The sequence below is a fragment of the Miscanthus floridulus genome, chromosome 3 (genome assembly GCF_019320115.1).
Source record: "Miscanthus floridulus cultivar M001 chromosome 3, ASM1932011v1, whole genome shotgun sequence".
In the NCBI taxonomy this organism is placed as follows: Eukaryota; Viridiplantae; Streptophyta; class Magnoliopsida; order Poales; family Poaceae; genus Miscanthus; species Miscanthus floridulus.
This window is the reverse complement of record NC_089582.1, coordinates 65,542,717-65,614,586: the sequence shown is the minus strand read 5'-3', so window position 1 is coordinate 65,614,586 and position 71,870 is coordinate 65,542,717. Positions and strand designations below refer to the sequence as shown.

Genomic DNA, 71,870 nt, shown 5'->3' with positions numbered 1-71,870 from the left:
TAAGTATCTTTGCCTTGGGATCAGTAGCTTTCTAATTTTCATGGTTGTGGTGACCGATGAGCTGATCTAATGTAGAACAGGGCACGCGGAGGACCTGAATCCCTCAGGCTAGACTAGGGAGCAGCTAGGGGCTATTCCTAGCATAGAGACATTGCAGACAGACTCCATCTTGGAATCCCCAGGCGCTCATCAGTCTATGGAGGAGTCAACGACTGCTGCTCATGGAGGTGGCAGTGGAGAGCGGTTGGCAATGACAGTGGCTGATGCGACGAAGATGCTAGGAGCGATGGTGAGAGCCGCCGAGTCTTTAGAGGTAGAGGCAGGTGTTGCCGATGTCATGTCAGAGTCTGGGGCATAGAGGCTGGTAGCATTAGAGGAGCAAGTGGTGCACCCAAAGATGCCATAGGGCGTGGTCGGTCACTTCGTGCGGCCATCGAGCCCCCAGGGAGTGCCACCAAGCACCTAGGGAGCGCCACCAGCTATGGAGGAAGAGGATGAGGTCAAGGAGATTGCCTCAAGCCTTTCGCATCCTTCTCAAGTGGGGGGACAAAGTTGTGGTCATGGAGGATGAAGACACCTCTAGGGAGGTGAAGAGGCTATGGTTCACCCTTTCCACAGCCATGAAGCAAATCGAGGTTAGTATTGCATCAATGATGTCTGTCTTTGGCGTTGGAGAATAAGGTCATTTACAATCTTGGTGCTTTGTAGGGCATAGCACGAACTGCCATACACCGATAGCAACTGATCAAGAGGATGGAGCCCCTCGCCGAGGAGAATGTGAAGCTGAAGGAGGTGGTGAAGCTGATGGAGAAGAACATCTAAAGGGCCCAAAGCGAATGGGATCTTGCTAAATCAAACACAAGAGACCTAGAGTACCAAAAGGGCGCCTTATCTGAGCAGCTGAAGACCATCTCTGAGTAGCTAGAGCACACCTTCGAGCAGCTAAGAAACACCTCTAAATAGCTGGGGCGCACCTCCAAGCAGCTGAGAGGCGTCTCCAAGTAGAAGAAAGGTACTGAGTATCGGTGAGTTTGTTCTATATTGCTAAATAGTCTTGACATTGTTGTACACCATTATGTTTGTAGAGCAAGACGCGGAGCTCGGCCAGTTGCACCAAGTCATTAGTTAACTCCAAGAGGAGAAGGAGATGGTGTCTGGGTGAGTGGAGAAACTAGCCAAGGATCTAGAAGGTGAGTAGTTCGTGGTCGAAGTTATTGCTGATATGATTGCTTCATTTGATGAATTTCTTTGGTGTCTGTAGAATACCGTCGATGGACCAGGGCGCAGTTCGATGTCCTAGAGCTATAGGCGCAAACCCATAGGGGAAAACTTGATGCCATGGTGGCTAGAGTCAAGCCGGTGTTGGACTGTATCAACATGGAGGTAGCTCCTCAGCCCAACGATAGGCCACCATGTCCGGATGCCATCATCGACATGTGCATAGCGGTGTGGAAGAACTTCAAGAGCTTCAACCGTGATGCCACTATCTCCGTCATGACACACGCCTTGGCAGTGGTCTGGTCTCACTTCCCTGCCATCAATCTTTGAGCAATAGGGGCCAGATTTGCTAAAGGGATGGGTGTGACGAAGCAGGAGTGGTTGAAGGACAGGGCGGAGGACCTGGCGAAGAGTCTGGCTAGCGATGTCGATCTATTCAGTGAGGCAGATGGTGAGGGCCAAACCTGAGTGGAGAGGAACCTATATGGGACATCTAGAGAGGAGAGTTAGATGCGTGAGGGCATAAGCAAACATTTATGTAATTGTATAAATGTTGTATGTAGACATCATGTGCATGTTTATGGAGTTTGCTAGCACTTTTGGTGAAAAAGAAACTTGTTGTTAACCCTAACACGTTTATACATGGTATAAGTAGCATCCGAGTAGTTTGTTCGTTACTAGGCTCTTGGCCTCGGCTAGCCCATATTCCATAACGTCGAGCGCTAGAGCCCATGCACGTGTAGGAGGAATAGGCATGACCGAGGAACCATAGCTGACCACCCATAACGTAGAGCGTGGAGCCTGTAGCGCGTGTAGGAAGAGATCAGAGACTAGGTTTTTTTCCAAAGAACGTAGAGCAGGACATGTGTTGCTTGATGGTTGGTGAAATATCTTAAAGATATTTTAGTATGGAGAAACAAAGCGGAGCATTTATGGAGATCACGTATAATTGTCGGAGTTTGTGAAGGAGTAGCTTAGAGCTAGTGACCACAAATGGAGATAAAACTAAAGTGGAGAAATAGTGGAGACAAATTATGGTGACAAAAACTTTGTTCATCATGGAGTGGAGAGTACATATCTAGAGTATTTCAAGGATAGAAACTGATGAGGACATCGCCACGCTAGACACACCGACACCATGGTCCTCCCCAAGTTGCAATTCGTTCCCAACTCAGCTGCCACGTCGCCCTCGGATTCAGCAGACACGTCGTCACTATTTCGGTCATAACTTTCTCATACGACATTGAAACGGGCCGTTCTTGGATGCGTTGGAAAGGGGACGACGACGCCGTCGTTTTGGATCTGGTCCCAGCTCCAAAAGGTCCATGGATCATTCTGTGTGACCATGGCAAGGTGCCGCGTCACCTATTTGGGCCAACTTGGCCATGTATCGTGTCAGGCCTTAAGCCCAAGTTGTGGGCGCCCAACCCCTGGCTGTTCCCAACCCTAGGTCGAGTCTTAGACTACAAACACAGCCACCACCACTACTACACAATTGGGTTTTGTTTAGAGTTTAGTTTTCCATCGAGAAACTGAATCATTCATTGTAACTGTGGTGACAAATCCTTTTACAGTGATCCAGGGCCCCCGTTCTTGATCTCCTCCACTGTGTCGATTAGTCCTTTGGAACTGAGTTCTTGAATCCTCTATTGATATTCGCGTCATTCATATTTGCAATTTTAGATTGCGTGTTTTACCTTCTTGCTTGTGCTCTTCGATTCGCTTGTAGGAAAAGCCTTCTTGGCGAGGTCAATCAAGTTGTGCTTGGTTGATAACCAATGGAGCAGTGGTGTAACGGTTGCAGGGTTCAAATCATGTCTGATTTGAAGCCAGATCGCCAACGTCGAGATCTCCACAAAATCGAACTTACTGGCTACCTCTCGGAAGATCAGGCCTGTACTCATCAATTGGTATCAGATATTTCAGGTTTACCATGAGGTATAATCTCGTTTGCCTTAGATTCATATTTGTTCATTACCTAGAGTCCACAAAAAGCCCAAAAATATTTTAATTTCTGCCGTCCTATCGCCCTTTGTGCCTTTGCAATTTCGTTTCAGATTCATGTTGTTGAGTTTGTGTCCGTGGTCGAGTCTTGTTGCTGGTTTAGGATTGTGTTCGTGGTTGTAGTCCAATCGCCCATTGTTGTGATTTTTGTTTTCCGCCGCTATCCCATCCACTGTTCCCAAACAACAAGTCAAAGCCACCACATTACTCGACTTGCCCCGCTAGCCGCCTTGTGTAACTTCTCGCCATCGCGCAAACCCTAGATAGGTTGCCAGCCGCTCTTATTTTGCCTGCATCGCAGCCCTCCTTACATCATTAGGCGAATACCTACTGCTGTTAGTCACAGTGACGATCCTGTGATCGGTGTTAGAGTTTAGGGTCGCTTTGCCCTAACTGCCGCCGCCGTGTTGTGCCTTCCGGAAAACATACCTTGAGATACCTTCGATAAAACAGGCATAACTTTTCGCTCGTTTATCAGAAAAATCTGAAATTTTTTTAGCAGCTTCTTGACACCATTTGGAGCCAACCCAAACTCGGCTACGCCCTATTTGGTTTCATCAGAATTGCCAAAAAAATTCAGGAAAATATAGAAAAAAAATTGTCAAAGTTTTTGCACGCTTTTTAGAGAACGTGCTGAATTTCTGTAGACCACATCCCACCTCAGTTGTAGGTGCTAGTGCTTGTGACTTAATGGTAGGCCTACTTCTAAATTTGATGGAGTAAGTGCTGAGCTCAACTGCCCACTTGATGTTGTAGCCATTGGCCTCTTTGTTATGGAAAATGTCCCCTAGAGGGAACTCGGTGACCACGATGATCTTGTAGTACTCGAAGTAATGGCGGAGCTTGCGTGACATGACCAGGATGGCATATAATAGCTTCTGAACCTGAGGGTAATGAGTTTTTGACTCATTAAGAACCTCACCGATGAAGTAGACCAAACGTTGCACCTTATAGGTGTGCCCAGCTTCCTCGCGCTCAACGACGATAGCTATGCTAACGATGCTAGAGGTGGCGACGATGTAGATCAATAGGGTTTCATCTAGTCGAGATGCCATCATGATCAAAGGCTTCGTTAGGAACAACTTGAGCTACTCAAAGGCTGTATCAGCCTCCTCCAACCAGGAGAAGCGCTCAGAGGCCTTGAGTAGTTTGAAGAATGGTAGTCCCTTTTCATCGAGGCATGATATGAAGCGGCTGAGAGCAGCCATGCACCCTATAAGCTTCTGTATATCTTTTACACAGGTTGGCCATTTCATATTGGTGATGGCGGAGACCTTGTTGAGATTGGGTTCAATATCGTGGGTGCTAACAATGTTGCCTAGGAGTATGCCAGATGAAACTTCAAAGATGCATTTTGAAGGGTTCAACTTCCATCTGTTTTTTTTCAGGTTGACGAACGTTTCTTCGAAGTTGGCGATGAGATTGTCGGTAGTTTTGGACTTGATGATCACATCGTTGATGTAAGCTTTGGCATTGCAGCCTATATGTTGGTCAAGGCACATCTGGATGGCCCTTTGGTAGGTTACCACGATATTTTTGAGTCCGAAGGACATGGTGGTGTAGCAATACGCACCAAAAGGTGTGATTAATGATGTTTTGATCTAGTCGTCCTCTTTGAGATATATCTGGTGATAGCCAGAGTAACAGTCGAGGAAGGAGAGGAGTTTTCAATCGGCGGTGGAGTCTACAACCTCGTATATCTAAGGCAGACTGAAGGGGTCTTTAGGGTAATGTTTGTTGAGATCTGTGTAATCAACGCACATTCTCCATTCTTTATTCTTTTTTTAAACAAGAACTAGATTTGCTAACCACTCAGGATGAGACACTTTAATAAATACGGTAGCTAGGAGCCATTTTATTTCTACCCTAATAGCTTCCTTGTCTGGCATGAATCTTTAGAGTTTTTGCTTGATCGGTTTGGTGGTCGGCGAGACATTCAAGGAGTGCTCAATCTTCTCCCGTGGTACCCCCGGCATGTCTGTAGGTTTTCAAGCAAAAATGTCGGTGTTGGCACGTAGGAAGGAGATGAGCATGCTTTCCTATTTGGGGTCGAGATGAGCCCCAATCTTGATGGTCTTGGTGGAGTCATCGAGGCCGAGGCCGACCTCCTTCGTTTCCTTGGACTTGGCAGAGGCACATGGAGGATCTAGTGTTGGGATCTCTAGGTCATTGGCGGGCACCGTCTTGGCATCGGTGACCATGCTAGCCATCTAGATGGAGAGGTCAGTGGCTTTGGCAAGGGTGAGACTCTCTATTTCATAGGTGTAGGTGATGGAGAGGTTGGCCTATAGAGCCAGAAGTCCAGTAGGTGAAGGCATCTTTAGTACTAGATAGGCGTAGTGTGGTATGGCCATGAACTTGGCTAGAGCTGGCCGACCAAGTATGGCGTGGTAGGTGGTGTTGAAGTCGGCGACATAGAAGTTGATGTGCTCGATGCAGAAGTTGCTAGCCATGTCGAACTATACTAGGAGGGTGATCTCTCCCAGCGGTTTGGATGTGTGACAGAACCGCCCAATTTATACAAGATCAAGTATGGTTGTCCCCGCAAACACGTTGACACATGCATACTTTCACTTATATAAACCTAGTAGTCTGCCGAGTGTCACGAAAGACCTCGATAAATCAACATCACAACCAAGATAGTATGATTAAACAAATACACATCATATACACAGAGTTGCAGCAAAAATAATATTACAAATGGGTTCATAAATAATAGTATAAGTTTAGGTTTCAAAACCGATTAGTGAAAACAACATAGCTTTCAAATGATTACATTAATATAAGTTCCAAATACATTGCTAGCATAAGTGATATCCTCTGATAAAAGCATGTAGATGAGAAATAAATATAGAGTCACTGAGCCCACCGGCGGTTGGCCACCATCCTCAGCAGGCCGAGAACTTCACCTGCAACATGGTGGGATAAACCCTGGGTACTCGAATGTACTCAGCTAGACTTACCCATCATAAACTAGAAATAAATTGATACCAAGGAGTATGCAAGGCTTTATGTGTGGAGCTAGCTTGACAACATTTTGCATAAAAGTCAAGAGTTGAGCTATACATTTTACAATTTAGTAACCAAGTTAATTATAGCTATTCATCTCTAGATTAGCAACTAACCTGTGCCAAACATGTGGGATATCATTTAGTAATAGGCAATAGTAACCATAGCCGGTGTAGTAATGTGAGTATCATCATCATTACCATCAAGTTTCCATTAAGTTACTCTATGTTGCCGCTGCTCAGTTAGGTTCTCACTATCCAAGAGAGATGGCGATTTGAATCGGTTCCTACCTAGCTGGGTAATTATTCCTAACACACACCCAATCAACCTGATCAGCGGTTGCCTCAAGTCACCTATGGTACAACTCAGGAACAAATTTGTGGGTCCGAGCAGCGCCACACTCTCAGGGAATCCACTCTGCTAGAAGGTCAATCTCTCCTTTGGACTTATGCCAATGGCTCCCCACACATCCTTACTACTGCCAGAGTGCGCACTATCACTTCCTAGCTTTCGACCTGAGTTGAGCTACTCGGCTTCATGGTCGGAATGAGTTATCCGGCCAACTAAGTGATAGGGATGTGTTCAACATGACATGAGGACATATAATGGATTGGTCCTTAACTGACATAGACGGGGATAGATAGGCACCTAAGACCTCCATGCCTTGTTGCTCCATCACAATCCTATCTAGTCTCCTTTTTATTCATTCTTAACACATGATTATTTCTACGATAGCAAGTATAGCCAACCGTGCTTTGGTATCCACCTATATCTCGCAGGTGACAGGAAATCACCCGACTTCTATCGGTCTAAGCATTGCTAAGCATACATTCAACCCTGGACCTATATAGGGTTCAAGGTATATCTCTGGACAAGGTAGTTCTATGCATCAAGTGGTTCCAAACAACTCTTATAACCTAATGCATCAAACATAAAGAACTCAAGTGATATTTATAAAAACATAGGAGGCTTAGAATGCTCCGGGGCTTGCCTAGGATCCAACACTAGGTTAGTGTTTATTAGACGACACTCGCTAGGCGAGTATCTCCCATCTCGGCACTTGCTTAGTCCTTCCTTCTTTGGGATAGGTCCACCATACACCGTCTTTGGGTTCGGCTCCAACATCACGTCCTTCATGTGGTTCATCTAGCATACCTAGATGAGATGCAAGATGCAAGTGCACGAATATGAAGAATGGTAATATGAGATGCATCACATAATAGCATTCAAGGCAAACATAAGATCATGCAAGACATAGGCACCTAGAGTTATTTAACTAAACATCACACAACCTATTATAGAGGGATAGCGAGCGTATTAGGCATGGCACACAAGTGAACTTAAGTTCAGATATTTCACCCATGCATCGATCAAGAACTAACCAACATGTTTAGCCAAAACAAGAGTAAGCTAAAGCAATCACCTAGCACATGTATAGAAATCTGGACAGCAGCACAACAGTCACTTGTTTTATCCATAACTAGAGATCTAGACATCCAAAGAAGGTGATCCTAGACTTTATGGAAAAATAATGAAATTGCCTACAACATTGTTACTATCACAAAGAGCTTATTACAAATCTAACCAGGTCAAATATACCAATGTTTCAGATCTACACAGAACTAGGATAGAAAAGTAGTAGAAATTTCAAAAATGGATAACTAGAGTTATAGACATCAAACAAGCATGAACCTTAACTTTATAGAAACCTTATTAAATTATCTAAAACATCTTTATTATCATCACAAGGTGATTCCACAATTAACAGGGTCAATCAAACACAATTGAGCACCTCTATTCAAACTTGGATAGATTCTACTATGCAACTTCATAAGCTTATAACTGGAGCTCTATGACACCAAAAGGGGTTGTCGGTGTTTCGAACAAACACCGGCAAGTAAATTTATAATTGATGCACGTTAGGCCTGGATGGTGCACTAAAGGACACGAGGATTATACTAGTTCGGGCAGAATGTCCCTACATCTAGTTTGCTGCTGCTGCTCGTGTTATTAGTACCGAAAATGGTTCGTAGTAGGGGGTACAAAATAGTCGAGAGAGGGATGAGTCCCAAGTCTCTGATGGAATGATCGAAAAGGTTGCCAAGAGCTTGGTCGCTGTTCAGCTGTGTTTGTTGTGTCGTGTGTGTGTTCTACTTATCTATCAAGAGTCGGTCCCCCTTTGTTGGAGGAAGCGCCCCCCTTTTATAGATGAAGGGGACAGCTTTACAAGTGAGAGAGGAAGGGCGCGTATGCTGCCGAGCCCTGTTGCCCATGTCAACCCAGTCCTGTTGCCCATACCGGCGGGTACTAGATAATGGTAGGCGCCTACAACACTGTTCATGGCTACAGAGTACTGCTTTGCATAGGGTATGGTCTCTGGTACAGTGGTTTTGACTTATGAGCCTTGCTTTGCCTTTCTCTGCACGCATTCTAGTTCCTATGAGCCCCGGTCGAAGGGACGCGGGGGTCAGAGTTAGAAGTAGCGCTTTGGATAGGCCTTCCGATCGGAGAGGGCGTCCAGAGGCCAAAGCGAGTGCTTCGATCTGGTGGGCCCAAGGGGTCGTGGAGCGAGCGCCGCTCCTTTGGGACCACAGCATGGTGATAGTACATTTGTCATTGTAGAGGGTGCGGGTCTCTTCTTGGACTGTAGTGGTTGTCGTATGTCTATGTCGGGTCCCATGTCTAAGGGCTAAAGGCGGCGCCTACAATACTGTTCGAACTCTGCAATGCCGAAATGGTCTAAAGCACCCATCCCATCATACCCTGGTGGTACTTTTCCTGCCGTGGTGCAGGGCATGGTCCTTGGTGCTGTGTTTGACTCGAGTATCATGTCGTACCTCATGCTCATCCTGATGATGGAGCAGGGTGTACTTGTAGGGTGAGGTGGAGTCTACCCTCGGCCGTCGAGCGAGGCGGAGCCTAGACCTCGAGGGTTGGGCGAGGCGGAGTCTAGCCCTCGGGGGTCAGGCGAGGTAGAGTCTAACCCTCGGGGGCCGAGCGAGGAGGAGTCTAGCCCTCGGGGGCCGGGCGAGGCAGAGTCTAGCCCTCAGGGGTCAGGCGAGGTGGAGTCTGACCCTCGAGGGCCGAGCGAGGTGGAGTCTAGCCCTCGAGGGCCGGGCGAGGTGAAGTCTAGCCCTCGGGGGTCGGGCGAGGCGGAGTCTGACCCTCGAGGGCCAGGTGAGGCGGAGTTTGACCCTCAGGGGTCAGGTGAGGCGGAGTCTGACCCTTAGGGGCTGGGCGAGGCGAAGTCTGACCCTCGAGGGTCGGGCGAGGCGGAACCAGTCTCCCGTCAGTCCGGACAAGAGACGCAACAATGTTCTTGTCTGATCGAGAGTGTCAATGTTCGATGGTTTATCAGTTCCACCTCACTAAGGTACCCCGGTATTAGGTCCCCGACAGTAGCCCCCGATCCCCTGGGTGATATGAGCATAATCGCTCGAGGGGTATTTTGATTTGCCAGAGGGTGTGCGCGAGCACACCCGATGGGTGTAGCCCCTGAGCCCCCAAGTGATTTGGGTAGAATTGCCTGGGGGTGCTTTGGACCCTTCATGGGTAAGGCTATGAGGTTTGGTTTCATCAGTCGGAAAGCTTTAAGGGAACCCTGGTGTCCCGTTTGTAGGGATTTTGTCTAGGGTTAACCTGGCTAGGGCTCAACTTTGGATCTCGGCCCAGTTGATGCTCGTGTACCTGGGTTCTGGTTACTTATGGGCCCATCTTCTTTTGGGTTGGTCGTCAAGACCATTGGGCCAATCCCTAGACATTCCAGGCCCAGATGGGCTAGAGAAGAAGCATTCTGATCCATGCCCCATCTATGGGAAAGGAGTCTGGTCTGCTTAGGAAGGCGAACTATCTAGCGTGGTTTTAGTGGGAAAGGATAGGGATCGTGGGATCGTATCCCATGAGGTGACGCGGCAGTGCGCGTGGTAGGCCCAGAGATTGAGGTAGACGGTTGCGCTTCTCGCATCCGCCGCCCCTATAAAACCATGGGGTCTGCCCCTAGGGTTCCGTACTCCACCTTTTTTGCCTTCGCATCGCCAACCTCTACCGTCAATCGCCAGAGCCTCCAACACACGCACCGCTCCCGCCGTTAAACTTGCCGCTGCCTTCTTCCCTATGCTACTCCCACCATTGCAATGGACCTGGGGTACAAATCCAACATCTCCCCTCAGCGCTTAGAGGGCCTCATCCGCCGAGGCCTCCTTCGCTCGTTGACCGCCGCCGAGTGGCGGCTGCCCGGTGAAGAGGAGGAACTAGAGCCGCCCGAAGGGTACATCATTTCTTTTGCTCACTTCCATGAGTGGGGATTTGCCACACCCACCCATCAGTTCCTTTGAGGGCTGATGGACTACTACCAGGTGGAGCTTCAACACCTTACCCCTAGTGGGATCCAGCACATTGCGGCATTCATTGCCCTGTGCGAGGGGTTCTTGGGGATTAGTCCCCACTTTGACCTGTGGTGGTATCTCTTCGCTGTCAATCTTCTAAAGAGGCATTCTAGGAAGCAAGAGCTGCACATGCCAGTGGGGTGTGCCAGCATTCACCTCCGCAGCAACCGGGTAGGAGCATACCCGCTAATGCGTCTGTCCACCTCCAACAAGGGGTGACATTCACAATGGTTCTATGTCAAGAATGACACCGCCGCCCCCTTGCTAGCTTTCACCGGGCGCTACATCTTGGAGGCCCCAAAGTCGTGGGGGTGGGGTGTCAAGGCTAAGGAAAAGAAGCATCTTAACGGCCTTCTCGCCGCCCTCTGAACTCTGAAGGAGAGGAGCATGAAGGGGTCAAGGATTATCGGCGCCTACCACGTGAGGAGGGTTGCACCACTGATGGTGCACGTGCTTCCCCTATCAGATGGTGCTCGAAGCATCGTTTGAAGGGATGTCACTCACCGATGAAGCGCTCCCTCCTTCCGAAGTGGCGCAACGCATTAAAGAGGCGATGGAGCCTACGAAGGACTCCGTTGGCGTCGTCCTCGACTTTGTGTACCCGGTACCGAGGCATCCCCCAATGCGGTTGGAACCAGGGTTTGTTGAATTCATAAGTTTTCTTTCCTCTTGCTCCTCTTTTTGCTTGAATTTCCAATCCCCTGATGCTAACCTTGGGATAGTAGGACTAGTCGGGAGGACTGTTCTTCAAGGACAGTCCGGCTCCGCTACCGAAGGACCCAACTCGAGCGGCAGCAAACTACACCGCGGCCAGTTGGGACAAGAAGATGAGGGATCTCACAAAGAAGAAGGCAATACAGAAGCAGCAAGCTCGCGATCGAGGAGAGGAGACTAGCAGTGAAGATGATGATGATGACGATGAGTCTAACAAAGAAGAAGGCGATACAGAAGCAGCCGGTGTGAATTGGGGTGACCTAGAGGATGAGGACTCGTTGCCCACATAGGGACCCTTCCTGTTCCACGCAGGGGGAAGCGAGTCCATAGGGACGGTGGAGCCAGGCTAGCCTCTAGGACCGGCGGGAGCCAAAGGATCCGCTATCATCCTTGGGGTGTCAGCGGAGGATCGGTGGATGGGAGGGGACGGATCCAAGGCTGTCCCCAAGGTACTGGTGGAGGGGGTGGCTCTGACGCCGTGCCCTGTGAGCTGATGGAGGGGGGTGACTCTAGCACCATGCCCCATGAGCTGATGGAGGGGGCAGCTTTGGCACCGTGCCCCATGAGCCAATGGAGGGGAGCGGCTCTAGCGCCACACCCCCAGAGACAAGGGAGACGAGCCCCCTTACCTCAAAGCAGGGGACAGGCTCAAAATGGTCCCATCCACATGAGTTGGAGCAGGGGTCTGGGGGTTCATCCCTAAAACATACCCGCTGCCCGAAAGCGCCAAAGTATGTCACCGATTCCCCTCATTTTCCCTTTATTTTTCTGTTTCGACCTTATGCCCTTTTCTCTTTTGTAGATTCTTGCGACAGGGCCACCCTTTGGAGCCAGCGCCTAATAAGAGCCTTGCCCTTCAGGAGGGACAAATGGCGCTGCCCGACGTCGCCCCTACTCTAGTAGGAGCAGCACTGACATTGTGGCCTCATTGGCCGATTCGGTGGCGCCCACGATGGCGCCCATGCCCTCGGTGGTTGCCAAGCAGGCAACCGCGACCGTGCCAAGCCAGGAGCAGCCAGACATAGCCACGGTGGTGTTTGAGGGGATGGCGCAATCCACACCACCGATGGTCCAGGCCATGGCACCCGAGGTAGGACAAATGGAGGACGACATAGCCGGAAGGTCTTTGAGCATCATGGCGGTGGTGGACAGGACCCATAGGAGGCCACCCATGGTCTTGTTGTTGGGGGGTAGCCACTCCCCCATGAGGGGGGAGCCACCGCTCTAGTGGATGGCCACCGAGGACCCAACATCGGCTCTATTCTCGCTTGACGATGCTGCCGAGAGCCTGGAGCAGGAAAATCTTGACATCGGGTTCTTGGCTGTGTTGAATGCGTTGAATGAGGCCAGTGGTGCCTTGTGTGAAATCCTTGTTCCTTCTAGCCAGGTATCTACTTGATCTTCTCCTTTGTTTTCTTCTTTCTTCATGCAATTTTGTGTTTTTGTATTTTTGACATCGGTCTTCTTCTCAGTGTATCGTTGCTCGTAGCTGAAACAAGTCCCGGTTCCTCCGTGAGCAAAAGGCGGAGCGGGACTACCATACCAAGGAGGCTAGGCTATGAGGAGATGTGGGCACATAGCTTGCTGCTGCCCAACAACGGGAGGCCGAGGTGTGTCGGGACACGGAGGAGGCTCATGGGATGTTTAAGGACCTGTCGGTGAGGGTGAAGCTGGACGAGGAGGAGGCTGCCAGGCTTCAAAAGGAGTAGGATGAGATGCTATAGAAGGATGCCACAGCCAGTGAGTAGGCCAGTGAGCTCCTGGTGGAGCTAGAGATGGAGCGAGACCTCAAGCTAAATGTTGAGGAGAGGTCTGTGGTGTTGCAGCAGAGGGTGGACCAGGCCACCGAGACGATCACCCAGTTGCACAAGGAGCGGGACGAGCTACACCAGACCGAGGAAAGACTTCACTCGGAGCATAGTATAGCCCATGAGGATCGTGACCGGGCCATCTAGGAGCACGACGAGGCATGTGGGGTGGCCGACTCCCTTTGGGTGGATCTTGGAGTCACGGTGAACCGAAGGTTGGATGCTGAGAGCATTGCCGCCAAGCTGGAGAAAGAGCTTACCAAAGTGCGAGGGATCCTCTGGGCCAAGAGCGATGAGCATGACCTTCTACAAGCCATTATCGGGGTGGTCATCGATGCCCTAATGGTAGCGCAGCCGGTGGAAACTAGCTCGCTCGCGGCTCGTACCGTGGGTATCACGGTGCGGGTGGGCCAACTTGAGGAGGACGCCTTTCATGCTAGGATCACCCAAGCCTTTGCTATCACCTATTCCCATTATGATCAGGAGATTAACCTAGAGGTAATGAGCCATGGCTTTGCGCCTATCTATGAAGATGCTAAGCTAGACAAGATGGAAAAGGCGATGACTCCCCTCGCACAGAACCTGGTGAATAGGCTGAAAGAAGAGGTTCTCCCTTCATGGAAGTAGTTAGTTGAATAAGTTTGATAAATACTTATCTGTAATATGTGAACAAGTGTCCGTACTTTTGTGTCTGAAAACAAATTCATGGCTTTTGTTTCATAATTTGGTTTTGTTTGTTTGGTCTTACCTTCTTCCCTTTTTGCAATGAGAAAAGATTTACGCGATCCGACCCTTTCGTTTGTTTAGACCATAGGGCCCGTGGTGTTTAGGGGAAATTTTGATTGTGCTAGTTGAGCAAAATTACCGTAGCCATCTGGGCGTGGGCCTTTTGTAGTCTTACCAATCTGTTCCCCCGAACTTTGTCGCCAGTCTTGGTGCGAGGAAGAGGTCTATTGTAAACACTTTTTAGAAAAGAGGAAAGGAGGTACCTGTACCTTTATCAGCCCCTGAGTGAGATTTGACCCCTTGTGGTTGCTAGGGCCAGATGTTACTAGAGACCAAAGCGAGGGAGGCAATGTTACTTGCCTAGATGGCTCGAGTGATGTGTTTTATGAGCTTGTTAACGGGGATGTTTGGGAGGAATCTGACCCCAATGCTTTGTGATAGAGTTGGCAAAACCTTTGGGTGGTATTCCGTTGCTCCTTGCCCTGCGTTCCAACAGATTCCCCCTCAATGGGGTTTCTATGGGCTCGGCTAGGGGCTGGATTGAACTAGAAGGTTGAGATGACCCTACCCGCCTCAATGCGGGTTAGGCAGAGGCCGTCGAGGCTCATCTGCTTTTTCTCCCCTGGCTGTTGTTGGACGCGGAGTGGCTCTAGACCCTTCACAGGCTAGCCTTCAAACCTCGGTCTCTCAATCTGGCTCGAGCCCTCGAGCCCTTCAGGGTCTGATGGGGGTCGGCCATGTTTTCGCGCTTTACCCTATCCTCGGTTTCTGCAATCAGAGGGGCTTAGTTGATGACACTTGCCTCGATGGCTCGAGTGTCATGCTCAATGAGCTCACTATCGAGTATGTTCGTGTGAAATCCGGGTCCATCATTTGCTAACGGGATCGGTAGAGCTCTCATGTGGCATTTCACTACTTCTTAACCCACCTCCCGGCAGATGCCCGAGCTGTTCGATAGGCATAGGTGGCCTATTGGCCTCTCCTCGATGGAGATTCTATGGGTTTGGCTCGGGGTTAGAATTGAACAAGAAAGGTTGAGACACCCCTGTCCACCTCTGAGCGGGGTCGAGCAAGGCCGCTGGGGCTCATCTCTGTTTTTCTCCACTGGCTCTGTTTGACGCAAGGCGGCCTCGAGCCCTTTGAGGGCCAGCCTTCGAACCTTGGTCGGTCGCCGCTCATATTGAATGAGGCGGCTACCGCCTCGTGATGCGACACGAAGCGTTGAGATGCAGAGACTTGCATATGCCATGCTTGGATGTTTGGTTTCAATGTATTACTTAATTGAAATGAAAGTGGGGTTTGGTTACATTACCTTGGTGACACGAGCGATGGGAGGCTCTAACCAGAACATCCCATGGGGGTTTGGACCCGATGTTTGCAACGAGGTTGGCGTAACCTGGATAAGAGTCACTATTTTTGTTCTTGTTCCTCGGCGGTAATTTGTGATTTAGTTGACCTGACATCCTCTCCTCGAAGGAGGTTCTGCAGGTGGACCCCTCCAAACCCTTTTCAGGAAGGTAGGAGCCAAGGCTTGCGGTGCAGGGAACTGTGAGTTCGATTTATGCTGGTGAACATAAAACATCATAGCCATCGAGGCGTAAGGTCCGGCAGTTCATCTAGCTATATTCAAAGTTTTATACCCACATGCCGTGCTTCCAATTTTAAACATAAGGAGGGGTCAGGCGAAGGGGGTGTCTAAATGGAAAGACACCCTCGACAGCCCTTGAGCAATCTCCGTGCCTCTGCTGTTGCCGGGGTCGAAGGCTCGGTAAAGAAATTAACACTCAAAGTAAGTAAATAGAGGTGCTTATCTTTCAATGGACATTCATTCGTTGTTTTGCCTAGGCCATCCGATCGACCCAGACGGCCTATTGGGCTCCCCCTAGAGGGGGGGTTCCGTTGTTGGGTCGTTCCACGGTCCTGCCTGGGGAAGCAAAGAGTTGCCTGTATACGAGCACGCCCTAGTTTTTGCGTCTGGGGTGCATTAGTGGTGGGCCATGCCCAGACGACGTTTCGCTTGTCTAGGCGATGTCTTGTTGACTAGAGCGTGTCCCTCCAGCTCCGTCGCGTCCCCTTAGATTTCTGTTAGCATTGATTTCGCATTTGCATTGAATAGGGGAAGGCAGAGAGTTTTTCGTCCCAACCTTTCACCTTTCCTTAGCTACTGAGCCCCTTCTTTAAATAGGGGGGAGAGTTCTTGTACCACCTCCTCACCAACCTCTGAGCCGCCACCTCTTCTCCTTCCTTTCCACCGAATGCATCGGTTCCTAAGTAAGAGAGGGTAATGCCCAGGAGAGAAAAACTCATAGATCCGCTCATGAATCTGGGGCATGATGTCGAGCTAGAGGTCATCCAATGTAGATGAGATGGTGCAAGTTGCCTATGTTGAGGAGGGGTCACCGCTGCTGAAGGAGGAGGGGCACTAGAGGGTGCCGACATCGTCGACTTTGCCGTCGTTCGTTGCGGCCTTCCTTCGGTGGGAGGCGCTTCCTGTCCTGACGCCGTTGTTAGGGTTGTGGCCGATGATGATGGCGTAGTCCCTGGGTGTCCCAGTGGAGGTGCCATTGTTAGGGTTGTTGCTGATGACGATGGCATAGTCCTTGGGCACCCTGGTGGAGGGACACCACAATCGCCGGCATGGTGCTCATCGTTGCAGATGATGGCGCCTTCGAGGATCCCATGAAGCGGTAGGATGTCACCAATGGGGAGCAGTGGGCGGCGGCCGTAGTAGATGAACTGGATCATGTACGTGCCCAGACGTTGCCGATGGAGAGCGTGGCGTGGCGACCGTAGTAGACAAACTGGGCCGTGTACGTGCCTGGACGTTGCCGATGGAGAGCGTGGCGTGGTGGCCATAGTAGTACTCATAGCAAAGCTATGTAGAGGCTATAATTGAATAAGTTTGTGGGGGAGCCCTCGAGTGAACAGTCCTTTTTGTAAAGAAATCACTTTATAAGTGGTGAATTTGTGCAAAAATGAACAAATTTTCATCTTTTGTTACAACAAACAGCTTTCAGCTTCCTCTTTTTGTAGGAGAGATTTTGGTGCCCTCCGACCCTTCCCATGGCTCAAGTTGCAAAAAACTAGGAGTGTGGGTGAACTAAATTCTAATTATGCTGGTGAGCAAAGAAGTCATGGCTGTTGGGGCATGGGATTCCCGCAGTCCTACTAGTTATACTCAGAATTTGCTCCCGAAATCCTAGCCCTTAGGACTTGTTACAGGAAGAGTGGAAAACTTAAAGAATGTTTGCAAAGTTAACATAGGAAGTGTTTGCAAGATAAACATACTTGTATCATTTGTATTAGCCCCCAAGTGAGGTCCAACCCCTCGCAGTTTGCAGGGGTCGGATGTCACTAAAGATCAGGGATTTGTAAAGACAAGAACTGATAAGAAGTATGCATTTATTTAAGGGTAAAAATGACGTAGCTGCTCGATGTTCCAGGCATTGGTGAAGACCTCGCCATTGATGGTTTTCAACTTGTAGGCGCCTGGGCAGAGTACTTCTGTGATGACGTATGGCCCCTCCTAGGGTGGGGAGAGCTTGTGGTGGTCCTTGTTGCTCTACACGAGGCGGAGGACAAGGTCCCAGACATTGAAGGCTCAGTCCCACACCCGTCGGCTGTGGTACCGTCGCAACACCTGCTGGTACTTGGCCGAACAGAGGAGGGTGATGTTGTAGGCCTTGTCTAGCTGGTCGATGGCATCTTGGTGGGATGCTCCGGCCCCCTGTTCGTCGTAGTCTCTAATTCTTGGTGCTTCGTAGTCAAGGTTCGTCGAGAGAATGGCCTTGGAACCATAGACCATGAAGAAAGGTGTGTAGCCAGTGGCCCACCTAGGAGTTGTCCTTAGGCTCCAGAGCACCGTCGGGAGCTTGACGAGCCAGCGCGTACCGAACTTGTTCAACCAGTTGAAGATCCTAGGCTTAAGGCCTTGCAAGAGCATGCCATTTGCGCGCTCGACCTGCCCGTTCATCCAAGGGTGCACGACGGTTGCCCAATCGATCCGGATGTGTTGTTCATCATAGAATCGAATGAATTTACTATCGGTGAACTACGTGCCCTTGTCTATGATGATGGAGTTTAGTACTCCAAAGTGATGGATGATGTCGAGGAAGAATAGTACAACTTGCTTGGATTTGATCGTGGAGATTGGTCGAGCTTCGATCCATTTTGTAAACTTGTCAATGGTGACAAGCAGGTTGGTGAAGGCCCCCGGGCACCTTTTTGAGTGGCCCAACTAGGTCGAGCCCCCAGACCACAAAGGGCCATGTGATGGGGATCATCTAGAGTGCTTGGGCTAGGAGGTGAGTTTGCCGAGCGTAGTACTGACACCCTTCGCATGTGCATACGATTTGCTCGGCGTCGGTCACTACAGTGGGCCAGTAGAAGCCTTGTCGGTATGCATTTCCAACCAAGGTCCTTGGCGTGGCATGGTGACCGTAGGCCCCACCATGGATGTTGCTTAGTAAAAGTCTTCCTTGTTCACCGAGGATGCAGAGCTACAGGGTCTCGGTGTGTCGTGGAGGAGGTAGTTGAGGTAGGGTGTTCTCTAGTCATCTAGGGGGTCAAGCTCTGTGGCCGGATCCTCTTCAAATTCCATGACCTCGGGGTCGGACGGAATAGTCGGTGGGTCAGCCCTTGGGGCTGGATCAGACAGGCCATCCTCGGCCTGATCTGACTCTTCATAGTGCACCAGGGTTTATGTTGGTCACTGGCAAAGATGCCTATTGGCATCGGCTCTTGACCGGACACTACCTTCACAAGTGCGTTGGCCGCCTCATTGAGGCACCTTAGGACGTGGTTAAGTTTGATGCCATCAAACTTGTCCTCTAGCCATCGGACTTCTTGGCAGTATGCAGCCATCTTGGCATCATGGTAGCTAGACTCCATCATGACTTGGTTAACAACTAGCTAAGAGTTGCCCCGAATGTTGAGGCGTCAGATGCCTAGCTCGATGGCGATGCGTAGGCTATTAACGAGTGCCTCGTATTTGGCCACATTATTTGATGAGGGAAAATAGAGCCGAACCATGTACCTCATGCAGACCCTAAGAGGTGATACGAAGACTAGCCCCGTGTCGCTAGCACTCTTGGTCGACGACCGCCGGTGGCATCTAGACCTCGGTCCACTCTATGATGAAGTCAGCCAGCACCTGGTACTTGATTGTTGTTTGGGGGGTATACCCGATGCCTTGATCCATCAGCTCGAGTGCCTATTTTGCGGTTCTTCCTGTTGTATCCTTGCTATGAATGACCTCGCCAAGTGGGAATGATGTTACTACTGTCATAGGGTGTGACTCGAAGTAATGGCGTAGCTTTCTTTTGGTGATGAGGATGGCATATAGGAGTTTCTAGATTTGGGAGTAGCGGGTTTTGGAGTCAGATAATACCTCGCTGATGAAGTATACCGAGCGCTGGACCTTGAGGGTGTGCCCCTCTTCTTCCTGTTCTACTACTAGGGTAGTGCTAACCACTTGCGTGGTGGCCGCTATGTATAGCAAGAGGGATTCTCTGTCGCTTGGAGGGACTAGGACCGAGGGTTTTGTTAGAAGCAACTTGACTGTGTCAAGTGCCTCCTGGGCCTTGGCTATCCACTCGAAGCGGTTGGCTTTCTTCAGGAGCCGATAAAGGGGGAGTCCTCAATCGTCGAGGCGTGAGATGAATCGGCTGAGGGTGGCGAGGCACCCTGTGACCCATTGAACCCCCTTTATGTTCTAGATCGGACCCATCCTTGTGATGGCCAAGATTTTCTCTGGGTTGGCATCGATGCCACGCTCGAAGACGATGAAGCCGAGCAGCATGCCCCTTGGGACCCCAAAAACACATTTCTCAGGATTGAGTTTGATGCCATTTGCCTAGAGTTTTGCAAAGGTTTGCTCGAGATCAGCAACAAGGTGGTCAGCCCGCTTGGACTTAACTATGATGTCGTCGACGTAGACCTCAATGGTCCGCCCAATGAGGTCCCCGAAGCAATTGAGCATACAGTGCTGGTAAGTGGCCCCAGCATTCTTTAGACCAAATGGCATTGAGACATAGCAGTACGGTCCGAAGGGGGTGATAAAAGATGTCATGAGTTGGTCAGACTCTTTCATCATGATTTGGTGATAGCCGGAGTACGCGTCAAGGAAGCAGAGGGTTTCACACCCTGAGGTGGAATCAACTATTTGGTTGATGCGTGGTAAAGGAAATGAGTCTTTTGGGCATGCCTTGTTGAGACCAGTGTAGTCGACACACATCCTCCATTTCCCACTCTTTTTTTGTACAAGAATAGGATTTGCTAACCACTCTGGGTGGTGAACTTCCCTGATGAATCCGGTGGCAAGTAGTTTTGCTATCTCTTCACCGATGGCCCTGCGCTTTTTCTCATCAAAGCAACATAGGTGTTGCTTCATTGGCTTAGAGCCTGGGTGGATTTTTAGGGTATGCTCGGTGACCTCCCTTAGGATACCTGGCATATCTGAGGGTTTCCACACAAAGATGTCTTTGTTGTCATGGAGGAAGTCGACGAGCACGCTTTCCTATTTAGAGGAGAGCATGGTACATATGCGTACCATTTTACCCTCGGAGCTACTAGGGTCCATGAGGACCTCTTTGGAGCCCTCTGCCGACTCAAACGATCTGGACAACCTCTTTGCATCGAGCGCTTCTTTGACGACTTCTTCCCTGAGGGTAGCGAGTTCTCCAGAGGCAACGATTGCTGTGGCATGGCCACAACACTCGACTTTGCACTCGTAAGCCCACTGGAAGGAGGTGCCGACGGTGATGACCCCATGTGGGCCTGGCATCTTCAGCTTGAGGTATGTATAGTTGGGGATGGCCATGCACTTCGCATAGCATGGTCGTCCCAAGATGGCATGGAAAGTTCCAAGGAACCCTACCACATCGAAGGTGAGGGTCTCAGTCCTATAGTTGGACTGATCTCCAAAGGTAATGGGCAGATCGATCTGTCTGAGTGGTGTGGCCTGCTTTCCGAGGACGATGCCATGGAATGGCGCTCGGACTGGGTGGAGGTGCATTTGGTCGACGCCCATCACTTCGAGTGTCTTCATATACATGATGTTGATGCCATTGCCTCCATCCATCAGAACTTTGGTGAGGCATTTTAGGCCGACGATCGGGTCGATGACAAGCGGATACCTTCCTAGATGTGGGATGGCATTTGGATGGTTGGTCTAGTCAAAGGTTATGGTGGCCTCTGACCACCAAAGGAAGAGAGGTGTGGTGGCTGGGCCATGTAGACTTGGCGGCGTGCGACCTTCTGACGACGTTTGGAGTCGTAGGCCGTTGAGCCTCCGAAGATCGTGAGGCAGCCGTCTGGCATCGGAAAGCTGTCGTCCTTCTCCTCGGTGTCGTTAGCAGTGGGAGCAGGTTCCTTCCCCTGCTCCCCCTTATTTGTGCTCCTGGCCAAGAACTTGTGCATGAGGTCATAGTCCTTGAGCAGATGCTTTACGGGGAAGGCGTGGTTTGGGCACAGCTGCTCAAGCATTTTCTCAAAGTGGTTTGGAGCGCCCTCCATGGGCTTCCAACCACCCTTGCGATCAGCAGCATCCACGAGTGGGTCCTCATGCCATTGCTTCTTGTTTTTCCTTTTGGCGGAACGGTTGGAGGTGCCTGCATTGGCACCCTCGTCCCGCCTTGCCTTGCTGTTGGAACGGTCAAAGATTGCTCCAACTGCCTCTTCTCCTGAGGTGTGGCTAGTGGCGATGTCTAGAAGCTCATTGGTGGTCTATGGGCCCTTGCATCCTAGCTTGTGGACCAAAGACTCATAGGTCATCCTAGATAGGATGGCTCCTATCACATCGGCGTTGGCGATGTTAGGGAGCTCGTTGCACTGTTAGGAGAAGCATCGGATGTACCCACGGAGGGTTTCGCCAGCCTTCTAGCGATAGTTCTTGAGGTCCCAAGGGTTTCCAAGACATTTGTACGTGCCCTGGAAGTTCCCCACAAAGATCTCCCTTAAGTCTGCCCAACCTTGGATGGCGTCAGACGGAAGGTGTTCCAATCATGCTCGTGCTGAATCGACAAGGAATAGTGGAAGGTTGCGGATAATGAAATCGTAATTATCCACACCACCGGCTTAACAGGCAAGCTGATAGTCTTCAAGCCAAAGTCTAGGGTTTGTCTCCCCAGAGTACTTAGGGATGTTGGTAGGTGGTCGACACCTTGGTGGAAACACGGCATTGAGGATGTGATGGCCGAAGGCCTGAGGGCCCAATAGGCCAGGGCTCAGGCTCTGGTCCTCGCTGCTATCATAGTGTTTGCCACATCGAGGATGATAGCCGCGATGGGCCCCTTCCCTTAGGTCATCATGGGCACGTCTATGGGCATTGAGGGTGCTATGTGCGTCGTGGTTGTGGCCGAGACGTTGATGCACCGGGATCACGATGCGCTGCCCATCGCCTTGCGGCGCCTGGTGGACCGATGCATCCCTAGCGGGGCACGCCAAGGGGGTTCGCTGGCTGGTGTCGGGCTCATGTCATCGAGACATTGAGCTCTCTACCTACTGTGCTGTCGCATGCTCAAGTAGCATGCGAATCTCATGGTGGACCCGACGATCCTTGGGTGTTGTGGCCTCTAGAAGGCCATGAAGCAGGGCCGTCACGACGGTGATGTTCTGGCTTGCACGAGCAAAGCGAGGAAGGGTTTCATTGTCGGTGATGATCCTTTGGTTCACGCCGTGGGCCATGGCGCATGCGTGTCCTCCATCTCCACGGTGCCTGATCTCCTCGTCGATCCTCTTGTATTCCCGAACATGCTGCTGTCTGGTTTCGTCTATTTCCCATTTTTGGGCTTCTAGCTGCTCCACCCATATGTGAGGTGGGGCTGCTGCTCCTCCTTTGGCTCTGTCACTGAAGTTGCCCACCGGGGTGACCTCCTCCTCGGAGGCACTTTCAACATGTCTCTCAAAGGTTTCTGCCATGAAGCATTCTTGGGAGGGATGATGGCTCCCCCGACCAGAGTTAGAACTGGAGTTCAACCCCGGGCCCTCCATGAGGAGGCCATGGAGGGATTCAGTAATGCTTTCGATCATCCCCACGAACTCGCTGTTCGCAAGAAACGGGATCACGCGCTGGGCCACAAGGTGGCTTACGGTTGCCGTGGTGTTGTGGAGACCGAACGGAAACGCCATCGAGGCACACCATGTGGAGCATTCTAGAGAGAGGGTGACATGGCGCGGGGCCTCTCTGGATAGCTGGGGTCCAAGGAAGACGCCTGGCTGGCCCTCAAGCCATCGGTAGCTGAGGTTGGTAGATGGGGGAGACTGGACGGCCATGTGGGCCAGCGCCAACTCTCCTCCCAGTGTGATAATGAAGTCCAGGTCACCAAAATGCACGTGTGCGCTCGAGACCCAGCTGATTGCGTGGTTAGCCATCCGAGGCCTAATTTGGAACGCGCAAAGGCCCCTACCTGGCGCGCCAACTGTCGATGTTTCGATCAAACATCGGCAAGTAAATTTATAATTGATGCGCGTTATGCCCGGATGGTGCACTAAAGGACACAAGGATTATATTGGTTCGGACAGAATGTCCCTATGTCTAGTTTGCTGCTGCTGCTCGTGTTATTAGTACCAAAAATGGTTCGTAGTAGGGGGTACAAAACAGTCGAGAGAGGGATGAATCCCAAGTCTCTGATGGAATGATCAAAAAGGTTGTCGAGAGCTTGGTCGCTGCTCAGTTGTGTCTGTTGTGTCTTGTGTGTGTTCTACTTATCTGTTAAGAGTCGGTCCCCCTTTGTTGGAGGAAGTGCCCCACCTTTTATAGATGAAGGGGATGACTTTACAAGTGAGAGAAGAAGGGTGCATATGCTGCCGAGCCTTGTTGCCCACATCTACCCGGCCATGTTGCCCAAACCGGTGGGTACTAGATAATGATAGGTGCCTACAACACTGTTGATGGCTATAAAGTACTGCTCTATGCAGGGTATGGTCTCTGGTACAGTGGTTTTGACTTATGAGCCTTGCCCTGCCTTTCTCCACACTCCTTCTAGTTCCTATGAGCCCTGGTCGAAGGGACGCGGGGGTCAAAGTTAGAAGTAGCACTTTGGACAGGCCTTCCGATCGGAGAGGGGGTCCAAAGGCCAAAGCGAGTGCTCTGATCTAGTGGGCCCTAGGGGTCATGGAGCAGGTGCTGCTCCTTTGGGACCATAGTGTGGTGACAGTACATCCATCATTGTAGAGGGCATGAGTCTCTTCCTAGACCATAGTGGTTGTCGTATGTCTATGTCGGGTCCCGTGTCTAAGGGCTAAAAGCGGCGCCTACAATACTGTTAGAACTCTGTAATGCTAGAATGGTCTAAAGCGCCCATCCCATCATACCCTAGTGGTACTTTTCCTACCACGGCGCAGGGCATGGTCCTTAGCGCTGTGTTTGACTCGAGTGTCATGTCGTACCTCATGCTCATCCTAATGATGGAGCAGGGTGTACTTGTAGGGCAAGGCGGAGTCCGCCCTCGGCCGTCAAGCAAGGCGGAGCCTAGCCCTCGAGGGTCGGGCAAGGCAGAGTCTAGCCCTTGGGGGTCGGGCGAGGTGGACTCTGACCCTCGGGGGCCGGGTGAGGCGGAGTCTAGCCCTCGGGGGCCGGGTGAGGCAGAGTCTAGCCCTCGGGGGTTAGGAGAGGCGGAGTCTGACCCTCGGGGGCCGAGCGAGGTGGAGTCAGACCCTCGGGGGCCAGGCGAGGCAGAGTCTAGCCCTTAGGGGCCAGGCGAGGTGGAGTCTAGCCCTCGGGGGTCGGGCGAGGCAGAGTCTGACCCTCGGGGGCTAGGCGAGGTGGAGTCTAACCCTCGGGGGCTGGGCGAGGCGGAGTCTGACCCTCAGGGGTCGGGCGAAGCAGAACTAGTCTCCCGTCGGTCCGGACAAGAGACGTAGCAACATTCTCGTCTAATTAGGAGTGTCAATGTTCGATGGTTTATCAGTTCCACCTCACCGGGGTACCCTAGTATTAGGTCCCCAACAGGGGTGATCTAGGATAATTTGGAAATGTTAAGGAAATCAGTATAACTCTTCTATTATCATGAAGACATATTTCATACTTAACTAGGTCAAACAATGAAATCCTTTAAATTTGCATAGAGCATAAACCAAACATGACAGATCATTTGTCAATCTCATAACTCCTAAACTATCAGGCCAATGGTAATGAAATTTGAACACAGTCAATATTATGAAATTAGCTACAACTTTTGAATTCACTACAACAACAGAAAACATCATTTAAACAATGAAAATAATTGCACAAGCAAAACTGCACATGCAGCCCAAACAACAGTGATACAGAAAACTGATAGGAACTTCAGAGAAGCATAACTAGACTTCTAGACTTCCAACAATCATGAATCACAACTTTTTGAAAATACTATGAAGTTACCTACAACTTTATTATTATCATCTTAAGATGATTCTACAGTTAACAAGGTCAATTAATCCAATAAATGCATCTCTATCCAAAACATGGACAAAACCTGATATGCAACTTCAAATAGCTATAACTATAGTTCCACAACTAGTATTAAAAACTTCACATTTATTTGAGCTTAAAACTTCAGTTATGAAAAAGACAAGGCACAACTAGTATTAAAAACTTAACTACATAAATTAATTTTTACAGTAAAAACTTTAAAGTAAATCATGACACATTATAGATCTATTGCATAGATAATTTTACAGGGATTCCAAAAAGTCCTCATTTGCTATTTTTTATTTTTCTACAATTTGCTATGATTTATTTAATTTTCGATCGATTAAAGGAAAAAAGAGAAAACCACTTTTGCATCAGGAACCCTAGAGATCTCAGAAAACAACTAAGCCCATATATGCAAATATATGTGTCTGGCATTTATGCAAAGTGAACACAAGAAAAAGTTTCTATTTATGATTCACCCCCTCTTCTTCAACCTCACGACGTAGGATGCAACAGAGAAGGATAGAGGCGCTAGGGAGGTGGCCGGGCTGGCCGGCTAGAGGCTAGCAGTGGTAGGGAAAGGGCCGACCAGCTCTGCCGTGGCTAGCTGTGGCTTTAGTCTGGCCGGCTAGAGCCAGCAGCGGCGTTAGCGTCTAGAGGCGACGACAAGGCAGCGCACCAGTGGCAGCAGGCGAGGGCGAGCGCGCTGGGGCTCGGCCGACTGGCTACGAAGGAGGGCCATGGCCACACCGGGGCCCTGGCTTGGCCAGTCGCGGGCAACAGTGGCCCAGCCGCATCCTATGCGAGCGACTACAAAAGCTGGCTAGTGGCATGGTACCGGCTAGGAGAGAGCATGAGACGAAAGGGGAAGGGAGAGGGAGAGAGTGGAGAGGGCAGGGGCAGGGCTCAAGCTCGGCTTTTCCCAAACGGAGGAGCCACGTGGCCAGCATGTGAGAGCGAAGCTAACCACGCGGCCTACGATGCCCAAAGCCGGTTGTCCATGTCCAAGTGCTCAAGGATAGTTCAAAAATGTCTGAAAAATCAACTGAACCACCATTTTCTCGGCTCTCTATCTCCTAAACTGAGTGATGAAAAACTAAACCAATTGCACAGTGTTGTAGAGCTATATGAGGACTACAACTTTTCTTAAAGGTTTTTGGTCTAACTCAGATTATATTGGAAGATAGAGAGCTGCAAAGTAGGGCTCATGAAACTGAAAATTCAGTTTTCAGTTAACCTAGACTTAGCAAAATTTCGAGGTCCCAAAACAGCCATGGATTCTAATTTGAGGGCTCGGTTTGACTTGTTTACAAGCTAATCTAGTTCTTGGTCCAAAAACAAAGTTTGTTCTAGTCCACTCAAACTTCAACTTTTATTTAGGTTGCACTGCCATGCAAACAATCTAAGCCATAGTTTAAACCAAGTCAAAGTACCATCATGGTAAAGCTTAAATTAGAGTTTTAGACAGATTGAAGCATTTTCTTGACTTCTGCTCAACACAAACCCTTCATGACTTCTATTGTAGAGTTCATTTAGAGTCATTTGGGCAAGGTAGAAATGTTTGGTTGATGACCTATAATTCCATTCACTTAATAATGCAATCCAAGAAAGATTATAACTTATCATTTCATGTGACTTCTTGATTCCAAACTTCATGACACTTTTCCACTGGTCAAGATGGATGCATGTTGATGTAATGTACATGAAATAAGCATGTTTGACATTACTCTTGCATAATATTAACAAGGGTACACATGTAAGTAAAGGTGTGTTGTCCTAGTTTAAGTTGGAGCTCACTCTTATAGATTTGATCATGACACCTTCATCACCACTTAACATGTCATGTTTGTGCTCAGACCCATTGCTTAACTATGACAAACACCTAGGGTGTTATAGGATGCCCTGCCAGGTACCACACCCTAGAAGGAGGAGTCGGAGGGAGTGAGGTCTTCTATTCTGAGGCCCATCTCCTTTAGGGCTCCGGTGAATAGGAGGTTCAAAGCGCTTCCGCCATTGACGAGTACTTTACTGAAGAGTACTTTCTTGATGGTGGCATCGAGGACTAGGGGAAAATCCCCTATGTAAGGGATGTCCACCCACTGGTCAGCCCTACTGAAGGTGATGGGGACCTCAGACCAGGGGTGATAGCTAGGGTTGGTGATAGCATCTTCTACGTTGACGGCGAGCATCCGGTAGGCGGTGAGCTTTTGATCTCTTCTGCTCTCGGCAATGGCAAGGCCCCTGAAGATAGTGGCAACCACCTTATCATGATCTAAGAAGGCATTGTTGTTGTCCCCAGGTGGTCGACGACCTCTGGCTTTGTCGTTGTTGTTGTCGTCCTTCTTTTTGGCCTAGAACTCCTTAGCCAAGCCAAGGCAGTCCTTCATCTTGTGCTTGCTATTTTTGTGGAGGGGCACGGGCCTTCGAGGATCATCTTGTACTGCTCATTATAGTTGCGCTTGGTGCAAGGTTCATCAACGGTGGCCATGGTGTGGTCTGGTCATCGGCGGTGATATTGACCAGCTTTGGACCCTTTCGGCCTATCACGACCATTGTCATGATGTTGGCCACAGTTGTCGTAGCGGCGGACACTATGGTGTTATTCGTTGGGGCGCTCGTTGCTGTGGCAAGCTAGGCGGTGAGTGCCCGCATCCTCGTTGAAGTGAACTTCGGCCTCCTCGGTGTTGGCATACTGATCGGCGGTCATGATCATCTCGCCAATCCCCTTTGGTGGCTTGTGATTGAATTTGGAGTGAAGGTCATGGTGATGGAGTCCTCAGATGAAGGCGGTGATGACTTCTGCTTCTATGATGTTGGGAATAGAATTCCTCATCTCGGAAGCTATGGAGGAGCTCGGACGGTTTCTAGTAAATGTGATTCAGATCATGCTTGGTGCCCAGCTGAGTACACATAGCCATGTAGTTGTCAGTGAAGACTTTGTTCAACTATTCCCAAGATCTGATGGAATTTGGGGCGAGGCTTGTGAGCCAGTTCATCATGGTTGGTGTGAGCATGAGGGGAAGATAATTTGCCATGACGCTGGTATCCCCCCGACGGCGCACACAGTAGTGGCATAAGCTTGTAGCCACTATGTGGGGTTGATCCGTCCTTCGTAGGGCTCGACCCTAGTGATTTTAAAACCACAGGGCCATTGGAGTGTTTAGAGTGCTCTGGTGAATGCTCGGGGCCCTTTGGGATCATCACCGTCGGGATCTACAGCATTACCAGCGTTGAGTGGCTAGAGGGCTATGTTCGAGTTACCAAACTCTTGCTCATATTCTTGACATCAGCGTACTTCCTCTTCATGGCGAGAGAAATAGCACCCGTCGATGTGACACCATGCATCCCGAAGGCTATTGATGTGTGCTCAAACATCTTGGTCGACTTCTTGGTCATGTTGGCGAGGGTAGTTGATGTGGTTCCCCTTGGATCCCCCTAGAGGGGTTGTCCATCATCATGCTGTTGGTCGATGAAAGGGCTTTGGCTGGGGTGATGATTGGATCTTGGCACGAAGGATTGGTGAATCGAGCTAGTCGAGTAGGAAGGTCTCTAAACCTAGCGAATCTCATTGACCTAGCAGTGTGCCTCTATAAGCATGGCGGTGACCTTGGTGACTTCTAGTATTTGCTCGAGCCAAGCGAGCTCATTAGCAGCCATGGCCAAGTTGGCACTTGGAGTCTTGTAGACATCATGGCCATCGACACGGATGAATTCGTCATCAAGGTTGCGGCAAAGTGGGCGTGGCCTCCCTTATGAGTCGAGCTATTCTTTGTTGTGAGCGGCCTCAGCTAGCACAATGGCGGCCTAATTTGCTCGGCGCTGCACATGGTTGGCATTTCTATTGATGTGAGCGGCGTGGTCCTCATCGGTTTCCCCATCTTCTGGGGGGCTGTCGACGTTGATATTGAAAATCCCACCACCTCAAAAGGGTGAGAAAGGAGGTTGAACGACGATAGTCTCTGTAGAGCCCTAGAACTCGGTGTCTGGGTTTCCCTCCAGGTTGGTTTGGAGGGATGCTTCGGGATGTCGGCCAATTTGCATCATGTTAATGGTTGGTGAGAGCTAGTCGGTGATCTGATTAGTGAGAGGATAGATGTCTGCCACCTAGTCAGCGAATTTGCCCTTTAGGGCATCTTTGTAGGAGGTGGCGATGCTAGTGAGCCCAAAGGGTAGGGCCATAACCCCTAGAGTTTCCTAATCGGCCTCCGATGGATCAGAATCAGAGGGTGGTCGGCGCTGAACCAGAGTGATCAGGGCTGATTCCATGATGGAGAGGCAGTCATCGAGCTTCTAGCCAACCTGATTGATGGATGCAATTAGATCATTGTTGTTGATCCACTTCCTCGAATAGCGGGGGAGCGGGCGACAAATTGTTGGTGAAGACAACCTCGGAAGTAGTTCTAAGATTAGATCTGCTGTTGCAGGTATGGGTGTGGTTGGCGCATAATCGATCTGCATCGGATCGATGATCTCTCCATCTTCGTCAGCATTGATGACCTAGGAGATCGATTCAATCATAAAGATCTGGCTAGGCTTTCGAGAGGACAAAGAGCCTGCAAAACGTACTCCTGTGGTCTGTTGGTTTGTATTGGCGATCGTATGATATTGCATGTGTTTTGAGGGGGTCCCTGCCTGCCTTATATAGTCTAGGGGTAGTGTTATAAGTCGGTTAGATCTAGGAGATAACCAAAAAGTAATAACATATTACATGAATCATGGGATCGAACGTATTCTAACAGATCTCGTAGTATCTTCAGGATATCTTCCCGGTGTCTTGCGGGGCGCGCCGAGCAGCGCCGTGCTCCACAAGGCTTCGTCTTATGGGCTGGACCACCCTTAGGGGCATAGCCCATGTAGTCTACCATGGGTATCTAGGTTCATACACCCCACAGTACTATTGGTCACCCAACTGCTCCTCAGCAACCTCGAACTGATCACCCTCTAAACATGTTTAAAATTCACCAATCAAGCATCCATTCCAATCATCACATGCATACAATTATACTTCTATTAGAATAGTACACCAAATAGTAGAAACAAAGAGTGAAAAGCTTATAGAACTAATCTACGTACTGCTATGAGCACATGAGCTAAAGAATCACCCTAATCGGACTTAAAACACAAAAGTTATGCATAATACAAGTTTCAATGGCATTTCTGTAAATAAACCAAACTCAAATTTGAATTTAAACTAATAAAATCTAAATTTTAACATGTTCTGGATGGCATGTACTATTATTCAAAAGTATAGGGGATAAAACAGATAAATATAGGACTGAAAATATATGCTTTTGAACTAATGTTGGACTATGGGTTGATTATCGGAAAATGTAGGGGCTAAAACACAAAAGTGCATAGCTGACTATGGATTGATTACGTTGCCACTAACTGGGCGCAATGTGGTGCACGCTGGTTGGCTCGGTGCACCAGGTGTGCAGTGGGCGCGCTGACGCGGGTGTAGTGCCCCACGTCTATGGTCCACGGTGGACCGGTTACATAACCCCGAAGGGGTATCTAATTAGAGCCATCTACCCATGATCGAATAGCACAAAATAAAAGGGAGGGGCACCCCTCACCGATGTGTAGTGCTAGCGCATCAACGCCATGGTTGCCAATGGCCCGAGCTCACTGGGATCACCAGTACGATAATTTTGGCCGCCTTAGACCTAACCGGACACACCAAAATGCAGCGAGCAGCCTTGCGAATCCAATGGGGTATGAAAAGGGGGTGGGGAAACACGTCGAGATGATGGCCCTGTGGTGGCATCATGAATGGCATGGTCTGGAGCTCACCGATACGGTGCTCTAGAGCACCATTTGCAAAAAGGAGGGTACGGGGAGGTCGAGTGGCTCACCACGAGTTCGATGGGGAGGTTGCCGGCGTCTGGGTTGGCTCCAAGATGACTGGTGATGTGCAAACGTAGACCGTGAAGAGGAAAGCCACCAGTGAGCATGAATCCATGAATTTGGTGACCAAATCGAGGAGAAGAAGGCACCTACAGATGCAGCGGGGCACGGCGGAGCTCCTAGGTGAGACGTCGATGACGATTGAGCACTAGAGCAGGTGAATTTTGGTGGCGGGCGTGAGTTTGACTGTGAACGAGAAAAGAGGAGGGGGAAGGGCTCAATAGCGGGGTTTATAGGAGAGCAGGGTGCGACAGATGGGGAAACATGTGTGGCGTCAATCGCCTAGCATCACCGCGGGTTTTGAATGCCTGCAATGTCTGGCTTGGTGGCATGGCGGGTGAGCTGCCAATGATGGCAAGCGCCATCACTAGAACGATGAAGAAGGAAGGGGAAGGGAGTGTCTGACATGTGGGTCCTATGGTGTAGTGAGAGGAGAGGGGAATCAGCGGGTGATGAGCGCAGAGCAGGCCACTGCTGGGCCGAGCAGGGCGCCAAGCCGGGCCATGGTGCGCGCGTGCGAAAGGAAGGCGTAAGAGCGGCTACCAAGTAGGCCGCAATGCTGGGATATGTGCGCGTGATAGGAGGAGGGAAGGGGATGGGCATGGGGTTGGGCCACTAATGGCCCAAGGCCAGAATGGGGTGCGGGTAAAAAAAGAAAATAGAAACCTTTTTCATTTTCTAGTTTTACAAACTTGCTCCAAATTCAAACTAGATTTGACTTCAAAGCCACTCAACTCTAACTCGACACTCAGACAAAACCAAAATGCCTCGGCATGAATGCAGCAATCATATTACTAAACCTTATAGTAAAGTTTAATTAGACAAAAAAATATTATTTAACCTAGTTTAAATTGCACAAAAATTAATTAAATGCTCAAATTTAATTACTAAATTATAATAAATTCTTAGGGTTTTACAAACCTACCCCCTTAAGATGAATCTCGTCCTCGAGATTTTGATGATTTGAAAAGATTAGGATAGTCAGATTTTAGATCATCCTCTCTTTCCCAGGTTGCCTCATCTACAGAATGCATGTTCCACTAAACCTTACACATGCTTATAATCCTACTCCTTATGATTCTCTCAGCTGTTTCCAAAATTCTCACTGGATATTCTTTGTATGAAAGATCCTCCTAGATATCCAGTTCATCCAAAGGTAACTGTTCCTTAGGTACCCTCAAACATTTCTTGAGCTGTGATACATGGAAAACATCATGAACACCTGAGAGCTGTTCCAGTAATTCTAGCTGGTAAGCAACATCTCCTCTCTTGTTAATGACTTGAAGGGTCCCACATACCTAGGTGACAACTTTCCCCTAGTATGAAACCTCTTAACTCCTCTCATAGGTGAAACTTTGAGATAAACAAAGTCACCATTTTCAAACACCAAGTCCCTCCTTCTAGTGTCTGCATAGCTCTTCTATCGAGACTATGCGACCTTCAATTTTTGCCTTATTGTTTGTACTTGTTTCTCCACCCATTGCAAAACTTCTGGTCCAAAGACTTGACTTTCCCCCGTTTGATTCCAAAACATTGGTGTCCTGCACTTTCTGCCATACAACACTTCAAATGGTGCCATCTTAAGACTTTTCTAGTAGCTATTATTATAAGAGAATTTGGCATAGGGCAAACTCTTATCCCAACTTGTCCCGTACTATAAAGCACAAACTCTCAACATATCCTCTAAAATCTGATTTGTTCTCTCAGTCTGCCCATCTGTCTGAGGATGATAAGCTGAGCTAAAGTTCAACTTCGTGTCCATGGACTCATGTAACTTTTGCCAAAAATGAGATGTGAACTGTGTACCCCTATCAGAAACAATTTTATTTGATACCCCATGCAAACATACAATCCTTTCCATGTATAGCTCTGCCAACTTCGCACCAGAGTAAGTTGTCTTGACAGTAATGAAATGTGCTACTTTTGCAAGATGGTCTACAATTACCTAGATAGAGTCATATCCCCTCTGTGTATGAGGTAATCCCACTATGAAATCCATTCCAACTTCTTCCCATTTCCACTCGGGTATCTTCATAGGTTGAAGTAGACCTGCTAGCCTCTAATGCTCTACCTTTACTCTTTGGCATGTATCACATATGGCCACATATTCAGCTACGTCTCTCTTTAGTCCGTACCACCAATATCTCTCTCTAAGATCAAGATACATTTTAGTACTCCTCGGGTGTATAGAATAGGCCGAGTCATGAGCTTCCCTCGAAATAGACTCTCTAATAGACTTCACTTCTGGCACACAAATCCTTTTACCAAACCATATTACTCCTTTATCATCCATGTGGAAACATAGGGCTTTACCGATCACTATACGCTCAGCAATATCTTTGATTTTCTCATCATTCAATTGTCCCATATGAATCTCTTGTTCTAAAGTAGGTTCTACCTCTAACTCCATAGTGCTAGCTACAATACCCAAATTCAGGTGTTCGAACTCCTCACACAACTCTTTAGGTAATTGGTTCGCATAGGCCATGTTAACATAACTTTTCCTGCTCAAAGCATCTGTTACAATGTTAGCTTTTCCTGGATGATAGTGTATTTCCAATTCGTAATCCTTGATCAACTCTAGCCACCTACGTTGCCTCAAATTTAGATCTGACTGAGTGAATATATACTTCAAACTCTTGTGATCGGTATAAATCTCACAGTTGTGACCAATCAGGTAATGCCTCCAAATCTTGAGAGCATGTACCACAGCTACTAACTCTAGATCATGAGTCGGATAATTTAACTCATGTTTTCTCAGTTATCTAGATGCGTAGGCAACAACTCTACCCTCTTGCATAAGAACACAGCCTAGACCTTGCCGCGAGGCATCACAATAGATAGAGAAGCTTTTGGTAAGATCAGGTAAGACAATCACTAGGGCAGAAGTCAGTCTCTTTTTCAACTCCTCAAAACTAGCCTGACATTGCTTAGACCATACAAATTTGGCATTCTTCTCTATCAGGGCAGTCATAGGTTTTGCTAACTTAGAGAATCCCTCAATGAATCTCCTATAGTACCCAGCCATACCAAGAAAACTCTAAATCTCACTAACATCCTGAGGTGGCTTCCAACTCAACACATCTCTAAGCTTCTTGGGATCTACTGCTACTCCTCCATTAGAGATTATGTGGCCAAGGAAAGATACTTCTTTTAGCTAGAACTCACATTTGCTAAACTTAGCATAGAGGTGATGTTCTCTAAGCTTTTGCAATACTAGCCTCAAATGCTCCTCATGTTCTTCTTCATTCTTAGAGTAGACTAATATATCATCAACAAACACAACGACAAACTTATCAAGATACTCCATGAATACTTTCTTCATCAAATACATGAAGTAAGCAGGTGCATTTGTCAGACCAAAAGGCATGACTATGAACTCATATAATCCATATCGGGTCACAAAAGTGGTTTTGGGAATGTTAGAACATCTTATTCTCAACTGATGGTATCTAGATCGGAGGTCGATCTTGGAAAATACACAAGCTCCTTTCAACTGATCAAATAGGTCATCGATTCTAGGTAGTGAATACTTGTTCTTAATTGTGACCTCATTAAGTGATTGTAATCTATGCCCATTCTTTGTGTACCATCTTTCTTCTCTACAAACAACACTGGTGCTCCCAAGGTGAAGAACTAGGTTGGACATAACCCTTATCTAGCAGTTCTCTTATTTGTTTCTTAAGTTTCACAAATTCATTCACTCCCATTCTATAGGGTCTCTTAACTATGGGTGCAGTTCTAGGTAAAAGTTCAATTATAAACTCAATATCTCATTTAGGTGGCATACCTAGTAACTCATCAGGGAAGATATCTAGATACTCATTTACTACACGTATATCATCTATAGTTGTGCCCTTCAGTTGATTAACCCGACAGATCTCTAAGGCTAACTGTGTTGCTACATACTCAACTTTCTCTCTAGATGGAGTGGTTAGATTCACAAAATTGTTCCCACAATTTATAACTGCCTTCCAGGACCTCAACCAATCCATACCCAAGATAACATCAATTCCAGATGAGTCTATGACTACAAGGTTGGCTTGAAATTCTACCCCCTTATGATGAGACTAGTAGCTAAGCATATCCAATTTGCTTTGATTTCCCCTCCAGGTGAGTTTACTAACATGGGTTTCTTCATAACACATACGGGAATAACATGCTTCTTTATGAAAGTATATGCTATGAAGGAATGCGAAGCACCAGAATCGAAAAGAACTATAGCTGAGTTTGAGTTGACCGGAAATGTACCGATCACCATATCAGGTGCCTCCTGAGCTATCTCTGTAGTCACATGATTAATCTTTCCATGGACATAATTTTGCTGCATATTAGCTATCTTCTTAGGACATCTGTTGGAGTAATGTCCTGGTTCTCCATAGTTGAAGCATCTATTGTCATTGACTGCATTTGGGGGCCTTTGGTGAGCCATTCTTTTGTGGAGCATTGGGGACATTGCTCTTCACAGGAGCATTGTTAGTTTGCTGCTGGCGCTAGACTGGTGCCTTATACTGCTGCTGTTGTTGCTGTGCACATTGTGGTTGCTGGTTGTGGTTGATCAGACTGGACTGACCCTCATAGCGCTGTTGTGGATGAGTCTGTTGAGAATTGGTATGGAAGTGAGAGTTGCTCCTAGATTGCTGTCCCTGGAACTTCCTTTTCTTGTCCTCCATCTCACGGCGCTTGTTCTCAATGACCAAGGCTTTGTCCACTAGTTGCTAAAAACTAGCAAAGGTATGAGATAACAATTGGTACTGGAGGCCATCATTCAAACCTTCCATGAATAGTCCCTACCTCTTGTCATCACCCTCCACTTCAGTAGGTGAGTACCATGACAATTGTATGAACTTGTCATGATACTCAGCAACGGACATGCTCCCCTGCTTGAGAGCCAAGAATTCCTTCTTCTTGAGTTTCATTAATCTAGCAGGCACATGATGAGAGCGGAAGGCACTGCGAAACTCTTGCCAAGTGATGGGATTAGCTTCATTACAGCCAAAACAGAAAGAGTCCCATCAGTCAAGTGCAGCCCCCTGTAGCTGCCTAGAAGCATACAAAACCTTCTCTTTGTCCTCACATTGTGCAATCTCAAGTTGCCTCTCAATTGCACGCAGTCAATCATCAGCTTAGAGTGGGTCAGTGGAATGTTTGAAAATAGGTGGCTGACCCTTCAGAAACTCTCCCCTCTTGTCTCTAACTTGAGGGGGTGCATTTTCATTCCCATGGTTCTGCATATTTTGAGCCATCTGCTGCAACAACTGGGTTTGCATCATCATCAATTGCTCCAGCATAACAGGGGGTGGCGGCGGCAAGTTCTCACCCTCTTGGTTGTTCCTCTTGGTGTTCACCATCTGTAGATACATCATATAAGTCTCATATGTCCAAAATATGTAACTTTTAAGAGATAATGGCCTAATGGGAGTATATATATAGGGTATACAAGAAGATAAATGTTCTGAACTTTTTCGGCGAGTTGGATAGACAGCAGTGCAGTAAAATGAGCATATCTTACTCTCTGTTTATCATCTGAATGCGAATTTTACATTTCTGGAAAGCTTATAAAATTCTCTACAGGTTTCATTTAGAACACATTCTCAGATTTTGACGTTTAATCATGCAAAAACAGATGACAAGCAGTACTGCTCCAAATTTCTGACAGCACAGAAACATCCACTTACAACAGTTGTATCTCACAATTCGTAATAGGTATTGAGGTGATTCTAGAGCCAAAAGAAAGATTAAGAAGTCTACTTAGCTCCATAAATTTTTCATGATCATTGAACATCCAGGACATGAGATATGAACTGATAAATGTGGACTGCTCAGAATAATACCGAATGGATAGCAGGATAAAAAGAAACCCAACTATTTATTCATATCATCCTTAAGCCTTAGTCCTAAACTAAATGACTGTGGACATGCCAACAAATCACCACAATCATGAAAAAAATCTAAATCAAACATTATCCATCATGACAATCATCCAACCACTTAAGTGACAATTGTTCAACCATTGAAAAGAAAACAAGCTAAACACACTCTCGCACATCTATGCGTGTTTATTACATATTTGTGGGAAATCCTCCTATGGGTCGATGTTGGTGCTCGTGTTGGGGTCTCCATGGCCTCCTCTGTTCCTTGGGGCCGATTCAGTAGGAATACTTGGCGCCTCCACATTAGGACCACCTTGCTGCTGCTTCAACATAGCATTTTCAAGGGCAAGCTGTAGGTATGCCTTCCCCATGACATCTAGCTCATCTAAGGTTTGATCCAAGTCAGTGTTAGACTGGGCCAAGCTCACCAGGGTAGGCCTAAGCCTATGGTTCTCCTCCCCAAGTGGTGCGGCGATGTTGTAGGTGGACTGGTCGCTCCGACGGCAGGGAAGATAACGATCCTCCTCCCATTTGATGTCGTCGAACTGGCGGTCACGATTGACCACAACGCTTGTCGAGCAGCATCCCAGATGGTAGCCGCATGTGTGAGCCATGCAATGATAGCATGGTGGATGTAGCGCACCCAACTCCCTTCGTGGATGTACACCTCCATCTCCTAGAAGCCAGTGTAGTCAGGGTGGGCCAATGCTCCGTCTGGTATTGCACGGTGCACCTAGTGTGGTAGCAGTGTACAAGGGAGAGAAGCTTTGGGTGGTAGTGGGCATCACCCTACAAATCATAGTGGATCTCTGTGGTCCACCCCTTAGCCAGCAGTGCGGCATGGTAGTCATCACCATCACCTCCACCATCTCCTCCATCTCCGTCACCATCACCACCATCATCACCATCATCTCCACTGTCATCACCATCATCTCCACCATCTCCATCATCACCACCATCATTACCCCCATCATCAGAATCAGAGTTGTTAGAAGCATTACCATCTTCAGGATCACCAGCTCCATCATGACCCCCCCTATTCATCTTCCTCCATGGGCTCCTCATCAGATTCTTCTATCTCCACGGGCTCCTCATACATGGGCCCCTCTTCAGTCTCCTCATCCTTAGGTTCATCCTCAATCTTGTCCGCTAGAGGTTCCTCTATGGCACCTCCACAGGCGGTTCCTCCTGGGGCTCCTCCACCATGTCCTCAACGCCTCAACTAGGTGAGGAGGAACACGCTTGCCAAGCCTGAACCTCATCCTCCTTGTTGGCATCACAATGGTACGCTTGCGGGCTGTCAACTTGGTGCGGGCCATCTATAAGATTGAAAAGGTTGAGTATTAGAATAAGATAATTTTTGCAACAGATAATAGACATAATATAAGCAAAAAAAATTATAGTAAATTAAAAGTAACAAAATAAAGATAATGTGATCCTAAAAACATCCATTTCTAACTAGGTTGATCATTCTATAGCCAGTTATAGCTCTGATACCAATTTGTCGCACCCAATTTTGCATAACAAAACCAAGTGCTCATATATGTGCACCCAGGATGTCCAAACACACATATAATCTCAAATTGCCATAATATCAAAGTAAAGTACTTTATTACATCGCATATCTCATCACATAGTTATCACAAGTCTTGCTCATTAGCAACATTATTACATAGAGTAGAGAACTAAGCCCAAAACGCCACAGGGACTCCAACTGGGGGACATCACCCTAGTAATCCTAGACATCTTCTAGAAACTCTTCATATACATTATCTGTTACCCATCTAGGATTTTCATTGAATGTAAAACAAGTGTAAGCGCACCATGCTTAACAAGTATAACAAAGGGGTCTATGAGGCTCAAAGGTTAGACATAGTTTGACTGCGGTTAGCAATTTTAGTTGGTCAAGTTTTAGCATCCTGAATCACTACTTTAGTGAATAAACCCAACCCAAGTGGTGATAATGAATAATCAAGATTATGTCAAGTCCCAACCATCCATAGTAACCACTAATCATGAAGGATCTAGGCCACTCGTATCCATGAGCCCGACTGTTATAACAGGTTAAATATTTCTGTAGAAATTATACCACTTTACCCATCGAGCCATGATCCCCAATGCCAGGGTTTGCAAAGCACACATCACCTCTACCTAGGAAGTGTGGTAGGATTTCACTACGTAACCCTTTGCTAGTCGCACTAACAGGTCATAACTGCTAAGGTTTTAGCCGTCTAGCCATATGTGGCCCTCCTCTAGGTGTGGCACTCATGGTTGCGGCACGGTACACACCCTAGTAGGAAAAGAAACATACCAACTAGTGCCCGCCTCATGCCCTTACGGAAAGCTACAGACGAGCTACTACAATCTAGTTAACAGGTTAAAGTCAGAGCCATTTGACACTCGGGGTTGTACGAAACCTCCTAGGTGGCCGCTTCAGGATTAAGTCCTTATGGAGAGGCACTAGGGCACTCAACCCAATACTCTAGCCCCCTAATTGTTGCTAAAAAGCTCCATTTTAATATATTTCATAATACCTTTAGTCATGTTTGACAATTATTTTATGTTGAGCGCTACAGCATCTATCCAAAATGTATCCCAAACCATAGGTATCAAGGATATGTGGTACAAATAGTAATCTAGGTAAAGTCCTTAAAGGTAATTCAAATTTAAACACATGCATGTATATGAATTATAGAGTTCATGGGTACAAGGGGCCTTTGCTACACTTGCCTTCTTCAAAGTTTCCTTCCTGGTACTGCTGGTCACCCAACTGCTCCTCAGCAACCTCGAACTGATCACCCTTTAAACGTGTTTCAATTCACCAATCATGCATCCATTCCAATCATCACATGCATACAATTATACTTCTATTAGAATAGTATACCAAATAGTAGAAACAAAGAGTGAAAAGCATATAGAACTAATCTACGTACTGCTACGAGCACATGAGCGAAAGAATCACTCTAATCAGACTTAAAATGCAAAAGTTATGCATAATACAAGTTTCAATGGCATTTCTATAAATAAACCAAACTCAAATTTAATTTAAACTAATAAAATCTAAATTTTAACGTGTTCTGGACGATGTGTACTACTATTCAAAAGTATAGGGGCTAAAACAGATAAATACATGACTGAAAATAAATGCTTTTGAACTGATGTTGGACCGCGGGTTGATAACCGGAAAATGAAGGGGCTAAAATGCAAAAGTGCATGGCTGACTGTAGTTTGACCACATTGCCGCTGACTGGGAGTGATGTGGCGCGTGTTGGTTGGCTCGGTGCACCAGGTGTGCGGTGGGCGCGCTGACGCGGGCGCGGTGCACCGCGTCTACGGTCCACGGTGGACCGGTTACATAACCACGAAAGGGTATCTAATCAGAGCCGTCTACCCATGATCGAACGACACAGAAGAAAGGGAAGGGCTCCCCTCACTAGCGTGCAATGCCAGTGCGGTAGTGCCATGGTCGTCGATGGCCCGAGCTCGCCGGGATCACCTGTACGGCGATTCCGGCCGCCTCAGATCCAACCGGACACACCGAAATGCAGCGAGCGGCCTTGTGAATCCAATGGGGTATGAAAAGGGGGTAGGGAAACACGTCGGGACAATGGCCTCATGGCGACATCATGAACGACATGGTCTAGAGCTCGCCGGTATGGTGCTCTAGAGCACCATTCACAAAAACAAGGGTACGGGGAGGTTGAGTGGTTCACCGTGAGTCTGATGGGGAGGTTGCCGGCGTCCGGGTTGGCTCCAAGATGATCGGCGACATGCAGAGGCAGACCGTGAAGAAGAAAGCCACCGGTGAGCATGAATTCATGAATTTGGTGACCAAATCGAGGAGAAGAAGGCACCTACAGATGCGGTAGGGAACGGCGGAGCTCCTGGGTGAGACATTGACGGCGATTGAGCACCGGAGCGGGTGAATTTCGGTGGTGGGCGCGAGTTCGACTATGAACGGGAAAAGAGGAGGGGAAGGGCTCAGCAACGGGGTTTATAGGTGAGCGCGGGTGCGGTAGAAGGGGAAACAGGCGCAACGTCAATCGCCCAGCATCACCATGGGTTTTGAACGCCTGCCATGGCTGGCTCGGTGGTGCGGTTGGTGAACTGCCATTGATGGCAAGCACCATCACCGAAACGGCAAAGAAGGAAGGTGAAGGGAGCGTTTGACGTGCGGGTCCCATGATGTAGTGAGAGGAGAGGAGAACGACGAGTGCGCGGGTGCTGGGCATGGAGCAGGCCACTGCTGGGCCGAGCGAGGCGCCAAGCCAGGCCGCGGTGCGTGCGTGTGGAAGGAAGGCGTAGGAGCGGCTACCGAGCAGGCTGCGCTGCTGGGCCGCGCGTGCGTGACAGGAGGAGGGAAGGGGATGGGCGCAGGCCTAGGCCGCCAATGGCCCAAGGCCAGAATGGGGTGCAGGTAAAAAAAAGAGAAACCTTTTTCATTTTCTGGTTTTTACATACTTGCTCCAAATTCAAACTAGATTTGAATTCAACACCACTCAACTCTAACCCTACACTCAGACAAAACCAAAATGCCTCGGCATAAATGCAGCAATCTTATTACTAAACCTTATAGTAAATTTTAATTAGCCAAAAATTATTATTTAACTTAGTTTAAAATGCATAAAAATTAATTAAATGCTCAAATTTAATTACTAAATTATAATAAATTCTTAGGGTGTTACACATGAAATATATATGGATGTTAATTGGAGACCGGATGGAATTATACTTTGGATCTGGATTTGGTTAGGCAATCGAGCGAGACTTGGATTGCACTTGTTCTGCCTGTGTTGATTGAGGACCGTTTATTGCTGTGGATGGTAGTCAGGTCACAGACTATTATCCTGAACAAATACTTGCTTATGGGAGCGGGAGGACTTGTTACTCTCTTGTCATGGGTTCCAGTTCTTTCCGGACCGGCTTTTAGGGATGGGTATTAGGTGAAGATCTAAGCACCATACTGAGACTAGGTCTCAAGTGTTGAGGGCTTGGAGTCCAAGCTTGAACGGGAACCTGGACCCCTTGACAGGAGTGAGACGAGTTGGTTCTGTTTGTACCTGGGGTACAAGCAGGGCGTGTGTTTCGAGGTACCCAGCTGGGATACATTGATTCGTGAATCACCGTTTCTTTGAGACGGTACCGACTTGGCTATGGTCTAGCACTGTAGTAAGAACTGGAATATGAAAGATGGTAAAATGGTTCTGATTGCTCACCACCTGCTTGAAAGTAGCATAGGTGCTTACATAGAATGGTTAGTTAATGAACTAACAATGACTGCTAATAAAATTGAATATAAGGACGTACGTTTAGTAATGCTTTCTGCAGATGTAATAATCCACAAGTCAGATAGCCTTGTATATCCTTGGAGTTTTTTATTTTTCTCCTGTCGGGTAAGTCTTGCTGAGAACAATCGAGTAATTAGGGTTTTATTTCCCCTTGTTGTAGGTAACTGGAGGATATATAGAACTAACTTTTGTGTGTAGAAACCTTCTGGTGGGCTTATAAAGGATTTCTTTCGCGCTACGGTCGTAGTGTTTATTTACAACCCTCACTAAAGGTTTTTATAAGAAAAGATATAAAAATCTGCTAGCATCTCTTGTACATAAATGTTCACTATGTTAATACTTCACCATGTCATTAAATTAATCTTTGTTTCCGCTGTAACTCTGATCATATGTTTATTTTTCGCTGCAAGATAAAACTTGTGAACTTGAAATGTATAAAGTTGTTTACATGTAAACCGTTTTAATCCCGCTGTTGCATTCAACTTGTTTAAATACTCTAATGTTATAATAAAGTGATGTAAGAAATGGTTAAGAATGTTGTAAGTTTTATTCTCTTATTTATGATCCTGACGGAAAAATGTGGATTTTTGAGTCCCCCTTGGGGCATGCTCGACGGAACTACACGATTTAGTGCACTCTCTTAGGTACTTAGTGTCTAATGAAAGACAAGTACTCTTGAGAGGGCATTAGACTAGGCGGTTCTGCCATATATACACTTGCACCACGCTTCTGAAACAATTGCAACATATGTGACATGTGCAACATCCCCCGATCTACTTTGCAACATCCATATGAAACAAATGTAACATACATCTAAAACGCACGAAATAATTGAAAAACATACATATGCAACAAAGGGAAGGGGAAGGTTGCGCCGGTCGATTCCGGCTGTCGGGGGTCGGCGGCGACGGCTAGTGACGGCTGCTTCGGAGCCTAGCCATCGCCGGTGGTGGCGACGAGGACTGTTGTGACGGCGTGGGGGCGCCTTCGCCCGCGGTCTCTATTCCGCGGTGCTCGCTACGATACTGGTGTTAGTGGTCGACACGGGCACGGGGAACGACGAGGACTGTGCGGTCTGCCTCGCGGAGCTCGTGCCCGGGGACAAGGCTCTCGTGCTGTCGAGATGCGGCCGTGCGTCTTGAAACCGCTAGAAATACTCTTATTAATTATGTTTTTTTCCTTTTTTTACTAGCATTTGTGGGCCGTGCCGGCACGCTTGATGTTTGTTAGAGTAGGAGGTGATGGACCTGAAACTAAAAGCCACACACCGCTGCTTTCGAAGGAGGGTTAACCTGAACTGAGTCTGCACGAGCAACATTTATTGGTTCCGAGCCTGAACCGTAGGCGGTAACCGAACAGGTACCAGGAACGACCAGACCAAGTAACCACGCACGTTTGATCCGTTCCTGGGTGCAGAAAGGAGAGTAAATTTCAGAACAAGGATGCCATCATTTTCAGAAACTGCCTAACATAGGCATGATTAAAACTTCAGAAAAGCAGAATGCAGACTTGACTGAATAGTATTGGTAGTTTGGTACATGATGGATTGAAGTGTGGCTTCGATGTAATTCTGCAAGAACTGCGACCTGAACTCGTTGTCATAGCTGTTTCCACATGACGGGTCAGGCCGATCGGCAGCTCCTGATTTTTTTTGAACAAGGGGCATGCACAAGATGACTACTATACTTCATGATGCGCATCTGCTGCAAAATGTTGTTCATTTCTTCTGAGATAAATTCAAGACAGAATTCTGGCCAAGTTACCATTTTCATGAATCAAGACTGCTGGGTTCTTGTATTTCACTCGGCGATGCTTTAGCAATTTCTTCAGAGCCCAGGGTTTCGTTGTCTTAAAATCAATTGTCAACTTGATCGGGAACTGGTTGCCTGACATCAGGAGTCGTACAGAAAAGCTCAGCTCATCCATGGCTCCTACTGTACTTTGAAGCATTGTAAAAGTATAAAAACTCTTAGGGCCCTTACTGTCATATTTCACAGCTGCATCACCCACGTAATCTCAGTTTCTGTTTCAGCCGCTTAAGATCAGCTCTCACATGGACGGCAATGTAGTGGTTAACTCCAACAAAATCTAATGACCCCTTTAGGGCCCATTCGTTTCCCCCGAATCACTGTCAGGAACAGTTCCCGACCGGAATCGTTAGTTTATTTGTATAAGATTTCATCAGCTGAAATAAATCCCGGTGTCAAACTGCCCCAAACAAACGAGCCCTTACTTTTTTTCCCTTCTTCAGTGAAAGATGGCAGGCTTGATCCGATGCGTCAGTGGAGGGTAGTACCACTATAGGATGCATGAACCTGGAACATAAACAGACGTTTTACATGTAGTTACACAGTAAGTTGTCTGCGTGATACCTGAGAATAAAGTGGAACTAACCGTCCAATGTGGAATTCCTTCATATCCTTTCAGCTACTATTTCATCATCCGGAGTCTGTGTTGCGGACTCAAACCACCAACCAAGCAAGGTGAATCCAATTCGTCCTCCTTGCTCAGCCTGGTCAGCAAGCAAAATATACAGCAAAACATCATGTCTGTGAGAATGACTCGTCTAGCAATGTCAGTTTTGCTTTGAAAAGAGATGGCAACATATTAAACCTGGTACTTCTCTCCATACAAGGACACTGCTGAGGCGTGTGCAAGCAGGAGGTGGTGACTGGTGTGCTGCTATGTAGTTCTATGGTGGAGTTGCCACTGCTGCAAGGGAAGCTGAATGGCAATGAGCACCTCTGGTGGCAAAATTCCTTCGTCATATCCACCAACCATTTCAATGTTAGGTTCATTGACAGTGCTCCAGTACTTCACCTTGTTGCCAAAGTTCTTAATGCACACATATGTATATGCAGTGGAGTCCTCTCTACATAAAGCCACAAAATGCAAAAGTAAATGACCCTTCATCTCTTTGTAGATGTGGTTGCAGTAGGGTTAAGGGTTAGGAGGTACTGACAGGTACATGAATTTATGACTAATCATCCCATTGTATTCATCTTAAACTGCCCGAGAAAAATCAAAATGATATATCGTTACTCCCTCCATCCTAAAATAGATGATGCTTTTTACTTTTAGAGATCATGTTTGACCATTTATCTTATTCAGTTTTCTTTTGCAAATAATAAAAATAAATAAGTTATTATTGTTAAAATATCTCTAATGATAAAAATAAGTCATAACAAAGTAAATAATATTTATACAAAAATTTTGAATAAGATGAATAATCAAACAAGATGTCCAAATGTAAAAACCGTCATGTATTTTGGATGGAGTACATGAGGTTGTATTCCTACGTTAAGAGAAAAAAAAAGATGCATCACACATATTTGGACAGTTGGAGACTCAAGTACCAAATCAGATTGAAAAAAAATCAAAGAAAAGATTAGTAATAATCCGGATATCTAAAATTGGTAACCTCAACATCCACAGCTTTGTTCAAGCTAAACTACCGAGCACGAAAGTCAGGAGCAATAATTCAGATTCTAGATTGAAGCTACTGTCTGCGTCCACCTAACAGATGAACAATAACGAATTCACATACATCTATCTAGATCAACACTACATGAATCATAACCATACAACCAAAGCGTGCACATTCACGAGGAACAAGCAAATCAAGCCGGGAAAAGAAGCGTGCACATTCACCCTGGAAGGCACTGTGGATGGTTGCCTGTCCTCTTGTGCATCGCTATGCGACGTCAATCTGAAGGAACTATGGTAAAATCCTTGGCCTCCTGCCCCATGCGACGTCGCATGAGGTAACAGGGCTTCTTCTCTATAGACCGCCGCAGCCGCCGCTAGGGTTAGGGGAAGGAGAGAGGAGTGGAACGAGATTAGAGTGAAATGTCGATCAATCACGGTTAAGAACTCTACGTCTCGGTGTCTTCATCCATGAGAAGGATAAATATTTTCGCTGGCTGATCTCACGTGTCAAGGGTCAAGGCTAGGGATGAAAACGGTACGGATATTTTCCGACCGTATTCGAAACCGAATTCGTTTAGAGGGGTTGAGATCTGTCCGTATCCGAGTCCGGATATCCAACATCCGATACCGTATCCGTATCCGAATACTCAAATCGCATATTTATGATGTCGATATCCAATCGTATCCTATCCGATATAGTTAATACTATTCGTATTCAAATCTGAATCCGGATAGAAATATAAAAATAAATATAATATTGATATCTGTCCGTATCCGATCCGTTTTCATCCGAGTTCAAGGCTGATAAACCGTGAAAAGCCATTCATCCGAGTTCAAGGCTGATAAACCGTGAAAAGCCAACCAAATATGGACGGAATGCAAAATCTCGTCTGTCCAGCGTCGGGCTCATCGCCCAATTGCCCCACCACCCGTCCTCGTCTGTCCTAACCTAACGCTACCTAGAGAAAGCGAAATCTCGTCTCGCCGCCGTTGGGCTCATCGCCGTCGCGGTGCGTGGGTGACAGCGATGGATCCGAGCCGCCCTCTGCTTCGGCGCGGCGCCTTCCTCTCCTCTTCCGTCCACGCTGCAACCGCCCTCCTCCTAGTCGTCGTCCTCCTCGTCACGCTCCTCCGCCTCCCCCTCTCCACCTCCCCACACGTCGCCGACACCCTCACCGACCAGAAGCCTCAGGAGCAGACCTGCGATCCTACCTCCCCGCTCGACTGCGCCGACCCGCGCCTGTTCCATCTCATGATGCGCAGCGCCATCGAAGCCTTCCCGGCCGTCCATTTTGCTCGCTTCGGCCGCCCCGTCTCCGGTGATCCCCCATCCTCCTCTTGCGACATGGCCTGGCGCGCCCGCTCAGACTCCGATTCCCCCTCCAAGGCCACTACCAAGGACTACCGCCGCTTCGCCATCGCCCGCGACCCCCACACATGCGCCTATTCCGTCCTCTCAATCGGCGATTACCATTCCGGCCCCAACGCTCGCAAGCCCCGCCGCGGCGCCACTAATGCCACCATCGCCACTCCGCCACCGCCTGCGCTCTCCCGCTCTCAGTTCATCCAGGGCGCGTACCTCGCTTACCTCGGCGGCGGCGACCGCTGCAAGCCCATGCCACACTACCTGCGCAGCCTCCTCTGCGCCCTCGCCGAGGCTCGCTACCTAAACCGCACCCTCATCCTCGATCTCACACTCTGCCTCGCTGCCTCCTATGCCGCCCCCGGGACGGGGGGAATGCCTGAGGAAGGCAAGCGCCTTGCCTTCTACATCGACATTGAGCACCTACAATCCCAGGTCCCCATCATTGAGGAGAGACAGTTCTGGGCGGACTGGGACAGTTGGGGCGTGCAGGGCCAACTCCAGGCACGCCTCATTGAGGACACCAGGCTTGCACCTATAAAGTCCTCCAAGGTGAGGGACACCCTCATTGTCAGGAAATTCGGAGACGTCGAGCCAGGGAACTACTGGTACAATGTCTGTGAGGGTGAGGCAAAGCATTTGCTAGGCCCATCGCGCTCGGTGATGCGCTGGGCACCAAGCTTGATGCACATTGTTGATGATATCATCTCAAGGATGCAACCAGCCTTTGATTCGGTCCATATGAATGCCAAGGGTGAGGACCTCAGACAGAGGGTTGAGGAAGTTCTTGGTGGAGGGCGGCAGGTGTATGTTGCGGGGGAGGGGGTCAACAGTGCATTGCTGGAGTCACTTAAGGCAAAGCGCATTATACATTATCTGGATGAATTTGAGGACCTGTGGTGGACAGACAGTAAGTGGTTCTTGGAGATGAAGAGGCTCAATGGCGGTGTTCCTGTGGAGTTTGATGGGTACATGCGTGAGGTTGTTGATAGAGAGGTCTTCCTCAAGGGGAAGAAGATGGTGGAGGTGCTCCGGTGATTTGTTTTCTTCTCTCACCTAGATAATTGGTTGTTTGTTGATACATCCTAGAGAAATTGTTGAAAAGCACAAGCGTGCTTTTGTCAAGCTAGTCTTGTAAACCTCACTATATCTGAATTTAGTTCTCAGACTCATCTGTATGGGATTTATTTTGGTAGCCACTATCACTTCTGTGGAAATTTTGGTAACCATCAATATATGTATAGTTTTGTGCTTCTGATAGCACCGGTTCCATTTAATTTACCAGTTTCTTAACACTGGTTGCTGCTCAGTTATGTAAGAAGGATTTGTAATGTTTATTTTGCTATTTAATTCATTTCATAATCTCTATCCTTTCCTAGGGGTTTTCCACTACACTTAGACATATGGTTATCATTTTTGTTTTATTTGCATGGGTGTTTTGGCTGCTGGGCATCTCTGTCGTTGAGCTTTGAGTGATGCACCAGCAGAAGTGCAGTTCTGAATCCTGTTTCTGAGAACAAAATCCTGTTATGTATATGAAATAAGGATCCCTGTGTGAGCATTTGCTTGCTAGCTAAAGTTATATGCCTTCCTTACACTCCTTCAAAATATAATGACTTATGAGTTTATCGTAAAATCAAACTATTCTAGTTTTGACCAAATCTATAGAGAAGTGTATTAACATCGATCACATCAAAACAGTCAAATATGAAAATCTATTTCATAATGGACCTATTTGTACATTGTGCTTTTTGGAATTGTAATATTATTGTTTGTTTCTATAAACTTTGTTAAGCTTAAGGTAGTTTGACTTAGGTCAAACTCAAAAGTCCATGTACTTTGGGGTGGAGGGAGTATTACTTAAGTGCTGGAAACTGAAATATTTCATTTGGACAATCTGGAGTTGATCCACTTGGGGTGGAGGGAGCATTGCTTAAGTTCATGCAAAGATTTCGCTGTTTGATTTACCATCAACCCGACACTGATAACTGATAAGCTAAGAAACAGAAAGATCTGCTGTGATGTCTCAGTACTAAACTACTTGCATGCATTTCATTCTATGGAACATTCTCTGACCATGAATTTCTTTCCATGTGCCTTTCAGGTATAAGGTATGTTACATTATGACTTGCATATTTCGTGTTTACCACTATTAGTTGCCTACCTCCTCGAGTAAATACGGTAGGGTATGGGCAACTATGGTTGAGCATGTGTATTCCAGCGGCTATATGCTAGTTTGTTTTGATATAGAGTTATAGACATAACTTTGCAATCGATAGGCAGCTTCTGTTAGACACTGCTAAATGTCTTATAACAGACCCTTCTTTTATGTGTATAGTTTTGCTTGATGACACAAAGTATTGCTTGAAAATTGAGCTTCTACTAAACTTACTCACCATACAATAACTGTTGCAGAAATGGGTTTCTGTGGATTTTGCTGAGGTATGCTTCAAAGAGTTTGGTAATTGAGTGTAACACTCAATACTGTTTGGTGATCACTGAACCTGCCTATGGGCTACTCATCTGTCTTGTTTGGACCAGCCAGGGTTTACCATGGAAGAACGGAAACTGCAGCACTGGGGATTCTGGAAGGGAGCTTGGCAGTCATAACACTACAGTAATGTAGAAGCAGTTTGTTGTATGAAGAAACATGCCAGGTCAATGGTGGATTTTTGTGGGACCATGCACTCTCAGTTCGTTCAAGAATGATGAATCAATCAGAAATTTGTGATGGTAGAAAAATTGACTGAAAAAAAACCAGGCACTTGATGAAAAGCCATTAATAAAAGGTGAGATGGAGGAATTGGAAACAAGATGGAAAAATATTTACTACTTGACAGCGGTACACAGCAGATCTGGATACAAACAGGAACCAATGAGCAGGTACAATAAGTAAAGCACAACTGAAGAATGAAAGCGCTTGCATGTACAAGTACCAGAGGATGAGATGGAGGAATTGCAGCACATGCAAACTACTACTAGTAATTTGTAATATCAATGGACCGTAACCTGCATAATAGTATCAATGACTCAAACCTAACAGCAGCGCAATCAATTGTGTGCATAATTTCTGCTCCTGTACAGTACAGCCTCGGGGGAAATTTGCTGCCCCATAGGGCTTTATTGGTGTTGGCAAGGTACTCAATCCTGTTTCTGGCAAAAAAGGAGGGCGTAGTAATAGTTTCCAGGTCATGAGCTTCCTCAGTGATGGACGTTTATGTCAGGCTGTTCTGCATGGCAGTTGACAATGCTTCTGACTGCTTTGCTTAGCCGTATTGGAAGAGGAAACTCTTACAGCAGCACGAGAATGAAGGGAAAACTGAATCACTGCTATTACTGCTGCGGTGTCAGTGCCAGTGTAAACAGTTTTCCTGATATCATAACACAGTATTTTGGTGACAATAGACATTGATCACAACGGTACAGAAATTGACATCTTATTATTATCTTGGCCAGAGATCCAATACAATTGCACGCTTCTAAGTTCTAACAACTGCTGAACTATCAAGAACGAAAAAATAGAGGGGAAACATGAGGATGCTGCCTCTGTTACACTGCTTTGGCACTAATATAAGTTTCTTTGACAAAGGGTGCACACTGGATTATGACACGAGCTCCAGACGCAAGCCTGCGATGATTAAAATAAGGTTAGCTCCTTACACTAAGGGAAAGCAGAGAAAAATATATATTGGTTTCCTGAACAAACTGCAATCCATGAAAGTATTACTCACCTTTCTTCAATCTTGATCACTTTCTCCCTTTCGTCACGGAATGATACTACTCTTGAAGGTCGTGATGATGGATCGATCTTCTTTTTGCTCGTACTTCTTGACAATGTCTTGGATTCTTGTTCACCACCTACATCTGTGGTTATGGTTATCAATGTCCCACTTGTGGGTTGCTGAAATGGTGCCACCCTGATTTTTTCTGGGGTAAGTTTACTTCTGTCCTCCAAATTATCCAAATTTGCTATGGAGACTTCTTTCTCAGAAACACTGCAACATGTACCTTCTACGTTTACATTCTATGTAGATGAACTGTAGGCAGAAAGCTAATTTTGTACAGAGAGATCATGTTGAAGGAGACAGGCATTGAGATTGTGATGGGCATGATGGAATTTGTTTGTTTATAAGACAATCAGCTAGTGAAGTAGAAGAATGGGCATAAGTTTCTCACTTGCATCAGATTGAGCTAGTTGTTCATGAGAAAGGATAGTGAAGAACAGGAAAAAGGAAGTAGAAAAGTTACCTGTTATGGTCACAATATGAGGAGGGCCTACCAATGGTGGACATCACTTTGCCTGACTCACACCTGTTATCTGCGGTTTCAAGCAGTCTCCCTCTGCAATGGCCACAGTCTCTTGAGTCTGAAACTCCCCCGGCTCCATCAGCATTTCTAGGACGCATGATGAGCGTGCCAAGGGGAGACAAGACTGGAGATGAAGGCAGGAACTCAACATGTTGGGTCAAGTACTGGGGCTTGTGCGTTGTTCGCATGAGACCGCAGGCAGGGAAATGCTGCCTTGCAGACATGGTCGTCCCACAAGCCACGAGTCGTATCAGCAGGTTGGCAGGGTTCAGCTTTGTGGCCAATGACTGTACTGCTTCCCTGTCGTTGTCCTCTTCTAGGATCCTCTTAGCAGTGGCACCCCTTCTGCCAAGAGCCTCAGCCCTTATCAGGGACTCCAAGGTCCCATTCCTACCACTTCTGCTAGAGGAGAAAGATCCTGCATTTCCTGGTTGCTTGTCCTTGGTAGGTATGGTTTCCTTGGCTGGTGTGCTATCAGTACTGCAACTAGTGTCCTTGTGAAGCTCCCTCCCTGTTGATGTTCCTTGGGTCTGTGTGGCCAAGTCTTGTGCTGCTGCGATGACAGAGCTGCACCCTGGCATCCTCTGCTTGTTGTGAAGCGTAAGGCTAGATGGAGTGGGAGAGCTTGCGCCACCTGAGGATCCTTTTGTTGTTGGCTTATTAGGAGAGGAGTGGCTGCCTGAACAGCTTGAACGTGCTGATGCTGTCTCCTCATCTCCATCCCCAATGGTGCAACAAGATGATGGTGATATTGATGATAGTGCTGGCTGTGACCCTTGGTGCAGAGCTAGAGGTGGTGCTTCATCCTCAACGTCGACCTTAACCATGGGAGGAGATGATGATGATGAATTAGCAGTCCAGCCTTCTTGCGAATGAGTTGGTGACTCTTCATCAGGATTCGGCTTGACACATGGGACCTTTTGAATAATGGTTGTGTCAACATTCGGCTGGTCATGATCTGAAGCAAGAGAAAACAATATGGAGGCATGCAATAAGCAAGTAAATCCAATAATTTGTTAGTCAAGAAGATCAGCTTGGCCATACATGCTGACTAACTGAGAGGTGGCAATTGGCCACAATGCAGAGCATATATTATGTATATAACATACCTTTTAGTGGTGGTGCAGCTACAACTATAGGTGGTGTTGAGTGGCGGAGGGGCAAGAGGGATCCCTTGAGGACATACTCGCTTTCCTGGGCGGGGAGCAGCATATCATCCTCCATCACATCATGCCACACGAATCCGGTCTTGTACCTCCTGAATTGTATTGCATATGTCAGTTGCCAGAAGCAAGGAAGCAAATGATCTGGATGGTTAAGTTACCTTTTGCAGGACCAGGAATACATGGTGGCCATGCCCTTCCCTCGCAATGCGTCCAGCCGGTAGATCACATCTCTGAGGTAGAGGGCTTGATTTGGGGAGGCGAGCTGCATCTCCATCATGTGTGGGTGCTCCAGGTGCCGTCCGCTGCGGCACAGGTAGTACACCACTGTCACAGGCACAACACCTTGACCTGGGCTGCTGCAGCGCCTCCTTGGTGCCATTCCCTCCATCTTTGCCACTTCCTCCTCGGATGACATGGTGGCTTCTCTGCGGTTCCCTCTATACTGGCTGATCCCAAGCAGCTTGGAAGCAAGCGCTCCGCGTAGTTGCAGAAACAGAATGGTGCTAGCTATCTGCAGCAGCGAATGGCAATGAAGCTTCCTTACCTTGTGTTTCAAAGAAGCAAGTGGTGGTGAAGAAGCTAGCAAAGCGATGCGATTGACAGGAGGGTGTGGAGGCCTGGGGCTGATACTTATGTATGTAAGCACGTTGTTGCCTGCCCTTTTTTACCCCTGCTTCATAGAGGTGGTTTCGATTTTTTGCATGCTGCAGCAAGATGAGAGGCTTCGCTTCGCTTGTAGGAGTTTGCTTGTATGAGCAGCAGCAGCCAGAAGGAGGCATGCATACGGGTGAGCTAGCTGCTGCAGTGCTGGTTGCTACCAGCACTCACATGGATCTCACTGGCGTTACTGCCTACTGGCCTGTCCTTACAGGCATACAGCCCAGGTACGAGAAAGTAATAACGAGAGCAGGGCTATAGGAGTATAGTACACTAGTACAGTACAGTTGGGTTGGTTGGGAGGCCATACACTAGTACTTACTGGGTGTTGCAGCAGGTTTAATACCAGTAGTAGACACTAGACAGTAGTTTACTCCATCCATCCTGGCATCCTCCGTGCAGTGAGTCCAGCTGCTTTTCTTGAGCTTCCCTGCCTTTGCATCTCTTCCTCGCGCCTCGCTTTATTTCTTTCCTACCTTTTGCCTCACTGCTCACATGATATGAGACGCAGTGTAGTATAATATCAATGGTGCCATCTTATTCTCGTATCTTTTTTATAGGAGGATAAGAAAAGAAAGGGGTTGCCACCTTGCTACATCCCAATTAATGGTAATGGAGGCCCTCTTCTTGCGATTTGATTCCCCTGTCATGCAGTCGTCCCAAACTGACACGAGCACACATTCTTGCTGTAAGAGACACGCCCGCAGTTACCTACGTGGTGCTGGAAGAAGAGCTGTTGGTGCCAGAGCAACCAGAAGCTGCTCTGTCTCTGCAGGCTGCATCTTGATATTGGCGGCTGGCATCAGATTCAGATGAGCATTATCTGTGTCGTTGTAGAGAACTTGGTGGTTGCGCGAGGCATATATGCATGCATGCCGTGCAAGCAAGCGAGACAGACAGTCGTACGTATGATGTTCGGTGTAGCTGCCTGCAGGTAAGGCGGTCGTGCGGCAAATGTAAAAGGGGCAATTGCGTCGAGTCCGTGATGTACGAGGATTGCACCTAGCTAGCCAGCTAGATAGGTACGGACGTTTTGCTTGATTGCTTTCCTTTCATTTCACGTATCCTCTCCTTTTTCCATGCATTCCTTTTTTTTAATGATTTTCCCCAAGCATTAGTGCATTACTAATCTTCTGCTCCTCACGCACCTCTTTCACTCTTTGAGCCTTGGTGGACCGGCCTAGTCTGGGCTGGTCGATGGGTTGCTATTGTTGTAAAATATAGGCACTCTATCCTAAAGATAGGAGAAGTAAGAATCTTAATCCTAGTTCGTTTGCATGTGGACTCTTATCGAACTCTTGACATTGGCAGGATTATATATACGTAGAAGTTCGATGTTATAATTACATATATTCAAGAGGAATATAGAATAGTCTTCTATCTTATGTCTATTTGTTCTTCTACTTTTATCTACTGTGTTTATCATGAGAGACGGAGAGGGGAAGGTCGTAACCGTTAGCAATATATTTTATAGAACGTTATCAGCACGACAAGCTCTATGTCAACATCGTTGAAGCCGCCGCCGATCTTCGACGCCGACGCTCGCGTCGACGTACCACCTCGACTACTTCGACGACGTCGACATCTCGACGTTGTTAGCGAAACGGATCTGCTACCTTTACCTGTTACTGATCTGCACTACATCAATATACATCGTCAATGTTAAGTAGGCAGTTTTATGACAATACCAAACGCCCTACGCGGTATGTTTCTATTAACCACTTCTCTACACGGCACGTGACGTAGATCAAATTAACATCCTATGCTAGGTATGAAATAACCGTATCTCGCATATTATGTTTGTCCCTGTAATCGAGCTGGACAATCGTTTTTTTTTGCCGCCGTACATGCAGTACGCATAGATTTGTACAAGAAGTACAAACGGACATGTAGTAAGTACGTGAATGTAATTTTGCATCTACATGAGTTGAATCTAGGGTTAAAAAAAAAGAAAGAAAAGCACCAAGGCTGAGTACATGCATGGTCATGTGGTATTGCTCACGTTTGAAGCCATGCAAACGTCAGAAACTTATTGGCCAGCCCGAGTAGCTATTGCGCTTGCACGCGCAGGACCCCGTAGTCAGGTCCGCGGCCTGCACGACACCGGGCGAATCACTGCAAGCCACCGTGCCTCCCCAAAGCAGCCCGCACGCTGCTAGATGCTAGCCGGCCTCGCCCGCATGCACGAATTGCATACTGCATGGAGCCGGTGCCATCCGCCGGCACGCCACCTGATCGCTGCTCCACGCGGCTCATATGCCAACCTCGATGTATGTAGCCTTGCGGCCAGCACGCCGTCTGATCTGTTGATCCCACGGGTCACGGACATTGCCTGCAGCACATACGGCTACTTGAAGTTGATAAGGCACATCGTGCCACATGAGGACGCTGCTACACGGCCTCTGCATGCCGCCACAATCAGCTTTGAAGAACGCTCGACCTTGGCCTAGACGCTATTCGTACGTGGAAGTCACTCACCAGCCGTTGGGCCTCATCTATGGCCCGCATGCCGTCGTTACCATCTATGATCTCAGCTTGCACGATGAGATCCATGTTTCTATCCACGCACGGCCCGGAGCGAATCTTGCCGGCAAGCCTTGCAGCTTGCACACCGTAGCTAATGGTCCGCATGCCATCGGCTGGGATGTCGCCACACCTTACAGCCAGCATGTCGACGTTGTTGGTTCAGAATTTTCAGTTTTTACAGTAGTTTTCTGAATAATATAAACCCTAGACCTGTATTTTCTTATACCTGCATGTATAAGAGTTTGTATACGACATTAAATTTACAGTTTAATTGTTGTTTTGCCTAGCTTTAAATTTTTTTTGAATCAAATAGTAGATTAATTATGAAAATTTTCTACACTTCAAATTTAGTTCTGAAAAATGCTAGGGCAATGTCATTATGAATTACTCCCTTCGTCAAAAAAAAATGCAATCCTCCTTGTCTAGGTTCAAAGCTAGGATTGCGTTTTTTTGGATGGATGGACTATATGCCATGTAATTGTAAGAATAAAATCTAGAATGATTTTAGAAACATGATATAAGGTATATGGGCTCTCTAAATTTTACAGACCTTAGACTTATCATCTTTGAGAGGCTTATTTGTTTTTCCTAGCATAATGAATTTTTGGGATGAACGAATGCTTGGTCCTAATTCTGAAAATTTGCATATACCATAATCCTGAAAAAAGATTGGATGCTTCCAAAGAAAAAAATCGCGGGCTATCAAATTTAGCGTGAAGCTGTTCTGGGCGCTATTGACGCTATTGCGGGCGCTATAGCGCCGCTATAGCTCCGCTATAGCGGCAGCTAAATGCAGTAGCGCCAGCTGCCTGTACACGCTATAGCGATGCTATTTACACGCTATAGCGCGCTATTTTTTTACAAACACAAGAAACATGATATTCTGAATATCTGATAACAGCCAACATAATCCCATGAGTTTTCATACACACAAACAACCATAAAGGCATCAACTCATAACATAGGTAGTAACTATTAAATCCTGAACTCATGATAAAGTAATAAGCTAATAAGTTCACAGCAAATAGCCATAAAGGCATCAAGTCATCCACATTCACAGCAAACAGGCAGAGCAAAAGAGCAATGGTCGTTCAGCCTCAGAATCAGAACTAGATAGCATATCATTGTCATCTTCTCCATCAGAAGATGAGGGAGATGACTCCTCGTCCTCAACTGTAGGGATCAACCCCTTTCTCTTCTTGCTCCTAGCTCTCTTAGTTTTCGCTTGTCCTTGTGGTGCAACTCCTTGTGATGATGCTCCAGTTTCTCCTTCCTATTCTGGATCTCCTTCTGTTGGCTCAATGCCAGCGATCCACTCATTGTCTTCATCTTCTAAAGCATCAAGAATAGGTTTCTCAATGGGATCTTTATCCTTGTTGTCCTTCTTTTGCCTCAGTTTTGAGTTGAACTTGACAAACACAATATCCCTCATTCTGTCATGAAGGAGCCTGTCTCTTTGTGTGGACCTGCATAGGTTTGATTTCATTATTTCAATTCAATAAAACAAGAGGATTGAAGAATTGCAGAAATGAACCCAAAAAATAGTAAGTCAGATTCATACTTGTTCATATGAACTCCAGCATCTCTCACAAGCTGATGAACTGCATGTCAAACTTAGAATTCTCGCAGCTAACTTTCTGAGGTTTGGTGCACTACTTCCATGATTCAGCCACCACTTAGCTAAATTACAAAAAACAGAGGACAATGTAACATATTAGGTACCAAGGCCAAGAGAAAACTCAAAAGTTTTCTATTTTAAATTAATAAATTTTCAATTTTTCATACCTAGATCAAAATTCAAAATTGATATTTTTGCACTGCCTTTTAGCAATTTCTTTGCTAAAGGATCCTTCAGCATTCTGAAACAATTGAAGCTCTTCAATAATCTTGTCCTGAGTGTCTTCATTTGGAACAAGCTTCGTAATGCAAGTTATTACACCATCTCTAAATGATTCATTCTCCTCTATAGCCAATTTGTTTTGATAATAATAGAAAGGGTTCAAGTAGTAACCAACCCTATGTAAAGGTGTCTTCAGCTTACTGTCCCACCTTTTGTCAATGATGTGAAAAACTTCCTCAAACTTGTTTCTGTCATTGTTAAACCTCCTAGAGATCTCATTCTTAGCCTCTTGTAGACTCCCATACATGAACCCATTGCTGGCACATCACTGTCCATTCTCCTCAACACATTAGCTAATGGCTCAAAGTAATTAACAGTAGTCTCAACTCCTTTCCAGAAAGTTTCAGACCTCACAATCTTGTTTGCTTTCTTCCCTTTGATACTATTTAGGTAGCCTAGTTCATTGAGCTCATCTTCCCTAAAAAGCCTCTGCAATTGCTTCTTGTTTTCTAGCAAGCTATTCAAGTTGAGATAAGCTGTAGCAAACCTTGTAACACCACACCTCACCAAATCTCTAGAAAGAAACTTCCTCATGAGGCTCAAAACTCTAGTATGGGCATACAGAAAAACAGTCAAGCACTTTGCTTTGCTAATTGTTGCTGCAACTCTTGGCATCTTTCCTATATCTTCCAGCATTAGATCAATGGTATGGGCAGCACAACCATTCCAGAAAATAGAGGGGTGCTTTGCCTTCAATAAACTTGATGCTGCCTAATTGGGTCTTGCATTGTCGGTCACAACTTGAACTACATTTTGCACCCCTATTTCCTCAATACATCTATCAACCAGTTCAAAAATGTATCTGCCATCTTTCTTCACAGCTGAGCAATCCACTGAATCAAGAAAACAAACACCATATGCACTATGAACTACCAAATTCATCACACCTCTACCTCTATTGTCTGTCCAAGCATCTGTCATAACTGTGCATCCATTTAGCTCCCAAGACTCTTGGTGAGACTTCAATGACTCCTGCACTTTTCTCTTCCTTTTTTGTAAGAATTTCCCACTCATCTCATATGGAGTTGGCCCTCTCAAGTTCCTGCCAAAGTCTCCAATAGCCTCAAGCATAAGATCAAAGCTAGGAAGTGTAATAGTGTTGTGTGGGATACCTGCTTCATAAAAAAATTGGCAGATGTACTCACATGCTCTGTCCCTTTTCTCTTCCCTTTTTTTAGTTGACAGCTTGGATTGAACCTTATCAGCAACTACATATTTGCCCTTCCTTGCAGCCACTATTTCTTCTGGTGTTAGTTTACAGAACTTATCCATCAGACCACCTAAAGAAGCACCTTTGCCTGTCACCTTCTTCAACACAATAACTGAATTGCTGCCATCTGCATCACTGTGTTCCTCTCCTTCAGAATGGCTCAAATTGACTTCAGCTCTATCCTCTTCTGTCTCCCTATTCTTCCTTTGCTTGTTATCCAACTTCTTTGACAACAACTTAATCATTTCTTCTTCCACATCAGACGGAACTTTAATACACTTTGCAACACCACATTTAGGAACTTTACCAAGGTGGTATTTGATTCTAGTTATTCCACCATGATAGGTTGTCACAGTAGTTGCACTTGAGAGAATTTTTCTTGTTCACATCTGGCATTGTGCAGTGCTTCCAAGCTGGGTCAGATGGTTCAGCAACAGTATCATTTGATTGCTGGCCTGTGGATGCAGTGCTAGATAAGCCTACAAAGTAGATAGTACATACACACAGGTCCCAATCACTAACTAATATGAAATTAAAATCAAACCACTACCCCCATTGGCTAGAAATTAGAATTCTAGAAATCAAATCTTATCTCAATGTCTCATAGTCATATACTACTCTCTACTCATAATCTCATATTCAAAGAAGACCAACATATCTATGGCATTGTGGAGAAGAATAGGGGAGAAGAACTTGCCTATTGTTGGTGCAGTGGCAGCAGGACTTCAAGTGCTTTCGCTTGGGTCAGACATTGTTGGGCGTTGGCGGCCTGCAGCTGCAGCAACTGTAGCCTGTTCCAGCAACTACAGGAGCTCGTTAGCGGCCTCAAGTGAGGTACCTCCCCTGGCCGCCGCGGTCGCCTAGCCGATTCCGTCGCCCAACCTCCCATCCGTGCCGCTGCGGTCGCCCAGCTCAGCCGGCGCCGTCGACAAGCCGCCGCCATTGCCCAGCCGCTGCCGTCGCCCAGCCTCCCGCCCGTCACGCCGCCGCCGCTGGAATCGAGTGGCACGCACGCACGCACTAGGTTTCCAGGCAAAAAACGACTCTGCTAATGTATGTCTCCCCTATTCGGGCCATTAGTGTGCCAAATTCGACCGAGCCGCGCTTCAGTTTTGGGCCAGCCAGCAAACCAGGCAATAGCGGGCATTTAGCAGCGCTATGGCGCTAAAGCAGTTTAGCGGCGCGATAGCACGCTATAGCGGCAATAGCGCACATAGCACAAAAATGAACAATATCGTCGCGGCAAGTGCTGTGGGCCGCTATAGCGGCGCTATTGTGGCAAAATAGCGCGCTATTTTTTTCGTTGGATGCTTCTAAGAATATTTTGTATAACCATCCACTATCTTTTTGCACCTTGCTACTTGTTTACATGTAATAAACCTATACGCACATGATGATTCCAGTTATAATGATATATTGTATATGCATACCTTCATGAAGGAGGAATATCGTGGACTTCCCTAAATAGTAGAATTATTTGTTATGGTCATTATTAAATCCATGTAAAATATTTTGCTACCATTGAAGTGTAGTGAATTCAGGATATATATTTCCTGATTATTCTCTAGAATGAGTATATGGCCGAGAGAAATAACAATGCATTATGGGACTCACTACATGAGAAGATTGAGGTATAATGCTGATCTATAAACAACAGCTTGAAGCTATGTATTGAATGTCTAGAAGACAAGATGTTAAATAAGATTTATCAATATATATTTTTGAAGAAATATCTCTTATGTATAGAATATCAAAGAGCAATGTAATGCATGAAGTATTTAAATTTATTATTAGATATTACTCAAATAGAAGTTAAGTTAGAATTTTTAGACAGCTCTATGAACCGGGTATGACTTGCATATGTTACACTCCTAGAAGGATCATGATTACATATCACCACTATGAAACAAAGCATGCATGAAGCTGCTAAATGTCAAGCATAGAAGCTAAGACATGTAAGAATAAATAAGAATTTTTAATTTTTCTCTAGAAGAACTTAAATCATGTGCTTACAGACTTATTTTGTCTTTAAAATTACTATCTAGAAATATTAGTAGTAGCGGTGGTGCATTAAGTTTTGATTCCCATTGAATTAAGTGGTTCTCATATACACATAGAAGAGTTAATGATTTATTTATTAGCTTGAAGACTAATATGAAGCATTTAATATTCTTAGTTGTAATTTTTACTTGAAGTAATATGTGTTAACTTCTCATGGAATAAATTATATTTATATGTTTCATATATAAACAATTGCCTATTTTTGCCTATCTAAATAAGTTTTGCATTAATTTTATCCATAGAGAAGCCTCAGTTAACCATGAAGGTTGCAGTTCTTTGTGCACTACTACCATGTAGGTAGAGCGAAAACTGAATTTTCTAGAAGCACATGAACAATTGGACTATACTGACATATTAACTGATCTTGGAAGGATCAATTTAGCCAATAAATTGTATAATCCTAAAACTAAGTATTTAATACTTTAACCCAAAAACTAGAAGTTTATGTCCTACCCTGAATATGTTGTTGTACATTGAATGTATGAATTTCATACCACAACCAATGAATACTAGAAGTATGATTGGATTCTATGAAACATTGGGAATGAATACCCATAGATGATGCATGAAGCATATTACTACTTGAAGTAATTATGGCATGAGGGAGAGGAATTTTTGATAAAGGCATAATAAATTATGGGTAATATATATTTAATAGGCATAGCCTTCCTAAATCTATCTTTAAGTGCATGTATCAGGACTTGAAGTCCTAACCGCGTCTCTTCCAGCAAAGTTAATTTTCTCTACAATTGCACCGATTGCAAACAAACTTGTAGCTTTGTATTTTGTTGTTATCCATTACGTTGGATTGAATACCAACATTCCACATTACACGTGAATGTGTATTACTATGTTGTGCTCTCATTGAGCTGCAACTATCTCCACTCCTACATCAATATTAGCATAGAAGCTATATTCGTAGCTTGTAGCTACTAATTTTTTCCCTTGTAATCGAATTGGTTAGCTAGTATGTTATGCCAAAATAGTTTTTTTTGAAGTAATAAATATGTTGCTTTTTAATGTATTGCATGCATAAGCAATATGATTGGTCTAAGGCCAAGCAGCCTAAGATCAGGAGGAGTGAGTTAATATGAAATTAGCTCAAAGGAGACTAACTCAATTGATGTGATGAATAATTGTGGAATTAAGGTGGTGGATAACACACTTATGATGATTTAGGATTTATGAAGAAAAGGCATTTGGAGAATTTTGCTTTAATGGCAATTAGAAAGTCTAGAAGAAATTCCATGTGAGTTTGAATATTGCGTATTCTATACTTTTGCAGTATATGGTCCATTTTTTTATGTATGAGTAATTGGATCGATGAAAAGATCTAAACAATACCTAGAGGGGGAGATTGAATAGGCATATCTAAAAATTTTACACAAACTTAAAGTCAAATGTCAGCAACTGTCGAAAGTCCCGATAGTTTGAGTTGGAAGTTCCGACGCAAATAGCTAGGAGTTCCGACTCTGATGTGGATTATACTACAAGTGCTAAAATGAACTTTGAGTGTGAGATTTCTTACAACCCCACTTCCAAGTGGTTAGGTAGACACGTAGAGTCACTCCCTTGACGCCGAAATGCTTCCACTCCGTAGATCGAGTCCAAACCCTAAGAGAAGCTTTGGGGAGAAGAGAAACAACCAAGAATGAATATGATAGCACAAATCACAATAACAAAAAGCATGCAGGACACAGATTTATCCTGAAGTTTGGCAATCCCACAAAGGAGCTCCTACGTCCTCGTTGTTGAGGTGACCACAAAGGTTGAAGTCTCTTCCACCTCCTTGCCTCTCTCAAGGAAACAACAAAGGTCACTTGAGTTTTCCACTAAGAAATCAAGGATAATACAAACTTCCCAAGGCTCTTCCACAATATGGAAGTCTTGGGCGACGCCCAGCCAGCTAGGGGCAAATCCCCAAGAGTAATAGACGCAAATCTAGCTAGCTTGACAAAGAAATCAAGTGCTCAAGCTTGCCAAGATGTTTCTCTCACTCAATCCACTCTCCTTTCACTCAAATCCCTAAGGAATCAAAGTTGGGAGCAAAGGGAAGAGGAGAGAGGAGCCTTGAATGCTTGGGAGGAGTTTTGGACAGAGTTAGGTCGCAATGAATGAGTGGGTCGCGGTTAGAAGAGAGGAGAGAGCTATTTATACTGATAGGCAAATCTAACCATTCAGATCTACGTCGGAAGTTCCGACATAGATCGCTGGAACTTCCAGCTCTAAGTAAAAACACTGTTCACTAGTGCAGACTGCTAGGCTGGCTCGGCCGGAGTCAGAACTCCCAGTGGCTGCTGGGACTTCCGGCTCACGTCAGGACTTCCGATGGTCAGCTGAGCCTGGCGACTAAGTCCAAGAGCACTGGGACTACCGACGGGAGTCGAGACTTCTGACTGCTAGGACTTCCGGCTTGCGCCGGGACTTCCAACTATCAAAAGTCCACAACAAGAATCTAGGTGTTCGTGAGGTGATTTAGTGTCTCTCTTTTGATTTTATTTTTATGCTTGAGCACTCTATCTTTCTCAGACCACCTAAACTTGCATCCCTCTTTATAGTACGACATACCTAAACCCAAAACAAAATATAAAAGCTTTGAAGAGCGTTTTGAGTTCGTCCGCCTTTTTTAACTTCAAGAATTGAGGGATACCATTTCATCTTAGATCAACTCTTTAATACTTTCATGGGACTAAAGCTGCAATATATCTCAGTAAGATCTCATTAGTCTCTAATTTGGATGTCATCAATACATCAAAACCCACAAGGGGGCAAATGCACTTTCAATCTCCCTTTTTTGGCTAAACAATAAAGAAGCTAGACAATGAAATAGTTTTATAAACTATGATACGTGCAAATCAGGGGGAGAACATCCCTAAGTTTGTTGGAATGTTGAACATTCTTAAGTTCACTTTATGTATTCTAGCTCACTGCATTTAATGAATAAATACCCCTATGTATAAATATGTCAGTGAATATTTCTCATAAAACTCCATCATAGCATACATGAATGGGCCTCGACTTGTAGTTGGAGATACATGAATTTGAATTATTTTAAGCCCATGATAGGGGATTTCTTTTGAAATATGCTAGAAGATCTAATATTGGCATTAGGGGGAGAGAGAAAGCCTATTTTGAATGTCAAATATTATTTCCATAGAAGGAAAATGATCTTAAGAGAAAAAAAACATTTCTTAAAGCTTGAAACAGGAATAGTATCATGCACTAAATCAAACAATAGTTTGATTAATGCTCTTGTGAAGCATGAAGTAGAGCATATGCCAGATATTTTTTAAAAATGAGAGGAGTAACTTAAAGTTACAAACCCAAAGTTGTGTTTACTAGTAGTAAACTAATATTGTATACTATCAAGCTAAAATCTATGGGGACGCCTATGGGTTCTAGTTTAGTGTATACTTGTTAAATAAAATATGAATAAACTCCTCCATTCTCATGAAGAGAACACCTCATGAAGAAGGTTAAGCACCTCATGAAGAGGATCATCATGAAGATGAAATCCAACACACTAAGCGCACGCATCATAGTGTTGGGTACGTAGAACAATAAATTATCTCTTGTTTGGGAAATGACAAAGAGAGAATAATCTCACATTATGAGAATATTAGGAGAAAATAATAGTTGTCGACAATGCTACCTCTATAATTGCAAATGTTTCTCTTATGAGAACCCAGATCTAGAAAACAAAGTCCATGGCAAAGTCGTCTGTAGCGATTATATCGGGTCAATGAAGAAAGCAATTGAGGTTGAATCTCCTACTAAGAAGAAATAAATGTTCTGCTATATCTCTGGCAAATAAAATGAATGAATATGGAGTATGCAGTTAATAAGTGGATTATGAAGATCCACATAGTTCCCGAAGAATATAAATCGTAACATATGAAAATTAAATCTCATACCAAGTATTAAGAAGTCTAAGGTATAATATATTCCTAAATGAATATTAAAGTCTCAAGAAGAGCATGGTCCTAGAAGGAATAGTCGTAGAATGACTTTATAGTAAATAACACTATCTCATTATGTATATCACATAATAATCTCTCATGTAGTAGAGAATATATCTCATAAAAGAAAAATATTATTCACTAAGAATGAGAACATCCTTGAAGGATTTAATTCATGAAGGATTTATCAGTTGATTCTTGAAAAAACACCATTAATCCCTAAAGTGAATGTAGACCTGAGAAAGAAAATGAGAAATCCTATATACCATGAAGGTGTCATACAAACACTCAGAAAGTGTATATTGTAAAGCTAGCAATGAAGTTTTGATATCCTCTAAATACCATAGAAGGTATGAGAATAATGGTGATTTTGACAATTGAATTATCCCCTAAATGCCAAATGCAAGACTAGATTTATTATTTAGTGATACAATCAAAATCCTAAAGATTTATAGAAAATATAATTTGAAAATTCACTAAGGAAGAATTAGAAGTATTCAAACTCTAGTATAAGATTTGATGCAGTATCTAGAAGATATTGAATAATGTAACTTATTTACTCCCATAATCCTCTAAAAGGTTCATTACCCTAAAGGATAAATTTTATTTGTTTTGCACAACTAATAAGTGGTTATTTATGCATGAAGCATATTGCTCTTGTTTACTCATATTATAATTCATTGAAGAATGGTAAGCCAACATTTTAAAAGATATAGAATTATGGTACTGCATACCATTATTAAGCACACATTTATGAAAAGTGTTGATTGAAAATTGAAGTTCAAAGAAAGGGTTTATGAGGGGGAGCAATTTGAGTAAATCTACCTTGAAGGTAATTAAAACCACTGGAACTACAAAGGTCAAGTAGATCATATTTGCTAAAACATTGAAATTTATGCATAGATCATGAAGATATATTTCTATTTATGAAGAACAGAAGATCCTGATGAATACATGATCAAGAAGGTTAAATGTTGTACTCTTTTTTCCTACATGAGTTTTTACTTGAAGGCTTCTCACGCAAGGTTTTTAATGAGACATGTGCAATGCAATTAACGAATGTGATGTACTCTTTTCTCCAAGAATCTTTTTCCCCACTGGATTTTTGTATGGAGTTTTTAATGAGGCATGTGCATATTGTGATAATCGCCTAAGGGGGAGTGTTGTAAAATATACAGACTCTATCCTAGAAGGAAAGGAGAAGGAGGATTCCTAATCCTAGTCCATTTGTATGTGGGCTCTTACCGAACTCTTAGACCTTGACAGGACTATATATACGTGGGAGCTCTATGTTGTAATTACATATATTTAAGAGGAATATAGAATAGTCTCCCTATCTTATATATATTTGTTCTTCTACTTTTATCTACTGTGTTGATCATGAGAGACGGAGAGGCGAAGGTCGTAACCGTTAGCAACATGTTTTATAACAGTTATAAGTGACAGACCGACTCGTCCTCGACTTGTTTCAAGAGTTTATTTATAAATATAAGAGCCTGTTCAGCAACTCCTGAATTATATAATCTAGGTGGTAGAAAAATATGACAAATTATGTATAGATTATATAATCTAATAAGCTACACTGGAATCTATGGGCAAGTTTGGTTACTGAGCGAGCATAACCTCACCTTGCTAGCTTCCTAGCGAGCGGAATTCACTCACCCATGCAAGCAAAGCTTGCTAGCTTAGGTCCTAAGAAAACCTTACTCCTATTCAGCAATCAAAAGACCATGGCGTGCTTGGATGTGTGACCAGTTTTGCTTAGCCTTGCTTAGCTAGGTGAGGCTTGCCTTGCCCAGCGAGGTGAGCCAATTTGGCTCTCCAAGCCGAGCAAGAAAAAACTCGCTTGCATGGAAATTAAGGTAACAGGGCAAGGAAACCAAATAGCTCGTATCGGAGAGTCGGTACTTCCCACTAGTCCCCGTTAGAGCACCCATGCAAGGATATAGCTCCCCCTTGATCCACACATGAACCGAATGCTCTCTACAGGTTAATTCTTTGCCACTCTAGCATAGTGAATCACCCACAACCGTTTGCACCATGAGTTGGGTCTCTCACAAGCTCCACCGAAAGATCACCAAGCTCACAATAACCATCAAGTCGTCTAGGTGATGCCGATCACTAAGAATAACAAGCACAAACTGTCACTTGACTTAGACAAGCCTAATGAGAAAGATGGATGCACACTTCTACTCCCTATGCACTAATGAAGTCCTTAATACAATTAACAAATCTTAGTCACTCCACTAGGCATGAACTCCCCCTTACTCTCCAATGGGTGTATGGCACTATTCTGAATGGTAAGAGAGACCTCTTGCACGAGATGGAGGGGTATAAATACCCCACACTAAACTAACTAGTCGTTGGCCCTCCACTCATGGGAAATGACATCATTAGATTGGTCTGGTGCCCTTTTGAACTGAGCACCGGATCAATTTGATGGCTCTCCAATGGCTAGATCACCAACTAATCGTTAATGTATGGGGGCAGTAACTTATAGTCCGATGCCTAGCACCGGATCAATCCGATGACCCAAAACCCTCTCGATTCCAGATTGGCAAATGTCCATCACTATATCAATCCGGTGATACTGTGCAGCAAACCCCTAGCTGAGGGACCCTGTAGCTTATAGTCCAGTGGTCCTTTGACCACACCACCAGATCAATCCGGTGAACCATGCAAACCCTAGCTAGCCACTGCATGTAACTTTTAATTTGGTGACCCCCTGACCAGGGCACATGATCAATCCGTTGAAGCCAGAAACCCTCTATTCACTTCCATTTCAGTCCACTTTGTGAATGGTCTTGCTTCCGATTGATCGTTGGGCTATTCCTGAGCTATCTAGTGCTAAATTTGACAAGTTTGCACCACATGTACTCACTAGACTCACCTAAGTCAAGCTACTAGTTTATACCTCTTTATTGTACGACCAAAGGGAAAACAAAGTCCTAACCTACTCTGAGTGTCTCTCATAAACGACACTTAGAACTAGTCCGTCCTTAACCTCATCATATATCCTTTAAAAACCGAACGAATTCATCAAAAAGAGGCATGAAAACCATTGATTGTCCATTCATCAATCATTATTGTGACCTAACTTATATTGACTCTGCAAAACACATGTTAGGCACAATACTTATGACGTCATTAATTGCTAAAACTGAATTAGGGATCTAGATGCGTCCACTCGCTAAGCAAGGTGAGACAAAATTCTTGGGGAGAACCAAACAGCCCCAATGTCTCCGTAAGTGACAGACCAACTCATTTCAAGCGTTTGTCAATAAAAAAAGTGACAACTCCTCAACTCCTTTAGAGTTTATCAATATAAAAGCTTGGTCGGCGACCCGAATTATATAATCTAGATGGTAGTAGGGATGAAAACAGTCCGAAACAATTGAGAAAAGACTAACCATTTTTATTTTATATATTTTTATACGGAAATGGAATCGAGAATGACCAATATATATGACTACTTGAAATGTTCAACTCAGATACAAGAAGATAGTACTATACAGAGGTAGATACTAGATAGCACCACAAATTAAAACTATATACATGGCATACTGACTAAAAAATAAGTTCAAGTTTGAGTACCCATAACCTGAACCAATTTACATCATGACATAGGAATGGGGGAAAGAAAAGAACAGAAAGATAAAAAAAGATGATAAATAATATTTAGTTTGATAAAGACGTGTATGTAAACAAATCCTTTAGTTTTTAGATCTTGTATTAATAAATAATTTTAGATGCTTATAATAAATATATTTAGCAAACTTTCCGCATAGAGTTTATCAATATAAAAGCCTGGTCGGCGACCCGAATTATATAATCTAGATGGTAGTAGGGATGAAAACAGTCCGAAACAATTGAGAAAAGACTAACCATTTTTATTTTATATATTTTTATACGGAAATGGAATCGAGAATGACCAATATATATGACTACTTGAAATGTTCAACTCAGATACAAGAAGATAGTACTATACAGAGGTAGATACTAGATAGCACCACAAATTAAAACTATATACATGGCATACTGACTAAAAAATAAGTTCAAGTTTGAGTACCCATAACCTGAACCAATTTACATCATGACATAGGAATGGGGGAAAGAAAAGAACAGAAAGATAAAAAAAGATGATAAATAATATTTAGTTTGATAAAGACGTGTATGTAAACAAATCCTTTAGTTTTTAGATCTTGTATTAATAAATAATTTTAGATGCTTATAATAAATATATTTAGCAAACTTTCCGCATAGAGAAACATTCAACAATATAGAGAAAATAACTAGTACGTAGAAAATAAAAGAGAAAAGGCCGCTACTCTCACCTTACTTGGAGACAACTGGTTCGATCCGAGCGACGGGCAGGATTTTACTCGGCGGGCGTGCGCTAGGAAGGATTGCAACTCGCGCGCTCGGAGGAGAAGCGGCGCACGTATTCTGCGGCAAGTTAGCTGCGCGTGAGTCCAGCAAGTTGCCCCTGAGTCTTGGCCCATGGACTTTGGAGCCTTGTTTCCCTGTCTACCTTGATCCCAAGGCCTATTTAGCTTGTGGAGTCTAGTTTTTTTTTCCGTATGTATAAGTCGATTCTCCTGTCTGGTTTATTTGGACCACTATTATTTTTTCTAGCTTATTTGCTTTTCTCTTTCGGGATAGCGGGTGTGTGGGTAGTGAACGGGCGGGGGTGGTTTTACTTACATATATATATCAGTAGAAGAATAAGCTAGAACACAAAATGACAGAAATCAACTTTGAAAAAAATAATAGAGAGAAAATGTTTAATACATAATCATTGGTTGGAATAAAATGCTTTTCCATCGAATGAACAAACTTTGAACTAGGACTAAAAAACTTTGTATTCCCAGCACCAAAGCTTTTGCACTTCGGACCTAAAAACTTTCAACATAAAAATTTTTCTATGACATTACTTGATTGAACCGATACAAAAAATAAAGAAAAAGATCCATAAAACAGACATTCAGAGTTAACATTGCACAAAACCTATTGTGTATAGTTTTTATCAAGGAAAGATACAACGGTGAATGATCAGAACACATAAAAAAATTGCAGATTTCAAAAGACTAACATTTTTTTACACACCACATCTGGTTGAAAAGTAAAAAGCAACTCATCAGCCTAAAGACAATCATTTTTAATTTGAGGAAGAGCACCAATTGCGAACAGTCTCTTCTCAGCATCATATGCAAAATCTTTATTTACAAGTTTAACATCGTAAGTTTCCTGTAGTTTTCCGATCACTTTCGTTCCCGATCAACTAGTGTATCGTCTTCATACTTCAAATTGACCAATAAACAGTAATTGATAACAAATTGATAATTAAGGTATGAGAATGAGAATAAAGAAATCCTGGAACTTTGTACTACCACATTTAAAAATTTCTACTTTAAGATCTAAAACTTTGTAATTTCCAATTTTACTTTTAAAATTCAGGAACTTTATACTAGCAGATTTGAAAACTTTGTATTTCAAGATTTAAAAACTTTGTTATGCCTCACACATGATTTAATTTAAGATTGTAAAACCTTTATCCTATTGAATTTTTTCAACAACATGATTTACCAAGATTTTGGTCCTTTCTCAAATCAAGTTAATGATTCTACTTTAATGCCTCTTTGGACACAAAAAATGTGACGGTCGCGTTCGACACACCAGCAAGCCGAGAGAAACTACGCGGAGCAGATCCTGAGATCTCCGCGGCTTCGAATAGAGGACCGGTCGGATCCAATATCAAGGGCTTGTCAGTCAATTTGACCCTGCAATCGACAAGGAGGAGAAAAAAAATCACTAATTTAAGGTGGAACATGCCGGTGTTGCTCTAGATAGTTTCATATTTGTGGCTAAATAGCCGGTGAAATAAGACTATCGATTAAAGAGTCAATATCCAACATGCTCATGATCGAATGATCAAAATGAACCCTATCGGCAATTATCAAGTATTAATCATGTAAATCTAATAGCCGATAATCATGAAAGCATGTAATAACACAATGGATGATTTTATGAGTAAGTGCATTGATTGACATTATACCAGCTCATTAGCCAAGACAAGAACAAGTACAAATACATCACAAGGGCCAGTATACATGCAATACGCAGGCTATCAGCTAAATAGCCGATTCTAGTGATTTTGTCGTATAATGTGCAAACACTCATCCATTGAATATAATTAAATCTATAAACTTATCAAATCTAATATATCACCATCAACGGTGAGGTTCTACCGGATCGATGGCAGTTATGATGATAATGACAAATCTAATCCTCAAAGCAAGTAGGTCTATTCATACTCAATGGAATCGTGAAAGCATATTACACGCATGAAAGCTCAGATGATCGGCTGAATAGTTGAAGTGTACAAAATAGACTCATAACATGTAAACAATCAACTATTTAATATAAGCAAATCTATGAGCTCATCAAACCTAGCCTATCATCATTAACATTGTGGTTCGACTGGATTGATGGCAGCCGTGATAACGATAACAGATTAAACCCTTAAAGCAATCAAACCTACTCATACTTTAACAACATCATGGATACGTGTCATGATCATGAAAGCGCAGGCAATCGACTAAATAGCCGATGGAAGCATATCAAGTAGTCAAAGGTCATATTTGACCGCAAGCAACCCTATTAATTAATGATTTCCAATCTACAGTGCTAACAGTGGGGATCGACCGGATCGAGGTAGTCATAATAGCAAACTATAGACCAGATCTTGTTAACTAATAGACCTACTTGAGCTCAAACATACTTTGACCCCATGCTATGCACGATCAAGATTGAGACAAAACAGTTGATCTAACCGAAACCATCGTCAAAACAAGATTCAAACATGATATATTAATAAAACGATGGATTAATATGATGTAAGACCGATCTACCTCAATCTTAATTGTATAAAGGTTTATTTTACTACAAATATTGAGAATGTTGA

At 45.4% G+C, this 71,870-nt stretch overlaps 3 protein-coding genes across 5 annotated transcripts; 1 reads left to right on the top strand and 2 right to left on the bottom strand.

Moving 5' to 3' along the window:
- The first annotated feature begins 46,650 nt into the window (after positions 1 to 46,650).
- On the top strand, positions 46,651 to 48,448 carry LOC136545891 (uncharacterized). Its single transcript, XM_066537866.1, has one exon. The coding sequence runs from the start codon at positions 46,784 to 46,786 to the stop codon at positions 48,155 to 48,157; it is 1,374 nt and encodes a 457-aa protein (XP_066393963.1). The 5' UTR covers positions 46,651 to 46,783; the 3' UTR covers positions 48,158 to 48,448.
- Positions 48,449 to 50,548: 2,100 nt separating this feature from the next.
- On the bottom strand, positions 50,549 to 53,285 carry LOC136545890 (protein SOSEKI 3-like). 3 transcript variants are annotated; one of them, XM_066537864.1, is made up of 6 exons: positions 53,138 to 53,285; positions 52,752 to 53,053; positions 52,537 to 52,685; positions 51,368 to 52,385; positions 50,851 to 51,114; positions 50,549 to 50,747 (listed from the first exon to the last, which is right to left on the bottom strand). In XM_066537864.1, exons 2-6 carry the CDS (start codon positions 53,006 to 53,008, stop codon positions 50,669 to 50,671), a joined length of 1,767 nt encoding a protein of 588 aa, XP_066393961.1. In that variant the 5' UTR covers positions 53,009 to 53,053; positions 53,138 to 53,285; the 3' UTR covers positions 50,549 to 50,668. The 3 variants fall into 3 exon arrangements, with proteins under 3 accessions (XP_066393961.1, XP_066393960.1, XP_066393962.1); XM_066537863.1 differs by having other exon boundaries at positions 52,752 to 53,285; XM_066537865.1 differs by lacking the exon at positions 50,549 to 50,747 and having other exon boundaries at positions 50,856 to 50,983; positions 52,752 to 53,285.
- A 3,764-nt stretch (positions 53,286 to 57,049) lies between these two features.
- On the bottom strand, positions 57,050 to 58,210 carry LOC136543838 (uncharacterized). The gene is made up of 3 exons (XM_066536178.1): positions 57,826 to 58,210; positions 57,598 to 57,739; positions 57,050 to 57,242 (listed from the first exon to the last, which is right to left on the bottom strand). The coding sequence occupies exons 1-3, from the start codon at positions 58,208 to 58,210 to the stop codon at positions 57,050 to 57,052; spliced, it is 720 nt and encodes a 239-aa protein (XP_066392275.1).
- Between the last annotated feature and the right edge of the window lie 13,660 nt (positions 58,211 to 71,870).

Bases quoted from the DNA above. Each gene is read 5' to 3' on its own strand.
- LOC136545891 (XM_066537866.1), top strand. From the start codon at position 46,784: ATGGATCCGAGCCGCCCTCTGCTTCGGCGCGGCGCCTTCCTCTCCTCT.
- LOC136543838 (XM_066536178.1), bottom strand. From the start codon at position 58,210: ATGAGGAAGTTTCTTTCTAGAGATTTGGTGAGGTGTGGTGTTACAAGG. The intron at 57,740-57,825 runs GTGGGACAGTAA...AATTGGCTATAG, and splicing joins TTTCACATCATTGACAAAAG to AGGAGAATGAATCATTTAGA. The intron at 57,243-57,597 runs GCAGTGCAAAAA...AAACCTATGCAG, and splicing joins AGCAAAGAAATTGCTAAAAG to GTCCACACAAAGAGACAGGC.
- LOC136545890 (XM_066537863.1), bottom strand. From the start codon at position 53,008: ATGTCATCCGAGGAGGAAGTGGCAAAGATGGAGGGAATGGCACCAAGG. The intron at 52,686-52,751 runs GTAACTTAACCA...AATACAATTCAG, and splicing joins TATTCCTGGTCCTGCAAAAG to GAGGTACAAGACCGGATTCG. The intron at 52,386-52,536 runs GTATGTTATATA...CTCTTGCTTCAG, and splicing joins AGCTGCACCACCACTAAAAG to ATCATGACCAGCCGAATGTT.